The sequence below is a fragment of the Helianthus annuus genome, chromosome 8 (genome assembly GCF_002127325.2).
Source record: "Helianthus annuus cultivar XRQ/B chromosome 8, HanXRQr2.0-SUNRISE, whole genome shotgun sequence".
NCBI lineage: Eukaryota > Viridiplantae > Streptophyta > Magnoliopsida > Asterales > Asteraceae > Helianthus > Helianthus annuus.
This window is the reverse complement of record NC_035440.2, coordinates 13,748,226-13,820,314: the sequence shown is the minus strand read 5'-3', so window position 1 is coordinate 13,820,314 and position 72,089 is coordinate 13,748,226. Positions and strand designations below refer to the sequence as shown.

The 72,089-nt window shown below is 37.5% G+C and overlaps 5 protein-coding genes across 6 annotated transcripts in view; 4 read left to right on the top strand and 1 right to left on the bottom strand.

The window, feature by feature from the left end:
- Positions 1 to 47,275: 47,275 nt before the first annotated feature.
- LOC110872134 (tRNA(adenine(34)) deaminase, chloroplastic) lies at positions 47,276 to 51,689 on the top strand. Of its 2 annotated transcripts, none has more exons than XM_022120912.2 (4): positions 47,276 to 50,161; positions 50,236 to 50,323; positions 50,443 to 50,504; positions 50,966 to 51,051. In XM_022120912.2, exons 1-3 carry the CDS (start codon positions 47,634 to 47,636, stop codon positions 50,476 to 50,478), a joined length of 2,652 nt encoding a protein of 883 aa, XP_021976604.1. In that variant the 5' UTR covers positions 47,276 to 47,633; the 3' UTR covers positions 50,479 to 50,504; positions 50,966 to 51,051. The 2 variants fall into 2 exon arrangements, with proteins under 2 accessions (XP_021976604.1, XP_021976603.1); XM_022120911.2 differs by lacking the exon at positions 50,443 to 50,504 and adding an exon at positions 51,275 to 51,689 and having other exon boundaries at positions 47,301 to 50,161; positions 50,966 to 51,093.
- Positions 51,690 to 51,955: 266 nt separating this feature from the next.
- LOC110872135 (lysine-rich arabinogalactan protein 19) lies at positions 51,956 to 52,931 on the top strand. Its single transcript, XM_022120913.2, has 2 exons — positions 51,956 to 52,646; positions 52,750 to 52,931. Exons 1-2 carry the CDS (start codon positions 51,996 to 51,998, stop codon positions 52,825 to 52,827), a joined length of 729 nt encoding a protein of 242 aa, XP_021976605.1. The 5' UTR covers positions 51,956 to 51,995; the 3' UTR covers positions 52,828 to 52,931.
- A 1,918-nt stretch (positions 52,932 to 54,849) lies between these two features.
- Positions 54,850 to 60,263, top strand: LOC110872133 (ABC transporter F family member 4). Its single transcript, XM_022120909.2, has 3 exons — positions 54,850 to 55,017; positions 56,710 to 58,908; positions 59,955 to 60,263. The coding sequence occupies exon 2, from the start codon at positions 56,733 to 56,735 to the stop codon at positions 58,902 to 58,904; it is 2,172 nt and encodes a 723-aa protein (XP_021976601.1). The 5' UTR covers positions 54,850 to 55,017; positions 56,710 to 56,732; the 3' UTR covers positions 58,905 to 58,908; positions 59,955 to 60,263.
- A 1,338-nt stretch (positions 60,264 to 61,601) lies between these two features.
- Positions 61,602 to 62,438, top strand: LOC110869590. Its single transcript, XM_022118832.1, has one exon. The coding sequence runs from the start codon at positions 61,602 to 61,604 to the stop codon at positions 62,436 to 62,438; it is 837 nt and encodes a 278-aa protein (XP_021974524.1).
- Positions 62,439 to 72,079: 9,641 nt separating this feature from the next.
- Positions 72,080 to 72,089, bottom strand: part of LOC110872132 (phylloplanin) — an 808-nt gene continuing 798 nt past the window's right edge. The window contains exon 2 of the mRNA XM_022120908.2: positions 72,080 to 72,089. This exon is cut by the window's right edge and continues 378 nt beyond it. The gene's annotated coding sequence lies outside the window, so the exon portion shown is untranslated.

Sequence of the window (72,089 nt, the reverse complement as noted above, 5' to 3'; positions counted from 1 at the left end):
TGGATCTATGGATATTTATGTTTAAAATGGGCAAATGGGGCCTGCATTAATTATTTTTGTTCCAACGGTGGGGTGAATGATTTGTTTAGGATCTTTATTTATAGATTAAGAGGTATTTTGGTAATTTGATATCCACCAAACATAAAAAAATGGGAAGAGAAAATTATAAAAATATTGGTTGATCAAGTGGCTTTGCAATTTTGTCACCTTCTTGCGTCTTTGGAAGGTCCTCACAGCTTCGGAGGCTTGGCCGACACTTCCGAGGCTTTGCTCGACGCTTCCGAAGGGCTTGGCCGACGCTTCCGAACGGCTTGGTCGACGCTTCGATGTCCTGCATGACACTTAAATAATTAACGAAAAAAAGGAAACTCAACAGCCTTTTAACTTTTTAACCGTTGCACACGTCATTTCAACACCCCTAATTTACCCCACTATATAAACCCCTCACCGCGTTCACTTATCACCACGCCGTTTCAAAGCAAACATTTTCTCAGCCCGCCTTTTCACTATAAACCAAACCTTCTCCGACGCCGTCAACGACCCACCTGAAAATGGCCAATTCCTGGACAGATGTTGAAGATATTGCTTTGTGCGAAGCATGGGAGGAGGCCATGACCGATCCTTCACGACAAGGACATGGTGGGCTCTGGGTTCGTGTTCAACAGATTTTCGCCCAACTACGTGGTACGGACCACAACCGGACCGTTGACGCGTTATCTTCCAGGTTCCGTGTCCTGCGGTTGGAATGTGAGAGGTTTGATCGATATTTCAAGAAAGTGGAGACAGAAATGCTGGACCTTGGTGAGGACGATCATAAGGACGTGGCCCTCATCAACTACCGTCATGAAGAGGGACATGAATTCAAACATGTCTCGGAGTGGGAGGCTATTAGGATATGGTTTTAGAATATTATGTGTTGTTTAATATTTTGGTTTTTATTTTTATTATCTTATGTTTAATGTTTAATATTGTTTAATATAAAAAAGTTTTTGACTCCGTTAACATGTATGTTTATAACTTAAAAAATAACTTAAAAAGTAAAAAAAAAAAAATCTTACAAAATAAAGTCAACAAACGGTTTGGGTCCAAGTATTACAAAATAAAACGGGCCGTTCATTTGTACCATGTGGGCTATTTGGGCCCAAACATTAGAAATTTAATCTGTTTGGGACGTTCGGAAGTGTCAGCGGAGCCACGTACACAGGTTTCAGGGACGCGTTAGCAAAACTTAATAGGCGGACGCTTCCGAAGAATATGTTAATCGGACACGTGTCGGCTTGTAGGAAAACGAACGGTTCAACATGATAGGCGGACGCTTCCGAGGCTGTGAGAACTGAGGACCTTCTAAAGACGCAGGAAGGTGACAAAATTGCAAAGTCACTTGGTCAACCAACATTTTGGTAATTTTCCCTAAAAAAATTATTCCTCGTCCATGTTGAGACCATCCGTGTTACATAATGCAAACCATAGAAAGCACCAATATTATAAGTTGGGGACTAAACTTGCAATATGACCAAGCCAAAAGGACCATTCACTTAATTAACTCATCACAAGGTTTAGAAACAAAGGAAAAATAATTTATGAATTTAGCCTTTTCTATCGTTTAAGGAGATTTATGATGACATTACATGATATATAATGACAAGACATGAGAAAGCTTTATGGATAGGTTACGGATGGAATGAGAAAAGTGATGTGATGTGGAAAAGAAAGAGTGTTAACGATATTAGGGGCGGCTCTCAACAACCTTAGTATCCTTCTACCTATGTTGTCGTTACATGGCTACTGTTGTGAACGCTATTGAAATGGTTACATTTTGTTAAGGAATAAACAAAACGGAAACATATTATTCTAGCTCTTCCGAGTGTTTATAGATTAACTTTTGTTAGAACGATTAACTCACATTCTCTAGTCCTACTTCTAGCTCTACATCAATGTTCCCTATGGGATTTGGACCCTCAGTCTTATAGGGAGACACACCACTTTACATAGCTTAATACCAATAGACAACTAGACTAGAAGTACTTTGGTATTTAAGGAGTAACTAAAAAGTATATTTTAAAGCATAAAGCAACCAAACTTGTCTATATTCAAGATAACATTTTAATGAGTATGCCATGCAGAACCCAAGTATGACATTTTCAATTAGCACACTCTTAATATATGATAATAATCTTTTTTATATTTTTCAGCTAGACGCCCATCACCCATGCATCGTATACTTAAATTTATTTTATTGATGTTATGGGTACTTGTTTATGTAGTTTACATGCCGTTATTTATGGATAAATGGCTGCCCACTTTCATTTTTTTTATATTACTAGATCATGACATGATTAATGGGTATTATAGGAACTTGAAGTGGTTTGATAATGCCTCTAACACCACCCTCATAGGCTTTTTAGGGATTTGAAGATGGAGGGGAATTTCTAATATAATGCCCAATGAGAAAACAAAATTGAAAAGTAATGATCGGACGAGGGCATTAAGGGGCGTTAATCATCACATAATTTTTAAAGGGCATTATAATGTTGATGTGACGGAAAATACCCATTAGGGGACAATAACCATTACGGATGACCTTATATTTACTTCAAATTGTTGGGAGTTATATATGTAAAGAAAGGGAAAACGTTAAGGTAGATACATGTTCATGAATTGATAACTAATATATGTTAGTTAGCAGCCCGAGCATATGGCAACAAAGAAAGATTACAGCCAAAAGAAATATAATAAACCCTAAAGGTTGCTAAAAATAACATAAAGAGTTGAAAAGCCAAAAGAAATATAATAAACCCTAAAGGTTGCTAAAAATAACATATAAGATTTGAAAAAGATTGCGATATTTTCCTTTGCTTATAAATAAAGTATTTATTTGGTAGAAATCTGATCATATGATTTTACTTTAGTTTTTAATTTGCCAAATTATTCCATCCAAATGTCAATGTCAATGTAAATTATATAGTTAATTACTTAATTATAATAATGATTGATTTTATTTTTCATTAGCAAGTTCTCTTTCAAATAATAGTAAACCTAGATGCACACGTTTTCATACTCCTAGTCTCATGGCATGCGTTTTCGCATTCTTAGTCTCACGACATGAGATGAAGAGGCTCAAGCTTAAATGTTAATGAGTTGTTTGAAAATGTAAGAAATAAAATGGTCGAAATCATCTACTGCAGATTGTATAAACCAAGGGTATACAAATGGCCGCACACTTACAATACCAGGCTCTCTATGTGAAATTATGTTCACTCTTCATGGTAAAGTAATTTCATCCACTAGAGGGGTTCCCCTTCGATGTAAGCTCATAGTTGGATTCTAATTAGGTTAGGAAAGTGAATGATAATAAGGTAACGTTATATGATGTTGTCTAATGATTCCATAACACATAGCCCAGAAGAGCTATTATAACTTATGAATTTAGTCCGTGCAGACTAATGCATGTAAACAAACCAAACCAACGGAGAACGATGTCTTTGGGTAATTGGCATGTAATAATCTCACCTAGACATTATTGGCCATTAATAATCCCACCTTAGAATATTCCCCCCACCAGTCCCACCTTTCACCTATTTTTCCTACAATGGTCCCCCGTTAAAAAAACTTAACGGAGTTAAGATTTTTTCAAAATTACAAACAGATTTTTAGGGCTTTTGATTATAATGACGATACGAGTCAATTGATGTAAAACTTGCCTCAAAACGGTGCTCCAAACGATGAAAACGGCGCTTCAATTCGGGTGTTTAAATTTCCAATTAACCAAAATCAAGTCACTTGGAGCACCATTTCGAAGTAATTTTTACATCAATGGATTTGTATCATCGTTATGATCAAAAGCCCGAAAAATCAGTTTGTAATTTGGAAAAAAGCTTAACTCGGTTAAGTTTTTTTAACGGGGGACCTTTGTAAGAAAAATAGGTGAAAGGTGAGACTGGTGGGGGGAATATTCTGAGGTGGGATTATTAATGGCCAATAAGGTCTAGGTGGGATTATTACAGGCCAATTCACCTCTAACTTTTTTTTGTCTCTTGAGTCCCCATGGTTGCAAGTTCTTGCCATCTGAGTCCTTGCTTATAGATCCGTTTGCTGACCAGGGTATGCTACTCTTTTTAACTTGATTGTTGGAGGTATTATGGTCTTATCATCCTCATCATCATCCTCATCGTCGTCGTCGTCATCATCGTCATCGTCGTCATTGTCATCATCATCATCATCATCATCATCATCAAAAGCACTAACCCACACCACCTGCAACCACCACCACCAACCCACATCACCACCAACACCGAGCCACAACATAGTAAGAAAACTAGGACTTTTAGGGGATGTTTGGCAACTTCTGAATAGTTAAGTGTTGAACTAGTAAGAGGTCTGAACCATTAAGTGCTGAACCAGTAAGAGGTATAAACCATTAAGAGCCAGTATAATGCTTAACCCTTCAGAGACATATGTCTGACTAATTCAGATTAGAGGTCTTAACCATTCAGACTCTGTGTAATACTTAGGCGCTGTTTGTTTTTCAGAGGTAAAAGGTCTGCAGTCTGCGGACCACATCTGCAGGCATCTGCAGGAGAAGAGGTGGACCAAGTGTCTGCAGTCTGCAAGGAGAAGAGGGTTTGTTTTTTTTTTCTACAAAAACCACTTCCAACACACAACACACACAACAGTTCTCTCTTTGCCTTGAACTCTCTATCTCTCTACAAACTCTCTCTCTCTCTCTACAATCTGTCACCACCACCACCGCACCACCTCCGCCATCACACCACCGCCATCACACCACTGCCTCTCTCTATCTACGGTCTCTCTCTCTCTCTCACTAATCTCCCTCTCTCTCTACGATCTCTCTCTCTCACCGATCACTCTCTCTCTCACCGATTTCTCTCTGTACGGTCTCCCCCTCTCTCTCACCGATCTGTCTCTCTACGGTCTCTCTCTCACCGATCTGGGTTTTGTTTTAATTGATGGGCTTGGTGGTGGTGGGTTTTGACGATGGTGGTGGTGGAGGTGGTGGCTGAGATGTGGTGGTGGAGGTGGTGGCTAAAATGTGGTGGTGGAGGTGGTGGCTGAGATGTGGTGGCAGGTGGAGGTCGTGGCGGAGGTGGAGGTGGTGTTGGAGGTGGAGGTGGTGTCGGAGGTGGAGGTGGTGTCGGCAGGTGGAGGTGGAGGTGGTGGCGGAGGTGCAGGTGGTGTCGGAGGTGGAGGTGGAGCTAGGGTTTTGGAGCAGATGGATGTTTTGAAGAGGAAGAGAGGGAGAAGAGGTTGGCAGAGGTTTGAAGACATGGGGAAGGATCTGCCTGGGGAAGAGGTGGGGCAGAGGTAAAAGCTCTGCAGATGTTCAAGAAAACAAACAAGCTGCAGGACCCTTATGTTTGCGCGCGTCTGCGCGACGCAGACATAAGTGCTCAGAAGAGCTTTTGGCCAAAAAACAAACACCACCTTAACAATTCAGAGGCAAATGTCTGAACCATTCAGACATCTGCTCACGAAATAAACAGTCTGATCCATTAAGTGTTGAACCAATAAGAGGTCTGAACCACTAAAAGCCTCATTAAAAGGTAAACAAACAACCCCTTAAACATTGACGTAGTATTACCGGTCTTCATCTTTCAACCAATTATCCATCAGATCCTTCTAATGTCTCAAAATTTTGCCACTGTAAGTTTGTAACAATACCTTACTTAAACCCTAAATTTTCAAACTGATACGTTCATGAACTTGATATTTTATAAAATTAGGAATTTGATCGATAAATAAATTGTTGTTGGATGAAGTCGGAATAACCTTAGGTTATAATGTCGTTTAATTGGTAACCCTTTTCCCCCAACACAAACTGATCTCTAACTAAAACCCCAAAACCAAATTCACATAATCAAGTAAACAACACAACTTTCGTTAACCATCAACATGACACAAATTAACAAAGACTAAGGTTCATACTAGTGTCGATAAGATAATCAACAATAATTAGAGGGTCATGACCCTTGTTCGTAGAGGAGGTGCTTCAGATTGTTAATTTTTGTACGTCCATTGGGTTGAAGGTGTTTCGATGATTGATTGAAAGGACCAAATGCTTAATTGAAGGTGTATCAACATTATGGGCTCAAGGCATTGTCGTCGGAGACGATAACTGAGTCCATGTTGCGTTGGATTTTATCGGCGGCTTGGAGGTATGTGTCGATTTAGTGACGGTTGGATTGGAAGATGATACGAGTTTTGGTGTTTTCTTAGGACGATGAGTCCCATCGGTTAACGATATGGTGAGCTTTATGGAGAGGTGTACGATGATCGGCCGCCATGAATGGTGGTGAAATTGTAGAGAGAGAAAGAGAAGATTCAAAGGATTTCATGAATCTGTGTGGGTTTTTGGTGTTCGATGAAGATGATATAATTCAATTATATGAATTCAGTTTAGATAAAAGGTTGGAACTTTGAAGATTGAAGGATTGTTTCAGGTTGATTTTGAAGAAGGGGATAAAGGTAGTTTTGTCATTTCACCATAAATCTAACAGTGTTTGATGGTAGAGACTCAGATGTCAAGAATTTGCAACCACAGGGACTTAGGGTATGTTTGGCAAAAGTAGCTGATGGCTAGTGGATGAAAGCTGGTGGCTGGAAGCTGGTAACTGTAGCTGGTAGCTGGTGGCTGTAGCTTTTTAGATATATTTAGGTGTTTGACAGAGTAGCTAAAGCTTTTAATAAAATATATAAAATGACTAAAATGGACATAACTAAAAAGTTCATTATCTTTATAGGTTAAAATAGTCATTTTTTCCCCTAAAAGCTTGTAGCTCCTTCTAAACGTTACTAATAGGAGCGTTCAACCAAAAGTTTCAAGCTCCTAACCTAAAAGCTTTAAGCTTCTTCAACCAAACAAGGTTTTTTATTGAGTATGAGTTTTTTCTTAAAAGCTTAAAGCTTAAAGCTAAAAGCTTCATGCCAAACATACGTTAGAAACTCCTAAAAGCTTCTAAAAGTTGTATGCCAGGGGTTCAGGTGTAGTTTCATGTAAACCACAAAGTCACAAGTTACCACAAAGACACAAATTTTTTACTTTAAACTAATTTATAAAGAGTTGATAAACTTCACACGTAAAGTCGTAAAAATTTTGAGCACTTCTCCAAAAGATTTTAATTGACCACCACTCATTTCTTTATGCATAAATAATTTTTTGATTCTGTGCTATTGAATTGTTCTGCCGGATCAATAGTTTAACTTTGTTGCTAACCATTTATGTGTTAGCTCGTTTTCTTAAATGATTTATGTCTTTTTTTTTTAACTTTAACTATATTCTAGATATATAATTCTAACATCAATTCTTTCATTTATAATGGTTATTATTTTATAATAATCCAATTAAGTTTTATTTCACATACGATAACCATTTAAACTTTGGTCGTAGTTTGTTGCTTTTCAGTTGTCTTACAATTTTACGACATTATGAAAAAGGTCAACATTGTGTACGTACTATAACTAGATCTGCGTGTTAATTTACCGTTTCATTGTTTTGAGAGTAAATTATAATTTTGACCCTTGTAGTTATATCATTTTTATCTTTTTAGCCCAAAAATAATCTTTTAATATCTGAGCCTCTAACGTCTTTTTTTCTAACCATTTTGTCCTCTAACACTAACCCCATCTATTTACTTTTAGGGGCTAAAATGGTTAGAAAAAAAGACGTTGGGAACCAAAAGGGTTGGAAAAAAAAGACGTTGAGGGCTTAGATGTTAAAAGATTTCTTTTTGAGCTAAAAGGGTAAAAGTGATATAACCACAGTGGCCAAAATCATAATTTACTCTTGTTTTGATTCTCTTTCAGTGGAAAATTACCAAGAAATATAACATAACACGTCAATCTCAATAACATAAAATATATCAACTTCTTTTCTTTTTATGATTTTTAAGAAAGGTAATAACAAGAGTAGTAAGCTACACTAAAAGTGACAAAACTACCGATCTTTGCTGGTTCAGTTCTGTTTCTACATGAAGGAAAACTGTAAAACATACCTGTTATGGCAGACAGTGCGTTGGAGAATCCAGTAATGGAGTTCGACATGCTTGTCATCGTGATCTGGTTCCTCCTTAGGGTGCTGACTGATGATGGGGACTTAGAAAACCGAAAAGGGATATCGGCTAGGAGAGGAGGTCGTTCGTGATGATGTTATGGCTAATGGGGTGTGTGTAATTGTGTAACTGAGTAACCCCTTAACCTCCACATAATTCTCCTTTTATAAACACCCAGGAGGAAACCTAATTAATTAATAAGGGTAATATGGTCCATCAACAATTACCAACTAATTATTTAATAGGTTCTAATATATTTTGATCTCTATCATGTAAATGATTATGATGGCTATAGATTAAATATTAATACATAATATATTTAATCTTACATTCTCCCACTTAGCCGAATAATCATTTACTATGAGTATTAGATAAGCCTGATCAGGAGTTAACACTCATTTTAGCCTTAAACAAGTACTATAGCAGAAAAATACAGCCGTTGAATCATTATGCGACTCAGGACCCCAATTAATCATACTATAGCCTTAATTTAAAACCATCATGATCAAAATACACGTAAGCCATTTGTTTGATTTGTAACTTTATTTGTCTATATGCCATTATACCGGTTGAACATATTCTAACAGACATACAAAATCAAACTGAGGAAATTTCATTAATCATAAACATAAGCTAGTACAATATGCTCAAATAAGGTCTTTACTAAATCCCATATTCCGAACATGTTCTTCATAAACCTTAGGAGGGAGACCTTTAGTCATCGGATCCGCAAGCATGTCCTTAGTACTAATATACTCGATACAAAGATTATTTTCCTCAACTCTTTCACGTACAAATAGATATTTTGTATCGAGATATAAACCAGCTCCAGTCGAACTGTTACTGTTCGAGAAACTAACGGCAGCTGAATTATCACAGTAAAGCTTCAATGGTCTAGAAATGGAATTAACAATTTTGAGTCCAGTAACCAGGTTTCTAAGTAACATTCCATGACAGGTTGCGTTATAAACAGCAATGTACTCTGCCATCATTGTGGAAGTTGTGGTCAACTGTTGTTTATGACTCTTCCAAGAGATAGGGCCGCCTGCTAACATAAAGATATAGCCCGAAGTGGATTTCTTGTCATCTTTGCATTTGGCAAAGTCAGAATCAGAATAGCCCACCACTTCTAAATGATCACTTCTTCTATAAGTCAGTATATAGTCTTTCGTCCCTTGCAGATATCGAAGTACCTTCTTAGCTGCTTTCCAGTGATCTAGGCCAGGATTAGTCTGATAACGACCTAGCATTCCAGCAATATAAGCGATATCTGGACGAGTACAGACTTGAGCATACATCAAGCTCCCGACTACTGACGCGTAAGGTATCTGGCTCATTTGCTCCTTCTCAACCTCTGTTGTCGGACACTGGAATGAACCGAAAACATCTCCCTTAACTACTGGAGCGACGGAGGGTTTGCACTGTTGCATGTTGTAACGTGTAAGGACACGATCTATGTAAGCCCTCTGGGACAATCCTAAGATCCCTTTGTGTCTATCTCGGTGAATTTCGATGCCAATGACGTAAGAAGCATCTCCGAGATCCTTCATGTCGAAGTTATGCGAAAGTAACCGCTTCGACTCATGCAACATGTCTAAACTATTACTTGCCAATAGAATATCATCTACGTAAAGGACAAGTATAGTAAAGTTACTCCCACTCATCTTGAGGTAGGTGCATTGATCCACTTGATTCTTCATAAAACCTTGCCTCTTCATGACTTAATCAAACTTGAGGTACCACTGACGTGATGCTTGTTTCAACCCGTAAATGGATTTCTTCAGCTTACAGACTAGATGCTCCTGACCTTCAGGTTTAAAGCCTTCAGGTTGTTTCATGTAAACATCTTCGTCCAAATCTCCGTTAAGGAAAGCGGTTTTAACGTCCATCTGATGCAGCTCTAAATCGAAATGAGCTACTAGGGCCATGACGATCCTTAATGAATCTTTACGAGAGACAGGTGAAAATGTCTCTTGATAATCAATTCCCTCTTTCTGAGTGTAGCCCTTTGCAACCAATCTCGCTTTGTAGCGTTCAACGTTCCCATTCGGATCCAGTTTTGTTTTGAACACCCATTTGCATCCTACGGCTTTGACTCCGTTGGGTAATTCTACCAAATCCCAAACGTCATTTTTCTTCATGGATTCAAGCTCATCAATCATTGCTTTATTCCATTCAGAAGACTGATCACTGCTAATGGCTTCATTGTAAGAGATAGGATCATTGAGCTTTCCGGGATCCATTTCAGTCAGGTAGGTAACATAATCATCCCAATTAGTAGACCTTCTTTGCCTAGATGACCTCCTGAGTGGATTATCGGGTACAGCGTTGTCTTGGTTATGAGCGTTTGATGTGCCTTCGTCATGAGGTATAATGGGTTCTGATTGTAGAGGTGAATTTGGAGTTGGTGCAGTAGCTTCAGGTGCAGTAGTTGCATTGGGTACAAGAGGAGTAATCGGAGTAATGGTAAGCGACGAGTCTCCCCCCCCCCCCCGCGTCTTGTACTTCTTGCAATTCTTCGTAAGGGTTGGTACTGCTCCCACTGACCTTGAAATCCTCCAGGAACGCGGCACGCTTGGTTTCAACAATACGGGTGACATGGGAAGGACAATAGAAATGATAACCCTTAGAGTTCTCAGGATACCCGATAAAGAAACAGGTAACTGTTTTAGGGTCAAGTTTCCTTAGGAAAGGATTGTAAAGTTTTGCTTCAGCAATGCAGCCCCATACTTTCATATATTTAAGACTCGGTTTCCTTCCTATCCAAAGTTCATAAGGAGTTTTAGGGACAAACTTAGAAGGAACTCTATTGAGTATATGAACAGCTGCTTTTAACGCTTCAGTCCAGAGGAATAATGGTAAATTAGTGTTGGCTAACATACTGCGCACCATGTTCATAAGGGTACGGTTTCTTCTTTCAGCGACACCGTTCTGCTGAGGTGTACCAGGCATGGTGTATTGGTTCACAATCCCCTGGCCCTTACAAAACTCATAAAATGGACCAGGAGCTTGACCCATATCAGTATGTCTTCCATAATATTCACCGCCTCTATCTGATCTCACAACTTTAATCTGACGATCTAATTGCTTTTCAACTTCAGCCTTATAATCTTTAAAAGTTGTAAGAGATTCAGATTTCTCCTTAATAAGATACAAGTACATGTAACGAGAATAATCGTCAATAAAAGTGATAAATGAAGTATGTCCTGTTATGCCAGCGATTTGGTAGGGACCACTAATGTCAGTGTGAATGAGTTCTAATAAATTAGAACTCCTAGTGGCACCTTTCTTATTCGCTAATGTCATTTTACCTTTAAGACATTTGACACATGTTCCAAAATCAGAGAAATCGAGAGGAGGTAAGACTTCATCCTTTACGAGACGATTTAATCGTTCTCTTGAAATGTGGCCTAAACGCTGATGCCACAACATGGATGAAGTCTCTAAGTCTCGTCTCTCTTCCATCTTTGTGAGTGATTCATTAATGTTATATGACAACAAAGATTTGGAAAAGTTATCTTCTAGTTCTAATCTATAGAGACCACCATCCAGAATACCAGTACCATAAAGAACAGAATCATAGAGGATAGAGAGTTTGCGATGACCATGGGAAACAATAAAACCGTCCATGTCTAACTTTGGTCCTGATACAAGGTTCCGAGTTACCTCAGGAACATATAAGGTATCATAAAGTTTAATACATAAACCAGTTTTCATAACTAATTGTAATGTTCCAATGGCCTTCACTTCTAATTCTCGATCATCCCCAACCTTAAGCGTTCTTTGGTTTCTTTCCAGCTTCCGGATTGAAAGGAATCCCTGAGTAGAATTGGTAACATGAACCATAGAACCAGAATCAAACCACCAAGAATTAGCAGGAACACTTAAATTATAGGACTCAAGTATCATAAAATAATCGTTACCTTTCTTAGCCAGCCACTCCTTAAAGTCAGGGCATTCCTTTTGCATGTGTCCTGTCTTTTTACAGAACTTGCGACGGATACTGCCTAAGGAGTTCTTAGAGCTGGAAGGTGCACTTGTATTATGATTAGGATTAGGCCTTTGGACTTTTGAAGCATCCTTCCTCTGATAATTGTTCTTCCTTTTCTTAGAATTGGAGGTAGTGAAGTTTGCAACATCAGTATGGCGATCCATCCTCATACGCTCTTCCTCCTGCACGCACATAGCGACCAGTTCACTCATTGTCCATTTGTCCTTCTGAGTGTTGTAATTGATCTTGAATGCTTCAAAGGACGAAGGAAGCGAAGTAATGATGAAATGAACAAGGAAACCATCACTGATTTCCATTTCCAGCCCCTTCAGCTTATTGGCCATGTCATTCATCATCATGATGTGCTCGCGAATGCCGCTCCTCCCATCATACTTAGTAGTCACCAGCTTGAGAATAAGGGTACTAGCATGTGCCTTTAGACGTCCCCTTGAACTGCGCCTCCACAGAAGCCAAGTAGGTTTTAGCATCTTCAGAATCAGGAATAGCTCCCCTGATAGCATTGCTTATGGACTGCTTCATAAACATGAGACACATGCGGTTACACCTAGTCCACTTTTCATGAAGTATCTGCTCAGCAGCAGTACTCTGAGTGGTAAGGTCCGCTGGCTTATTCTCCCTAAAAGCGTAATCAAAATCCAGCAGCCCAAGCGTAAGCATGAGAGCATCCTTCCATGTAGCAAAGTTATCACCAGTCAAAGATGGAATTCCCTGATTGGGCGCTGATAGTGGAAATAAGATGAGCAAGTTATGATACTAAGGAAGAAGTCCTAATGTGATCTAAGGGCACGTTAAACTAAGGCAGGCATAAATAATGACCATTTTACATTATGAAGTTGTGATATTGTCTATTACTAACATCAAAATAATAGACTTAGTTAAAAATTCTACTTAAACGAAAACAAAACAGCTTTGGCCAGAAGTGTAATCATTTAAGCATATGTGCAAAGTGGTTGTAACAAATCAGCTTTGGCCAGAAATTGAAACAATCACTTTAGTTATGCACTTGTTAAGTATGCCATCTATGAAAGAATTAAATCAGCTTTGGCCAGATATTAAAACTTTCATGCTTATGATGCACACTTAAAATAGCTTTCGTAATACTTGAATGATAAGTAGATGTATCAAGTCAGCTTTGGCCAGAAATGATACATCGGAAGCTCATGCAAGTTAAGCTATTTTGGTTTTGCAAAAACTTTATCTGATTCTGATTAATTAACTAAATAATTACAAAACCAATTATTTAATAGCAAACCACCTGTTAGCGCAGATCGAACTCCGCGGTGAGTTCGCTGGGGGGTACGGGGAACAGCGTGCCCCCGCCCGGGGTTCGGGGCGGAGCCCCGAAAAAATTCTTAGTTCACATTTAAACAGCTTAAAATAATGAGGTTTCGAGTCAGGTCTCGACTGAGTTATGAGATCTCGAGTCATGATGAGGTCTCGAGTCGCAACCACGGTCTCGAGTTATGACGTTATGGTCTCGAGTCGCAACCTTTGTCTCGAGTTATGACGTTATGGTCTCGAGTCGAGACCTTTGTCTCGAGTTATGACGTTATGGTCTCGAGTCGAGACCTTTAAACCCTTATGATTTCGAGTCGAGACCTTATGGTCTCGAGTCGAGATCTGTTGGTCTCGAGTTGTGAAGGTTTTAATGACCTGATGATTTCGAGTCGAGACCTTATAGTCTCGAGTCGAGACTGATGGTCTCGAGTCGTAATCTGATGATCTCGAAGCTTCCTGTCAACAGCTGTTAATTGTGATAACATAACCAAAAATTCGAAATCTAAGGGATTATGAGATATTATTTCCTGTTTTAAGATGATCTAATTTTATCAACATATTTCGAAAAATTGTAACTGTTTATCTAATAACAGTTTTCTAAAATCTTTAGAGGACAAAATCAGATCAAAAACAGGAAAAACACTTAATAATCCGAATCATATTCCAAAACATAATAGAATTTTCGAATTTTCTAAGAACATGCGATGAACCCTAAACATAAAAAATAAAATTCTGGAACCCGAAACCTGAAACTTTTAAGACTTCTAAACAGATTTCGGTTGTAAAACATAAACCCATTTGATTTCGAGTGAATATATAATAAATTCTTTTCCGAAAACAGGGATTTCGTGTGATTATATCCGACTCGAAAACTGCTGTTAATTATTTGTGGCTTTTAAAATTCCATTTTCCAAGTTTCTATCCCGGAATTGATGGATACGAAAACAGAACAGACTAATCAACATATGCTCTGATACCACATGCTGGTTCAGTTCTGTTTGTACATGAAGGAAAACTGTAAAACATACCTGTTATGGCAGACAGTGCGTTGGAGAATCCAGTAATGGAGTTCGACATGCTTGTCATCGTGATCTGGTTCCTCCTTAGGGTGCTGACTGATGATGGGGACTTAGAAAACCGAAAAGGGATATCGGCTAGGAGAGGAGGTCGTTCGTGATGATGTTATGGCTAATGGGGTGTGTGTAATTGTGTAACTGAGTAACCCCTTAACCTCCACATAATTCTCTTTTTATAAGCACCCAGGAGGAAACCTAATTAGTTAATAAGGGTAATATGGTCCATCAACAATTACCAACTAATTATTTAATAGGTTCTAATATATTTTGATCTCTATCATGTAAATGATTATGATGGCTATAGATTAAATATTAATACATAATATATTTAATCTTACAATCTTTTCCATAGTTTTTCTATCGACGACGGTTCTTTCACATTGACATTATCTATGATATCATTTATGTCGAAATTAGCTTCTAAATAAAATAATTAATGAATTATTAGATGTAATGAATTCATGCTACCATCTTTTGTTGTCCTAACTTTGTCTACCTTTCAATCAGGGCCGACTCAACCATTTTGGTGGCCTAAGGCGAAGTAAAATCTTGCGGCCTTTTTCCCAAAAAATTGTATGTAATTGAAAGTTAAACTTGAAGGGCCCAAGTGTAATTATTTGAAAGATTGTGTTAAAATTTAAAAACAAGAAAAAAAATGGTGAACCAGGGATTCAAACCTGGGTCTCACCAACATCAATACATAAACAAAACCACTACACTACCAACCATCAATTTATTGATAACCCACACCCTAAATCTTTTATAAATGGACTGTGGTTTTATTAAATTGTGAGGCCCTATAGTTTTGGTGGCCCAAGGCCCAAGCCTCATTTGGCTTACCCTTGGGCCGGCCCTGCCTTCAATACTTCATTGTATAATAACTAGTAAGATTACATGCGCTACACGACGGGGTTTCAGTCGATATCTATTTTGATTTAGTATGGCAACCGAAAAAATATGCTCAAAACGTAAATCAATTTAAATTTATATCGACTCGTACATAAATATAAACACGTAAAGGATTGTGAGTATCAATACTAAAAGTTGAAATGTAAAAGTATAAAAAACAACAAGACAAAAAAAAAGACAAAAAAATCAAAATAAAAAACAAAAACATTGTTTACAATCTTACCTAATTGTATTATAGTTAATCGTTCATAATCAATGGGGTGGTGTTCCATTGGCAAAGGCAAAACCTTTAAACCCCTTGAGAGAGTGAGGTCTTAGGTTTAAGTCAAACAAACGACAGGAGTAAAAGAAATTTGCCGTTAAAAAAAGTTAATCATTCATAGTGGAGGGTTTAAATGAGAAGAAATTTTTTGTAAGAAGAAAAAAAAGAAGTTTCAACCAATAAGAATGCTTCATTTTACTTCATTTAATATTTGCATTCAATTTTAATATAAGGGTATATTGGTAAACTTACATAGATCATTAATTTGTATTATTCCCCTTTAATAACTAATTAAATTAAATTTGTAACTCCTTTTTAAAATATATACTTTTTTCAAATTAAAAAGGGCCTTGGATTTTAATAATCCTAAGTTTCACCAGTTGGCTGATAATAATCCCAACTTTAAAAATTCCCTCCAATAATCCCAACTTGTAAAAGTTTGACCGCCATTGATCCTTTTCTAACATAGGTGCACTTAAATCAATTAAGGAGTCTCTAGATGTAATTGAATCTATGGAGGAGACCAAATTCTTGTATGTTTGAAAAGGATCAATGGCGGCCAAACTTTAAAAGTTGGGATTATTGGAGGCAATTTTTAAAGTTGGGATTATTATCGGCCAACTGGTGAAAACTTAGGATTATTAAAATCCAATAACCTAATTAAAAAACAACTTAATTTAAATTGTAGAATAAATTAGTAGTTGTGTAGGATAAATTACGAGTTGTATATGATATATTTCGAGGTGTGTAGAATAAATTTTAACTGTGTAGGATAAAATTCTATAATGTGTAGGGTGTATATATGAAAATTTTGATATGTGTAGGTCTTGTTGATTATATGTAGGATAATTAATGATTAGTTGACTAATTAATTAAAGGGAGAAAAATTAATAAGATTAGTTATAAATGAAGTAGTACTTTACCAATATGTCATTTTTTCTTTTTCTTTTTTCAATAATTTTCTTCTCATTTGCTCCTCCCCATCATTCATAAGCCAATATATAAATGTCATACCATAGAGTAGCAGTATGGACCTTTGCGTAATGACACTATCGTAATTTAGAATGGGTTATTTTCAGAATGAATGAAATTTGTTTAGCTAATAAATGAAATTTGTTTAGCCTCTTGGGGCCCGTCGTCTTCGTCCTCCCAAAGCCGCTTGTGACGTCCCTCTCTTCCTTAGTGGCGTAGCTTTTAAGGGACCGGGGAGTCCCCCCCTCCCCTAATGTTTCAGTTAGAAGTGTAATATTTCTGTTTTTTCGTCCGAAAAATTTAAAATTATATAGGTCTGTCTCCGCCAATTATTTTGCCTAAAATTCCCCTGCCCCTACCAAGTTTATTGTCCAAAATATTTATATATATTTTCGTATTGAGTTAAAAAATATGAACGGGCTAAACTTTAAGTAAAGTTTGTTACAACTTTATATATAAATCAAAGTTGAGAGTTCTTTTTAACTTAAAGGTCTTAAAGATACTTAACATTTATCTTAAAGATTGTTGGCCTGAGTTGTAAATCTTCGTCCAGGTACTTAACATTTATCTCGCATCATTATAAATATTTGGTCTAGATTATGTAGTTTTATTTGGAGTTATTATTGTTTGACCCTACCCGAACATAGGAAAAAAAAAATTTTGGTCCCATGACTTTCCGCCCCTCTCGTAACTTTTGGTCAAGCTCCGCCACTGCTCTTCCTTATCCAACACACACACACATATAAATACATATGTATATATAAGGGGATTATCACCACACCCTTGGCCCTTCCCTTGTGGCTTATCCCCCACACCCGATGATGTGACCTTCTATGTGACGGATCATCCCAAAGGACTACCCTCTTCCACACCCACCAGTAGGGTTGTAAACGAACCGAACGTTCAACGAACAGTTCGTGAACCGTTCGGCGGGAAGTTCGTTTATGTCCGTTCGTTAACGAACGAACATGAACAAGAAATTTCGTTCGACTAGTTAAATGAACGAACATGAACAGAGGTCTTATTCGTTCGATTGTGTTCGTGAACGTTCGGTAAGGTGTTCGTGAATGTGTTCAGGAACATTCGTTCATTTGCGTTTGTTTATGTTTATGTTCATATGTTTGTGTTTTAATTGAATATTTTTGAACTTTCATATATTTTATCTATTATTTTTATATTATTAAACTTTTATTTATTTTATTACCCTAACAATTAAACGAGGAAACCCTCTTTCACCTTGTTTATGCATCATTTCCCTTTCATTTCTCATTATTTACATCGGCGAATACGGTCGACCTCTGTTCCACAATAAGGGATTCAAGTTCCAATGCTACTCTCTGAGCCATCTACCTTTATCCTTCATCGCGTTTGCCAAATTTATTTGTGTTCGTGAACCGTTCACGAACACTCTCATTTCCTAAATGAACGAACACAAATATAAAATCTCGTTCGATAAGTGTTCATGAACCGTTCGTAAACACATTTATTTCCTTAACGAACGAACACAAACAGGGCGTTGTTCGTATTCGTTCGATTCGTTTACAGCCCTACCCACCAGCCTTACTACTTACTAGTAGTAATAAACATGAAATGCACAAGTCAAAATACTTAAGATGAAGAAGTCATATCGTTTTATTTATGTTTATAGTCCGGTTTTAACAGTTATTATTCCATATATAAATTAGGAAGTTTTTTGTGCATCATGAGTTGTGCCTCATGTTTTGGGACTTTTTCAAAAAAAAAAAAAAAAAAAAAAAAAAAAAAAAAAAACTATTTCACTTTCAACCTTAAAGTTTTTTCTTTTACATTTTAACCCATTTGAAATTTTTACTTTAAACTCAAACTTTTTCATCTTTTGTAATTTAACACAACACTTTATTATTTACAACTTTGGTTCCCCATAGTTTTTATCTTTCGCAAGTTTTCCGTTTTACGTTTCGTTCTAAATTTTACGTGTTAATATGTTGTAGCGTGCATGTGAGGTTCAACGTTTTTGCTCTATTTTTTCATATTTGACAGACCCGTTGCAACGCGTCCATTTTTCCCTTTTGAAAACTTCCGCGCAATGGGCGGGTCCTAGATCGACTAAGTTATTATCTTGTACGCTTTACGTTTCTGGTTAATTTCTTCGCATTAAAACACTGTAACAGGTGTGCGTGGTTCAACGATTTTAGTCTCTTTTTCGTTCAGTGTAATTTTTACCATTTTATCTATTTTATTTTTACGATGTTGAGAGTCGATGTCGTTGTGGAATTGGTGCTACTTGCCATGGTTTTACGAACGTTTTTAACCTATTAAATTTTTTACTAATATTTTGTTTCGATTAGCCCTATACTTCCTTTACATAAAAACTATTTTTTACGTGCATATTTTATGTACGGGTATGTATAAATATGATTTATTCTACATTCCGACGTAAACTTTTTTATAGACGACTCAGGTCAAATATAATACGTTTTCGTTTAAAGAAACCATTTTTACGTGCATATTTTTATGTACGTTTTGGTATAAATTCAAGTTGTTCTACGTTTCGACGTAAACTTTTTTGGGAAATGATCTAGGTCAAATATAATATGTTTTCATGTTTATTTTATGTATGTTTCGTAAAGTTTTTTTTCGAACCGAGTGGAGTCAAATTATGGTTTCTTTTTCTCCCATTTTCCGAAAGCTCTAATTAATCCCTTTCGATTACAAGTGCATATTTTCCTTCATACCCGTTACATTTTCTATGTATGAGTTGGGTCACATATATACATTATGATTGTTCGATGTGAATTCCATTTACTTTACGTTTGATCCAATAACAATGCTTATACAGTTACACTGAGTTCAACTGGATACGTCGAAATGTGTGTTTTCATATGGTTAATGCATCATATAACGTTTGGACTAATTCATTCAATGTTTACGATGTACCCGCACCGCAACGCGTACGGGTCTTAACCCTAGTTAGTTCATACTAATCTAACTGTTTATAATAACGATTTTTAATAATATTCATAGTTGAAGAATTAGTAGTGCCACTCATATAATGATTTACTAATAATTGAGTATTACTACGACATGAATGACAACTATCGTTCATAATTTATTCTATTATTTTATTATAAAACGTTTATTAAAATATAAGAACGTGAATCCTTTGATCAATTTTGACCACACAACCAAACGTCATACCTGACGACCTTTTTGTTTCTGTTTTACAATATTTAAATTAATTAAATGATTATGCCATTCTTTTTCATGGTTCATTTTAATATTATTTTCTCAAAATAAAATTAATTATTAAATAATAAAAAATGCACGGTTATTGCTGGAAAAATCTGGTTATATTTTAAAAAAGGGGTAGCGGCGCAACTTGTTACCCATTTACCAACTATCTCGATGTACATTCGTAAAGTATAAATATATATATATATATAAAAAGTTAAAAAATTTATTAAAGTTGTCTAGTACTCGATCTCAAGGTGGTTATACAAAAAAAAATTATTAATAAAGGAATTATTATAAAAGAAACACATTTTGACTTAGAGTTTTAATTATTATCTGAGTTTCTTTTCAAGTTGATAGATATAACAATTCAATCACTAAATCCCCAGTTTTAAAGCTCATTAATCATGTCAGTTTTATCTTATAATGTCGTAAATAATTAAGAAATTAAAAGTAAGTGACTAGTCTAAAACAAAATATGTAACCAAGTCTGAATTTTTAATAACAAATTATGAAATGCTTGTAATTAAGAACATATTGGTAAATTTTTTATTTCTATAAAATAATAACTAATATTTTAATTTAGATCGAGATATATGGTAAACGGGCAACAAGCTGCATCGCTACCCCTTTCTAAATAGCAAAACCAAGTTTTTTAAAAACTGCGTCCATAGATCTCGGGGTCATAACATTATTATGCATGAACTCGACTAAGTAGGTCCACAACCTCTAGCGCCAGGAAACCAAAAGTATCAAAAGCAAATGGGATAAACACATGCTGGTTGTCTAGACACACTTTCTCGTGTTTGGTCACTTTGCCCGAAGCAGCCTTTAAAGCAGTTTGGCCCACCATGAAAGCACTACCCCCTATGCCCGTAACCGGTGAAACCCCTGTTAGATCCACATATGCATGTTTTCCTCCTACCCATCCAAAGGCAAAATGTTGGTTGGTCAATTGGTAGCTCTCCCTTCCAGTGGGTCAGTTAAGAAATTAGCGGGTGCCTCTTTCTTAGCAGAAATATTTGTGTGCCTGAATATGTCAAAATGAACATCTCTAACCAAATTATGTTAGTGTTTGAACCCCGATAGCTCTCTACAATGAACAAAATGCTCCCCAAAAGAATGCAAACACGCCTTGTGACAAATGGAATCGGCAAATAAGATTTAAAAGCAAATAAACAAAACATATTTTTTCTTTAAAAATCTAGTCCACGCGGCCTACCATCGGTTCGCTTTGCTGGTTCTCCGATCTGTTCAGTAACCATTAACCAACGTACCCAAACGAAGGTGTTTTAAGAGTTGACAACGGAACTACTTATATAAATAGTCTATGGTCTGGTCAGTCTAAGGCTGGGTGTGTGGTTTAAAGCCCCTAGGGGCTTTTTAGTGTCACATCAAATTTACATCAGCGACATGTCATATAAGGGGCTTTAAAGTCCCCCATTTAACTTGCATGCAATGGTTTAAATCCCCTATATTAAACAAAATAAAAAAAAAAGAAAAAGATTTGATTGGTTGAAAAGAATGGGCCCTAGCTGCACACCCCTTTTAGCGCTCGTTACTGGGTTGACGGAGTATCGATGAACCCCCCCCCCCCCTCTTGGCGTGCAGGGATAGGGTGGGGGTGCTATGGGGCGCTAACGACGCTGAGGTGGCCAGAGATGGTATACCACACCCCCTGGCCTAACCGAGGAGTTCGATTACGATATCAATGACCAAAACAAAGATGCTAGATCTTGTCCTTGTCCTTGTCATTTGGAATATGCCCGAATAAATTCCTAAAGAGTGTCAAAAGGATTTGGCTGTTTAATCTGGATTTAATAAATTAATGAATACAGAAAATTAAAGTAAATCTTAAGTTTAAGGATAACTTTATGTGTTTGTTTTAAATAATGGAAAAAGCTAAGCGTGGCCGATCAAGAGTGGCAAATGAAATAAAAAGAATTGTTGTTACTTTCGAGGCACGAATCTTTCTTTTAAGATTCAAGCCACTTCATGTTCTTCTAGAAGAGTCCAACTTCTATGCTGCTTTTATATATTTTTTAGTATGCATGTAACCATTTACTTTTATAATTTACAATAATAAATATGTACAGAAGAAATTTCGTGTATAATCAGGGGCGGATTTAGCATGGTTTCATGGGTTCACAGGAACCCATTCGATTCGAAGAAAATGAAAAAAATTAGCGTAAACCTTGTATTATTTGGGAAAAAACCAATGAAAATTAGTGAAAAACTACCAAAAGGAACCCAGTGAAATCCAACCCTGGATCCGCCACTGTGTATAATAGTATTCTTCTAAAACATATGATATTTGACTATTACTAAAACATATGATATTTGACTATTTTCAGTATACTTTTCCCTGCATTTGTTTTATTATTTTATTTTTACTTGAGTTATATTACAAAGAAATTTGTTTTACGTATTACAAAATATTTTTTGATAGTACAGGGAATGTCTGAAATATTACTGGAGGAATAAATATGTCTTATGTATTGCAAACATTCAGATTTATTTCATAAGTTTAATTAATGACTAATAGTGCTAAGAGTAAATTTAGAGGTGGGTTTATTCTTAAATATAAATTTAGTCTTAGTCAAACCTGAAATTTAATAATTTTTTTATTAGAAATAGTGACTTAATAATAACAATAACGCTGTCTGCTCTGTTGATCTAGTCCATATATTTGTACTTGTAGAACAAGTTTCATCCGTACATCTTATTGAAAATCATTTTTCTTAACATTTTTTTTAACATTTAATTTTTTACTATTTTAATCCAAGACTTTTGTTTCTCAAAATATTCTGACTAGTTAATCAATCAACATCTTTGTTGCCCAAATAAATTAATCTTGATATCAGTCTATCTATGTAAGACCCTAACATGTTTTTAACCATATAATCGCAACAGAAATACTACGAGGTTTACAATTTCTTTCTTATTAGACATTTTGACATACTTGAAGATCCATTTTAAAATATCTCTTTTACATTAAATACATTCTTGGTTTTCATTTAGGAAAATAAAAACAAAACTTATGTTAACAATTTATATAATCAGACATTCTCGTACAATCTATGATGTGACTCGATCTTCAACCGCTTGCACCTCGTGATGATGATCCGTAATTCTGTACAACCTGTAGTCACCACATACGTTCACATTATTAGTACTTGGTGACATTATATATATATAATCTTAAGTGTATAACTAATAGATCATGTCGCAATCTATCCTCGTGTAGATTCCATTCACTTATCCTTCTGAATGCGAACATTTCATCTCAGAGTCTAAACTTCAATAAGTCAACAATAACATACCTGCACTTTATTTCATTCTCAAAGTAACTCGGTTAACATCGTCAATTCTCATATATATTAGAGTAAACTTTCGCTTTGTTCCTTGTGGTTTGGTCATTTTAACGGTTTTGCTCCAATAATTTAAAAATAGCCATTTTCCTCCCTGATCTTTCAAGTTTGTCACCAGTTTGCTCCCTGACTCCAACTCAGTTAAAATGTTCAATTAAAAGTAGGGGTATTTTGGTAGTTTACTCCCTAGCTCTAACTCAATTAAAACGTTTAGTTAAAAGTCGCGGTAGTCGTGGTCGGCAGGTGGTAGTTGCAGGTGGTGGCGGATGGTTGTGGATGGTGGTGGCCGGTAGAAAGAGTGGTTGAAAAGATGAGAGATCAGAAAAGAATTACTTATATACATGTAAATAAACAAGTTATAGGTTTATTTAGGTGAAAAGACTTACATGCTCTTGCTTTTATCTATAAAATTACCAAAGTACCCTTCTAGTTAATGGATTTTTTGGATGGAGTTAGAGGCGGGGAGCAAAATGACGATAAGTTAGAAAAATCAGGGAGGAAAATGGTTATTTTTAAACTATTAGGGCAAAACCGTTAAAATGACCAAATCACAGGGTGCAAAATGGAAGTTAACTCTATATATTAATACCATGCATATCTTCATACAAGTCTCATTCATTTTGGAAACGTATAGTATAATGACACGTGTACAAAACATCAATTCCAACTCTTCGTGTATAAAAGCCCTACTACGAACATGCATACCTTCCTACCCAAACTCTTACATACGTCTTACATACTCACATATCCATTAAACAAATCCTAAGCACAACATCTATGCGTAAAATTCTCATACATACTAGTCTACACGTATATTCATATCTAATCATGTTTAGCTACGGTTTCCACATTACACTATATCAAGTGCATACAATAAAATCTTAGTTATAAGACTTAGCCGTATCATATCAAAACTACATTTACATACGTTAGTGTACATGCCACGTCTTCGTACACGTTTCCATAGGTTTCCGTTCTTACCCGTACCTCAAAAAACTTTATAGTAGGTTTGGGGTACCTTTGAAAAGCTTATCGGGCCTTTGTAATATGGGGTCTGGTTACAATACACTTTTTCACAACAAAAACATACATACTTATTCTTGTTTCTTCTTGCAATATCTGATTAAAAATTTTAGGAGTATCATTCGAATATTTTAATTTAAGAGTGATTTGTACACAATGCATATAGATATCTAGTCTTTTTTAAACAACAAAACTTATACAGACGAAATAATTTCACAGATTTTATAATCATCTGAGTTAAAATTGATAACACAAATATATCCAAAAAGTAATATTCACATATAGAAAGGTATAACTTGTACCGCACTTGAAGCGATCAAAATTCAAACAAACCGTGGCTTACAACCTTTTCATTTCGTTGACTTGGCCCACTCACACTAATTGAAAACTAGTAGTTTTTAGATTCCAACCAATCTATGGCTTCACATTCGGCATGTGAATTGTCCAAACGGACCCACAACATTTTAAATAATATCAAATTCCTTTTTGAGTTTTTTCACAAACTATTATTAAAAAAAGGAGTTAATTACTGTTTTCGTCCATGTGGTTTGTCAAAAATCACTATTTCAGTTAATTAGTTTAAAAATTGCGATTTCAGTTCCTGCGGTTTCACTTTCGTAACCATTTCAGTCCATATGGTTTCACCTTCGTAACCATTTCAATCCATTTATTTTGTTAGTACAGGATTGAAATGGTTACGATGTGGACTTAAATGGTTACGAAAGTGAAACCACAGGTACTGAAATCGAAATTGAAATTTTTAAACCAACGGAGTGAAATAATGATTTTTGACAAATTACAGGGGCGAAAACAGTAATTAACTCTTAAAAAAAGTTATAGTAGGCTTGATCAGCAAGGTATATAGGTTGGGCCTTATTTCTGTGCCAAACCCAACACTAGTTTCATACCGCCTAGGCTGCACGTAATTTTGTTAGAGCTTATGAGATCGTTGATACTTGTGCTGGATTAGTTTAAATAGTAGTTTGTAGGTATTTTGAATGTTTAGGGGCTTATTTTGTAATTGTCTAGAAGTTGTAATCCTGACTTGGTGTAGTTAAGATTCCAGCAAATTTATAAATTTGCTGGCAAGTCAGGAATTCACTATAAATACCCCAAGCATTGTAACCTAGCCAAGCTTTTGGCTCCTTGATGAATATTAGTGTTGTTACTTTCTCTTGATTGATCTTGTGCTCAAATCTGATATCCAAGGTTGTTTATTGTTATATCTTATTGTTTGGATTCAATACAACACTTGTTGTATTCATTAATCCATTAGCTTCACCTTCATCTTTGATTCTTCTTAACTTTTCATATCTCAAACACCTAATCAATAGGTGTTATGGGTTAAAACAACCAACCACTGTGATCCGGATTCGTTTTGGGATCTACAATTTGGTATCAGAGCCTTAGTGCTCTTGGTTGTTGTGTTCTTGTTGAGATTTTTCATTGTTTTGAAGGTTTTTCAAAGTTTCAAGGTTTTTCAAATTTTTGGGCTTAAAATGGATTGATTTGGTGTGTTTAATCGATGGGTTGTTGTTAATACTTAATTAGGGAGTCATTTTGGACATTTTGGTGCATCAAAACATGGTTTTTGAGCTGTTTTTGAGTGATTAGAGGGTTTTAGTTCGTGTTAAACCCTCTGTCCAGGGAATTTAACTTGAAGCCAGCGAACAATATTTGAATGTGGCGAAATTATCTGTTGAATGCAGCGAACTCAGCGTTGAATATAGCGATATAAACCAAATCGTTGAGAGTCTCATCGCATAATCAATTAATTTCGCTGACCATTGTTCGAGTGAAATTGTTGATCATTAGCGAAATAGTGTCAATCGTCCCTTGTGCGAAATTATCGAAGGCGACTTCGAGAGCCGTGATAGCGAACCACAGCGTTCTTATCACGGTTATCGGTGAAATTAACCTAACATCTGTTTGTGTTTGTTTTGTCAGCGAAGTTAAGTGATCGCTCGTGCAGGATCGCATAACTCTCCAGCGAAGATAGCGGATAAGTTAGCGAAGGTCCTCAACCATCATCGTTCGTCGGCGAAATTAAATCTCCTGTCAGCGAATTTAAGATCTGTTCAGCTCACGTTTGTCTAAAACAAGGAAAGATGTCGCTAAATCAACTAAGTCCAATTGCTCAAGCGGAACTTGAAACTGGAACTACCACTCGCCCGCCAAAGTTGAAAGGGGCGGAAGACTTTAGCACTTGGAAAACTCGCATTCAATCGTTCTTCGAGTACACAGACTACAATCTGTGGCTCTCTGTTACCGCTGGACCTCACATTCCAACGGTAGTTCGAGGAGATGCAGTAGTTGCTAACAATGATGCTACTACCTTCACTGATGAAGACAAGGCTCTCATTCAACGTGATCGTCGCGCACACGCTGCTCTAACCATGGCTCTATCAACCAACGATTGCAACATGTTTGAAGAACACCGAACTGCAAATGCACTCTGGAATGCATTAATCGAGTACTATGAAGGAAATGAAGAACTGATCGAAAGCAAGAGAGATATGGTGCAGAAACAATACGACATGTTTTGCGGAGTTCGTGGAGAAAGTCTTTCTGATCACATTAGTCGCTTTTTGAACATGATGACCAAAATGAAGAAGGCAGGAAATCCTGTTACAAATCGTGCTGCAATAAAGAAGCTGCTTGATTCACTCCCCAAGGAATGGAGTCTACAATGCATGATGATCAAGAAGGATTTCCTCAACAATCCTAATCCTGTCACTCTGTCAGATCTGATCAACACCCTAAGAGCCTTTGAAATGGATGTTAACAAAAGAGAAATGAACACTGCTGGATATCAACCTAAGTCAACTCAACCTTCAGCTGGATTGAAGAATGTGGCATTTCTCGCTTCAGGGGGCACTCCACAAGCTTCTGACTTAATTTACGCGAACGCTTCCGCAAGCGCATCAAAAGCCCCACAACTTGTTGAGAAGACCATCACTGTTGACACTCAAGCGTTGAAAGTATCCACTGAAAATGTGGCACTCTTCAACACATTTCTGAGCAGCTACGAAGCCCTAATGTCTGGGGAACTGAAAAAGGAGATGTTCACTGCTGAAGACATGTATCAGGTTGATCCAGATGATATGGAAGAAATGGATCTGAAATGGCAAATGGCCATGATCACCTTGAGGTTAAAGAAATTTCAAGACAAGACATGCAAGCGTTTGGGTCTTGGAAAAGCTGGCTTTGACAAATCTAAGCTGAGGTGCTACAACTGCAAGAATCTAGGACACTTCAAGCGCGATTGTCCTCTGTTGAAAGAAGGAAACAGTGAAACTACTCCTGCTGTTAAGCAAATCACAGTTGAAGAGAACAAAAACAATGCGTCTCCCAGCACGCCAAAAGCTTTAGTCGTTGAAGACTATGATTGGAGTGAAGAAATCACTGAAGCAAAAGAGGAAGTTAACAAAGCCCTGATGGCCAAGATCTCAGGTGGATCATCTGCCAGGCAGTTGGAGAAGCAGACAGCTGGAATTCCGACTGGAGACAATGCTGCTAACAAGGGATTGAAAAGCATTCTTACTTCTGTGGAGACTTGTGATCAAGCAGAAAAGCATGTTGCTAAAGAAACATCTGAGAAAGGCAAGGATAAGGTCCAAGCAGCAGCCATGAAAGCAGACTCATCAAAAGAAAAGGCTGACAAGGACTTGGTAAATAGTATTCCACTTAGTTTTAAAGAAAAATTATGCTCACCAGCATGCGTTGATGTCGTGGCACATTACAAATTCTTAAACCTGGAATTTGAAAGGCAAAAAGACAAAGCTTTAAAATTTAACAACGAGCTTAAACAGAACGAGGCTGCATATCAGAGAAAGTTGAACTCAACTTTGGCTGAAATGCAAACTCTTAAAGAATTTGTGTTTAGAAAAGATTTTATCATTAATGATCTTACAGAAAGGTTAGAAAAAGCGTTGAACGAAAAGAACAAACTTCAAATTATAATAGATAAATGGAATGTCAGTCAAAAGGCCTTTACTGACATTAAAAATTGCCAACGACCAACGTTTGTGAAAGACGGGATTGGATATAAGGATAGGCACGGAAATGAAAGAAAACTCTTCTTTCCACCTCATAGTAAAAACTACGTGCCTATGCCGACTCCTCATCCCGAAAATGATCTCATAAATGAAAAGGCCTCAATTGAACAAAATGAATTTTATGAAAATGAGACAACCGCTAACTGTTCTAAAAGCAATGCAGATCCCATTGAGTGTAAAGAAGATGTGTGCGATGAGGATGGAGACTGCGGCGGGTCAAAAATAGGAATTGGATATTCAGGCGACAGTTATTCCACCGTTAACTGGTTCGTCTGGAATTGTTCTAAGAAAAACAATGTTAAGGATGAATGTAATAATTTAAGTAGGATGGATGACTGTAATGGCCAAGTGCCTAAATTTAAATCCTTGGATGACTGTAAGGTCCATGTGCCTACATTTGAGACCTGTGATCGTGAATCTTATGTGTCTGATTGTCATGATTTGAATTATGCGTGTTGTGATGATAAAGTTGCTTGTGAATCTCCTGTATTTGTGCCAGAATTAAAAAGGAATAGCTTTGGAAAATTCCTTACAAAGGAAATTCCCGAATTTATTCCTTCTAGAACAGGTATGACAGAATCAGAAAGGAGCGTCACTGAAAACCAAGATAAAGAAGATTCAAGCGTCACTACCACAGAAGACGAACAAACATCAGAAAGTTCAACTGAAGATCAAACAACTGGTGATGAAAGCTTCGAGTGTTCAAGTTATGGAGCAAGTGAAGAACAAAGTTCGAGCGAGGACAACACGTCTGAAAGCTCACTCGATTCAGACAGTGATGAAGAACATCAAGAAGATGAAAGCAGAGTGGACAAGAAAATGAAGAAAGCAGAAAGCTCAAGACTCTCATCACATACATCATCTTCTCACACCAAAAGACCCAGACATAAAAGATGCTTTCGCTGTGGTCATTTAGGACATACAGCGAAACATTGTAAAACCCAAAAGTTTCCTAAACCAGAGCATGATTTTATTACAAACTTCTCACATCAACTAAATTATCTTAAGAAATCTGTTAAAAATCTGGTTGAGTCATCTGCGTATTTTTGGAAACAAAAAGAAGTCAAAGTTGGTCAAAACCACGATAGATTTGAAATGAAGCAGATCTGGGTTCCCAAATCAAACTAATTTGTATATTTGTATATTTGTGAATATCAGAATAAACTCCAGAAGTGGCTTCGGATGCTCATGGAATACACCTGGCACGTAGACAGCGGATGTTCAAGACACATGACTGGATTGAAGGAACTGCTGAAAAACTTCCGCTTTATTGATGGTGATTTCGTGTCTTTTGCTGGCGACGAAAAGGGAGGAAAGATTGTTGGAGTAGGAGATGTGGTGTCCGAAGCCCTCACGCTGGAAAATGTCAACTATGTTCCTGAGCTGTGCTATAATTTCATGAGCGTTTCTCAAGTGTGTGATAAAGGAATCCCGGTGCTGTTCAATGACATGGAATGCTTGTTCCTGAAGCCCGGTTATGTTGTTCCTGCAGAAATGATCATGCTCACTGCTCCAAGACAGAACAACACATACGTGCTCAACATGAAAAATGCCAAGACAAATGACAACTTGACATGCTTAATTTCTAAAGCTTCAGAATCGGAGTCACTGCTTTGGCATAGACGACTGGGCCATGTTAATTTCAAAAATATGAATAAACTCTCTAAGTTGAACTTAGTTAGAGGTCTTCCAATTAAAGAATTTCCATTTTCTGAAAAATGTATTGCTTGCGCCCAGGGAAAGCAGCATAAGAAACCTCACAAGTCCAAAGCAGTGAACACGATTTCTGCACCACTTCAATTGTTGCACATGGATCTTTTCGGTCCTATCAGTGTTAAAAGTCTTGCTAAAAGCTCTTATTGTTTGGTTGTAACAGATGATTACTCTCGGTTTTCGTGGGTATATTTTCTTGAAGCAAAGAGCGAGACAGCTGAAGTGTTAAAATCATTCATTCCCTTGATTGAAAACGTGACCAAGCTGAAAGTGAAGTCTATAAGAAGCGACAACGGGTCTGAGTTCAAAAATCAGACCTTCATATCATTCTGTGTAGAAAAAGGAATTCATCTTCAATATAGTGCAGCCAGAACTCCCCAACAAAATGGAGTTGCTGAGCGCAAAAATAGAACGCTGATCGAAGCTGCAAGAACCATGCTGGTGGACTCCAAGCTTCCAATTATCTTCTGGGCGGAAGCAGTTAATACGGCATGCTACGTTCTAAACAGGGTGCTCATCGTGAAACCTCATGGAAAGACAGCATATGAGCTTCTCTTCAAAAGAAAACCACTTATAGATTTCTTCAGACCATTCGGCTGTTCATGCACTCTTCTAAACACTCAAGAAAATCTCGTCAAATTTGAAGCAGTGGGTGATATCTGCTACTTTATGGGGTATTCATCCACACAGAAGGCCTACCGTGTTTATAACAAACGAACAAGGATGGTGATTGAATCTTACTACGTGGACTTTCAAGAAGGAAATTACAGCAACACTGGTAGTACTCCTGATTGGTTCTATGATGTGGGTGTGATCTTCAACAACTTTGAAATTCCGGAGATTGTACCAGACCCTGAGCCAGTCGAAGACACTCAAGTTGAACCATTGTTTGACTCGTCTGACATTGGTTTGACTCCTTTCACCACCCGCTTATCTCCATCATCAGCTGATCCGATTCTGGCTGTAAATGAAACAACTGGTGACACTTCGCCTGAGAACACCCAAGACAATGGTGCTTCTTCTTCACAGGCAAATGTGAATGAGCCAACTCAAGAAGATGATCCACCAGTAATTTACGTGGACGAACACTTCACCAACCTTCCGCAGCAAATCGAATCTCTGACAAATGCTGGATACAAGACAAATAGAAATCATCCTCTTGAAAATGTCATCGGCGCTGTAGAAGAAGGAGTACGTACTCGCGGGCAGTCAACAAGCATCAACAAAGGTCTCTTTGCAGCTTTTCTATCACAATCAGTTCCACGTGACATCGAAGACGCTATTCAAGACTCCAGCTGGGTTCAGGCAATGCAAGAAGAATTATCTCAATTCAGGAAGCTCAAAGTGTGGGAACTTGTAGATCTACCTGAAGGAAAGTTTCCAATCGGCACTAAATGGGTCTTTCGAAACAAGATGGATGATCGTGGGGTGGTTATCAAGAACAAGGCTCGATTGGTAGTACAGGGTTTTCGGCAAGAAGAAGGGATTGACTACGAAGAAGTCTTTGCTCCTGTCGCACGATTGGAGGCAATCAGAATATTCCTGGCATACGCATCTTATAGAAACTTCAAAGTCTTTCAAATGGATGTTAAAAGTGCGTTTCTGTACGGGAAAGTCAAGGAAGAAGTTTACGTATGTCAGCCTCCAGGGTTCGAAGATCCTCACTTCCCAGGTCGCTATTTCAAACTGGATAAAGCACTCTATGGTCTTCATCAAGCTCCACGCGCATGGTACGAGACTTTGTCCACATACTTGCTGGAATGTGGATATACCAGAGGAACGATCGACATGACTCTCTTCACCAAGAAGATAGGGGAAGATGTTATGCTGGTTCAAATCTACGTGGATGATATTATCTTCGGGTCAACCAATGAGGCTTTGTGCAGAGAATTCGAAACGATCATGAAAGCAAAGTTCGAGATGAGCATGATGGGAGAGCTGAATTTCTTCTTGGGATTAGAAGTGAAGCAAAAGGAGGACGGAATTCTTATTCATCAGGCTAAATACATTCGGGACATTCTCTCGAAGTACAACATGAATGACTGCAAAGTTGCAAGCACGCCATTCGCCTCGCAAACAGAACTCACTTTAGATCCTCAGGGAAAGCCAGTGAACAAATCCTTTTATCGCTCAATGATCGGTTCTTTGATGTACTTGACAGCCAGCAGACCTGACATCATGTGGGCAGTCTGTCTTTGTGCTCGTTTCCAAACAAATCCCAAGGAATCCCATGAAATTGCTGTAAAGCGCATCTTCCGCTATCTCAAAGGAACTCCAAAACTAGGGCTTTGGTATCCTAAAGATAGTAATTTTGATTTAATTGCATATTCTGACAGTGATCATGCAGGTTGCAAAGTAGATCGCAGGTCCGTATCAGGAGGATGTCAATTTCTGGGAAACCGGTTGATTTCATGGCACAGCAAGAAGCAAACAACAGTATCCACATCAACCGCTCAAGCAGAATACACCGCGACATACAGTTGCTGTTCACAAGTTCTTTGGATACAAAATCAGTTGCTGGATTACGGAATCAACATCATGAAGACTCCTATATTCATCGACAATGAAGCGTGTCTAGGAATTGTGAAGAATCCCGTACACCACTCAAGAACAAAGCACATCGAAATTCGTATTCACACAATTCGAGATGCTTATGAAAAGGGTTACATTCAAGTGATGCCAGTGGATACAACACAGCAACGGGCCGACATCTTCACGAAAGCCTTCGACAAAACTCGTTTCAACCAGTTGGTAACCTGGTTGGAAATGGTTAATTTTCTTGACTGGAAATGAATCTTGTGTTGATTAAAAAAAAACAAAGCTTGTTGAAAATAAAATAAGTATCGAAAGACGTCGCCCACCAAAAAGATTTTCTGGTTAAAATTTTATTTTCGGGCAAATGGACTCACGAAAATAAAAATTTTAGGGGGGATATTCAGAAAATCCTTGAAACAGATGCTTATGTCAGACTCCTATTAGAGGAAGTGATAGAAAATTGCTAACACTTTGCCATTTCTTTGAACAGAATACAATATGAAATCAGGGTACCAAGCAACGACGTGTCGGTAGATTCAGCAACACCGACGAGTAAACTGCTGTTAGGGAGCAAAACATAATGTCTACACAAGAATTCTGGCTTTTCTCAGGCATTACGCATCTCAGTGGGTAACACGTTGCGGCATATGGCTTAATGGTCTTGAATCTTGCGTTGACAGATTGCCAAAGTCTGAGATTTCGGGTCTTTATATTGGTATTTCATTCGGAGGATATCATAGTTGTTCTTCTGCTGCATCCAGATACATGCTGACCTAGACGCTATGATATTCTTTTAATAATAAGTGCCTTTAAAAAAAAGGCCTAACCCTTTCTAATAAGCGCCATTTTTGGCCAAAATCCATAATAAGTGCCATCTTTGGCCAAATACTTTGATAGATCAGTTTGGTAACTCTGCTGTACGGTGGTACTGACCTGTTCACCGAACTATCTATCTTAACCCTCGATAGCTCTTGGGATCTCTGTTGTACGAAAGTACAGACCTGATCTCCGTTCTATCGTTGAAGAGAATGAAGCCAATATACTCACCTGTTATGAAGAATCTTTGTGCATACCTTGATCGCGGGGGTATGTCCTGATGTGGGACTCACGAGGGCGTAATGATTCTATTCTCAATAGCTTGTGTGGGGGCCATCGAAGACTTGTCAATATTACCGAAAACATTGTAACACCCTTAATAATTTAACATAATTTAACTAAATATTTCATGAAACTTTATAAAAATCAGAGTTTACAAAAGCATTTCGTGTTTTAAACCATACATACTAGTAAAATTTTTCCAAGCATGTTCAAGATAATGCATAATTCATTTAAAGGCAACCCCTACTAGTTAACTAACAACTAGTTTAAAGGATTCAAAACACCATTAACAAAATCTTTATGACATGTTTAAAGTTTAGACAAGATTATATTCAGTGCGGAAGCTTCAAATTGCATGTTCGGTTCTTGACAAAGTGCTTGATCATCATCCGGGAGAGATTCATTCATACCTAGAGTCAAACACTAAAAACCGTTAGTTTTGACTTTAATATATAATGTATAAACAGGTTTTAACAACACAAGTGACTATAAAATATAAATTTTTACTGGGTTCCACCGTAAATTACGGTATCACCGTAAATTACGGTGGACCTGGAAATGTTATGGTTCTGCCGTAAAACAGTAGCAAAACACCGTAACACATTGTTGTCCACCGTAAATTACGGTGGAACTATAATTTACGGTGGGTTCTGCACATTTGCACTTTGGCTATTTTTCAACTTTAGAAGCTCATAACTCTTTACTCATTGATCCGATTCAACCAATTCTTCTTGCTATGAGTCCGTAATAAAACTTCGGACTTAACCATGTAAATTTTACATTGCGGAAACCGAGATACCACAAATTGGTTCACGAATTTCCTTATTTCCATTATTCGACCCATTAGTGTGAGTGCATAGCACCTCTTTTCATTCTTAAACCCTTTTAACATATTTACCCAATTACCCGGGCTCACATACTTGGTGTTTTCACGCCAATTCCATGGCTTTGGAATTCCTCTATGGCTATTACTTGATTATTCGGAATTCAAGCATTCCGTTTCAAACAATCCTTTTTCCTTTAACATTATTGTTCGACCCATATCCCGGGTTCTTATACTTAGATTCGCCATTACCAAATCATTAGTATGGTACAATTTATCATTTAACAAGGTATGAGACTTTCAAGTCGCAACTCTCGTGACTCTTTTGAAAACATTATTTTGACCCGTTTTGCCAATTAGTGAAAACCATCACTTCATTGACTGACCCAACTAAATACCGAGTTCTTATTTTGACCCGTTTGATAGTCGAGTGCACTTCGTCACTTATCGACACATCAAACGCATCCTTTACACTACAACATCAATTACATATCAAACCAAAGCAATTAAACTTAATTCGACGAGACTAAAGTCACGTACCTTCAAAGCACACCTTTTCCGCGGGTATCACCTCCGGCGTGTCCACTTGACGTTCCGGATTCCTTGCCTAAAGAGTCCAATTCATAAAAGATTAGAACTCTTTTTCATAAGCTTTAACGCATTCATTCATTACATATGTAAATCTGCGTTTTTAGCAATCTTTAACATTTTAATCCTCATTTAGGCGTTTTATCAAACACCTTGCGGGTCAGATTTTTACATGATCTAAACCAAGTTCATAACTTGAATTTATCACTCAAATCAACTTCAATTAGACAATATACACATATTTTAACATCAACAATTTCAGAGATTATCTCACAATTTCAGTTTTCACTAGAACAAGAGTCTTAGTCCTAGTGTTTATCAAGTTCTACTAACTTACTAATCACCCACTATAGTGATTTTGATTCCTACAACTAACATGCAAGATTTTAACAAGAAATCATCTAGGGTTTGTCCCTAAACCTTACTTTACTTCCAATTTCATGTTTACTACACATAATCAAGCTCTACATCCGATTTTGATCACATACATGAACTTTGAATCGAACGAAAATGACCTAATTCAACATACCTTAGGATCCCTTTGACAAGGTGATCACGATTCAGTGCTTGAATTTCGATTTCTAACTGATTTGAGGCTCCAATTTGTGATTTTCTTGCAAATTAGGGTTTGGGTGAAGAAATCCCCTGTAGCCCCTGCTTGTTGATCGACCAGACACCTCTTGAATGGGGTGTTTGGTTGATTTTTTACTATTTTAGTAATTAAAGTTTCTATTTTAACAACTTTAGTCCCTCCACTCTTATTTAGTTTATATTCTTGGCCTTTTAACTCATTCAAGTGTTACTACAAGTCTCTTAACTAACTAGGTTATTTATCCTAGTTAGTTTATTCTTGTTTATTATACATTTTATAATTCTAGTATAAAGTTTTGAAATTTCGGGATGTTACAAACATGATAAAAGCGCTCTCCGAAGGCATGTTGAAAGAAGGATGCATGGATTTAAGTGGACAAACATACTGGCAGTTTTTCTTGTGCCCTGGTTAGTAAAATAATAATAATATATTAAGAATTTGGCAAGTGTTGGCAATATGATCTTCTGCAGGTAAGTTCGGTGAGCGTCGGATATTTCAAGGAAATTTGCATTAAGTGGAACCTCCCAAAGCAAGAAATTTGAAGTTCGGAGTCAAAATGGCCCAAAATTGTAAATATTCCGAAATAAACAGTCTTTTAATCAAAAAAAATGGGCACGTTTTTCGAGAAAGTTTGAAATCAACAAGCGAAAATGAAATTGTTTGAAAAACATCACTTGGCGGCGAAGATAAGATACTAGCGAACTTATAAGTTCGCTGGTTAGTCCAATCCGTACATATATATCCTTTTTAACCGACTGTAAATTTTTTTTTTAAAAACTTTTCATCCAAACACTTTCGGTCTTCCATCTTCTCTGATTCAACATCAAACATTATCTCAAATCAACATAAGATTCACTTTCTTTCAAGAACATCAGGTAATCTTCTTCACGAAATCGCAATTCAAAATTCTTAGTTGGATACATGTTCTGATCTTTTGTTCATGTTAAACTATCATATTGTGGGTTTATTTTGCATCTTGAAATTATGTGGGTTTTAAAGAATTCATATAGGTTGTTAGATAATGTTAACATTCACATCAGTGTTCATTCCGACATCTTTCGAATGTGTAAAGTTTAGATTTGGGCAAAAAGGTCACAAGGGGATCGGTTGGATATGAACCGGTTAAAGGGTTTTAAAAAGGGTTTTATAAGAAGTGTTTGAATACAGCGATTTTGTTGAATATGGCGAAGTCAGCGAATTTAGGTAAGGGAAGATCAAAAGCCTCGAACGCGAGTTCGAGCAACCAGCGAATGATCTATTTCGCTCGTGTAGTGATCTAGATCAGTACCTTCGCTGGTATCGTGTCTTTGAAGAAAAGACCGTGTCATCGGATAAGTTCGCCAGCGAAATTATACCCTAATCAGAAGTTGTCCAACCAGATAACTGGCGAACTTAGCGAAGATACGAGCTCGGTTCTCGAGCGATGATAGCGAAAATCAACAGTCTCGAACGCGAGTTCGAGCACCCAGCCACATAATCTAAATCGCCCGAATAGCGATGTAGGTTATGATCTTCGCTGGAAAGTCGCTTCCGAGACAAAACATTGTCATCGCTATGTTCGCTAGCGAACTTAGTCGTTAATCAGGTGTTTTGTCTTGAAGACTTAGGTCAGCAAAGACATCCTTTGGTTTAGAAGCGAAATTATCCTTTTTCTTGATTTTTTTATTTTATTTAATTCTTTTATTTGAATATTTGATATAATTGTGCATATTTCTTGTAAATTCCACTCTCTGCATAGTTTATCGTGTAATTATCCTTTCTAACTCGCCTCGTTTTCTGTGTAATGTGCAGTATGGTGAAGAATCTGGAATGGGATAAAACGCTAAAGCACAATCAAAGCATAAATCTAGATGAAGTGCCTACTGATTTTGAAGACGTAACCAGGTGGGTACGTAAAAGCAGGATCGGATACGCTGTGGAGACATCCGTTACAGTCTACCCCATACACATTCAAGACTTCTGGCAAAACGTGAAGCTAGAATCCATCAACAACAAGCCAGGGATAGTATCAACCGTTCGCAACAAGAGAGTGGAAGTGACTGAAGACAGTTAGACAGGATTCGCCAAGTTTTAAAGTTCCAAGACAGTGATCAGGATCCGTTAAGTCTAAGTCAAGATGATATCCTCGATGGCTTTAGAGGAATGGGGTATGTTGGAGACTTCCGTAATAAGAAAGAAATCAAGAGAGGTGGACTCACCCGAGATTGGAGATTTATCGTTCATGTGATCTCTATGAGTCTAGCTCATCGAAAGGGTGGATATGATGGATTGAACCTGGAATGGTCGGCGGCCATGTTGAATTTATGCCTAAATCAGAAGTTCAACTTCTCGGGATTAATATTCAACTACATGCGTGAAAATGCAAACGGAGCTACTTGGGCGATGTACCCTAGATTCATTCAAATGCTTATCAACGATCAACACAAGGATCTTCCGAATGATGGAAATGCTTACAAGTTTCATGTCCCGACCAGCCGACAGTATACTGAAATAAAGACCAATGAATGGGTGTTGCTGCATGATTGGATGTACCAAGCAGAAAGAATACAGATTGTCAAGGCAGCTTATCAGAAGTACAAAGAGGGAGTAAGAGAAAAACAGCAGAAAGCTGCTCAGGATCAAACCAAAGCAGCTGCAAGAGAAGAACGAAGTAAAGGGAAAAGAAAAGAAAAACAACCTGCTGAAGGGGAACCACCCAAGAAGAAAAAGACAACAGAAAGCTCTGAACGTCTCATGGGTGCAGCCATAAGGGCAGCTGAATCTGAAGAAGAGCACCGTCAACACATCAAAGATTTAAAAGCAATTCATGCTATGCAAGAGAAGGAGAAAAGAGAGAAAAGTTTAAAGCGTAAAGAAATATCTCCCACTGAAAGGCCAGAAACGATACCTGAAGAGATTCAAACAATGAATGATTTTGTTGACACCATACTTGTTGATCCCGATGAAGCTCAAGCAAGTCAAGGCCGATCAAATGTATCTCCAGTCAAGCCTACAAGGATTTCAAGGCCTTCGGTTGCTCCGCAAAGGCTCCGCCCCTTCCAAGAGCTATACGACAAGTTGATAAAAGACACCGGGCCTTCAGTGGCAAAAGAAATCTGCTTATTGAAGAATCAAGTGAATGACACCAACATCCTCAGGGAAAAGCTTAAAGACCAGAGGAAGAAGAACAAGGATATGACTGCGTACATGGCCAAGCAGTCCAAATTTATCAGATTCCAGCAAGCAGGGCTGGAGAAAATGTACAGGATGATGCGAGGGATGTGTGAGAAAATGAAAATCGAGCCGATGTTCACGTTCGACGAAATCTTTGACTTCGATGCTTTTATTGAAGAAGAAACAGCTCGAAAAGAAAAAGAGGCTGAGGCAAAGAAAAGACGGTTAGAATCAGTTGACAAAGTATCGGAAGGTAATGAAAGTGAAGAAGAAGCAATAGATCGGGACGATATGCCATCAAAGTTCCTTGAATGGGGGCTCGAGGATGAAGTTCTATACGAGCAAGTAGATGGAAAAACATTCGCTCCCTAGCACCCCGAATGGTTCAAAAAGGAAAGAGAACGACTTCCTGATTTTCATCAAGTTATAAAAGTTGAAAAATCTGAGGCTACTGATAAGATTATCAGTTGGATGTATGATAATCTTAGAGGAATGTTTGTGGTAAAAAGGCGCGGTGGCGTAATTCAGTATTTTGAAACTGGATTTGATCTCTTCTCTCTCCCAAGGTGGGATCTACGAGAACTTGGGCGTCTAGATCTGCTAAACCATGAAGACAGAGGAATTGGGAGGGATTTTGAACGGATAATAGCCAAAGAATGTAACAAAGGTTTTCCGAATCACACTTCGCAGCGCCCTAGACGCAGGGTATCAAAAACAACCATCGATCCTGTTATTGGCAAAGGAAAAGTGACGTGGGTAATCAACCCAGCTAAAGTTGTCACTAGAATTAAGCTTCCAGAAGAAATCTCTGTCGCTCTAAAGGATTTCAAGAAATGGTTTTACGACAGTAAAACCGGTGAAGCTGTAATTAGGTCGAATGACAATGTGGATATTCGCATTTTGGATCCGATGGATGTGTTTAAGTTCGGGCTCTCAGATCAAACCATGTTGAACGCCAGCCGTATTAATGTCGGAGCAGGCAATGCTAACCTGGAAGAGGCAGCGTTATTTCAACGAGCGGTAGAACGCGCCTGGAGATTGAAGAGAGAAATGCTTGATATGGTAGATAAAATGGAGAAAAGAAAGGAAAAGGAGCAGAAGAAGAAAGAAGCAAGAAAGAAAAAGAAGCACGAGCAAACAAAGGAAGGAAGTTCTGCTTCAACAGCTGATCCAACCACCACAACCTCACAAACAACACCAACACCTCCGGCCTCATCCACATATGAGGCCACTAAGGAGGACCAACCAACGTGTGAAGCTAATGTTACTCAAGAAACTCCGGAAGCACCGACAGAGACCGTGGCACCACCAGAAACAATAGTTATTGAAGAAAATCCAACCGAGCCCGAAAAGCAAGCTACTGAGAATCCAGCGTTTACTACCGAAGAATGAGAAGACAAGTACACAACGATCTAGGGGGGATATTGTTAGAGCTTATGAGATCGTTGATACTTGTGCTGGATTAGTTTAAATAGTAGTTTGTAGGTATTTTGAATGTTTAGGGGCTTATTTTGTAATTGTCTAGAAGTTGTAATCCTGACTTGGTGTAGTTAAGATTCCAGCAAATTTATAAATTTGCTGGCAAGTCAGGAGTTCACTATAAATACCCCAAGCATTGTAACCTAGCCAAGCTTTTGGCTCCTTGATGAATATTAGTGTTGTTACTTTCTCTTGATTGATCTTGTGCTCAAATCTGATATCCAATGTTGTTTATTGTTATATCTTATTGTTTGGATTCAATACAACACTTGTTGTATTCATTAATCCATTAGCTTCACCTTCATCTTTGATTCTTCTTAACTTTTCATATCTCAAACACCTAATCAATAGGTGTTATGGGTTAAAACAACCAACCACTGTGATCCGGATTCGTTTTGGGATCTACAAATTTAACTAGATGTGCAAGACAAAAGCCGGTTCCGAAATCAAAACCGGTAAAAAAAACTTAGAACTAGACATGTAAACGAACTGGACGTTCATGGATTAATCGTGAACTTGTTTGACGCGAAGTTCGTTTATTTAATAAGTGAATGAACATAAGTTTTTTTTGTTTAATGTTTAATTAAATGGACGGACATGAACACACATTTTGTTCGTTTATTTATGTTTGTGGACGTCCATTTATGTCTGCTTTCGTTTAAGTTTTAATAAATACATAAATAGTTATATTTATATAGATATAAACATAAAGGGGGCTTTTTAACTACTTGTATAAGTATTACTAACTAGTAAATGGGCTTTCCATTGCGATTTATCATAATTAATCAATAATTTATATGAAAAGGCTACTTTATGTTCGTTTATGTTTGGTCACTTATTTTCATATATGTTTCTCCAATTATATTCATTTTTGTTGTTTTATGTTTGTTAACTTATGTCCATTTATGTTTGTTTGTTAAAATCGTTTACGTTCATGAAATGCACTTTTACATTCGGAAGACCAACATGTAAGTGAAACCGGTTTTGACTTTTGTTTACTGAAACTTGAACCGTTTCGGAAACATACCCCGTTTGTACACCTTTACATTTAGCAACCCCTCTATCCTTCACATAACTAATCTTTAGATCTCCAGGCATATGATTGTGGAAACATATGTAACCTCCACAATTTTGAAACTACTTTTTATATATCCTCAATGATTTTGGAGCAAATTGTTGGAGAAATAGAGATCACAACGGATGATCTAAGAGGCGTGTAGTCACTTTCAAATCGAATTATTTCGGTACATCCAAAAATCCAATTAGATACAACTCAGATTTGGAAACAAGAACTTGTATGTGATTTTAGTGTGAATTCATGGACTAGGATGAGTGACAAAAGATTCATTTTGCATATAACGATGACAATGCTAGTAACCGCCTCCAGGCAGTTTATTATTTTGAATACAAAAATGCCTCCAATATGACCTAATTTTCCATCCCGAAATTAAGCCCAAATTTCTGGAAAATTAAATTTCTAACGTAATTTTAATGAAGCACTTTAATCAAGCTCGACCCCAACCAGGGGATTAGAACCCCATTGATTAGGAGCTCCATCCAAACACTTAGAACTATAATAAACTAAAACAAACATATACTCACATACCTCCTAACTTGCTTGATGTGTATTATAATCACTTTGGTCACTAAGTCAAATTCAAATTACACTAAAATATCTAACACAAACAACATTTTATAAACATTGATTTCATTTATCAAAGCATTGGCCAATATATCGTTTTTAGGAAAGTGAAAACATGCCGACTTCCTTCCCATAACAGTTATCTATATATTTAACATAAACAAAGCCCTAAACGTATGGAGTTCATCATTGAAAGATAACATTAAGTTATATATAGTGTTGTGCTTTTAGATCACTTGTGAGTTTTTCATTCAAATGCTAGCACGTAAGCCGTTTGGTATGCTCTGAAACTTATGGGCGTTAATACTACTCGGCATCCGTTAACGCTTAGCACACCGCTCCCGAGGGCGTCAAAGGGGCATTAAAAGCTTCACATGTTAAAGAGTTAACAAGGAGGGAGAGAGAGAAAGCGAGAGAGAGAGAGAGAGAATCAAACATTGGAAATTTTGCACACATACACAATACACTATATATATATATTAATCTAGGGGGCATTAATAGAGGTTAAACAATTTCCTTGGTGTAAGGTGAAATGAAAGAGGGTAAAGCGGGTGACGTGACGCCTACGTATAGTTAAAGGGCGTGAAAGTATACCCCATGAGCCGGGATTGATCACATATTAAACCGTTTGTGGGTTTTCATTCAAATATATACCGCTTTATTGATCATCTTATTTACATAATAAGCATGCTTAGCAACTTCTAAACATAGTAAATCGCATTTCTAAGCTAGTATAAGTGCTAAATTAGGCAAACATTAAAGTATCATTGTTGGTAAAATACCTGCTTCTAGCAAGATTAATATCTAGAAGATTTTACCATATCTTGTGAATACTTTCAATCAAGTTTGGCCACTTTAACACAGTTTTCTACTTTTCACATTAATTGCATGTTCTTCATTATATTCCACGGTCGACATTTCATTTACTTCAATATTTTTTCAGAACATTCATAATGGTTAATGTCTTCTAACGGACATTTTTCGTCATATCAGTATCATAATGTCTCTTTAAAAAATGTGTAATTGTCAATGTTCCTTAATACCCTTTCAATCATTACTTTCCATTTTCTTCTCTCCATTTGGATTTATACTAGAAACACCCCTCCATCTTCATGCCCCTATAATGTCCATTACGCATGTTATATAAAATTACCACCAACATAATAATATAGAAGTAGTATTCCTTTACTTTTAATAATAAAATTTATATTTATATTTTACTTTTATAATATAATATCACACTTTGAAGGTATTTAAGCTGAGTATTTTATTTTTATAGGAATAGGATGATAAAAGAAACTGCAACTCAACAAAAATACACACATAAACATTCAACTCTGGAGAATAGAACATAGAAGTGCATTTGCCATGTGGCCCATGTAGACAGAATCACACAAATACAGGCCCAATATACAGTCGCATTGTTAGATCATCTTCCTATTATAGTTATTGGGTCGTTGGGTGGTTTTAGAGCCCGTTATTATTTTTTTATAGAATGACGAGCCCATTGTTAACTCTTTATTGCTTTATACTTTTTTATATCAAGGTAAAAACATTTAATATCAATATGCTAAACTTTCAAATTACATTTTTATATTAAAGTAAAAACATGTAATATCAATATGTTAACCTTTCAATTTTTTTTTTTTATAATTTTAAACTAAGAATTATCGTAATTCACTTATTGAGGTTTTTATGGGAACATTAAGGTCATTGTAATTAGGTTAAAATTTCCCTAATACCATATGCTAAATGTCATTACTTTAATTTAATTTATACGTGTCCATGTGGACTGTGGAGAATAAACTAGTTCTTCGGTTTGTGTTTAGGGATGGCAGTAGAACCTGTATCTGATGGGTAAACTCGAAACCCGACACATTTGGAACGGGTTTGGGGTTAGATAATCAGGTTTGGGACTAGTTTTTATTTTTTTCACGGGTTTGGGATTTGGTGATATACCCGTTTATTCGATTCAATTACCCGATAAAGTGTACCCGTTTACCCGATTGTATACTTGATATAATTTCTTTTATATTTTTAAATATGTATATATATGACACATCCATTTTTTATACATATAGGTATTTTATTTCATATACAATGTAGTTTTTTTTTTGGAAGGCCTATACAATGTAGTTATTTGATGTAATTTTATAGTGATTATGCTAAATGTAATTGTTTAGTAGTTACCTGATAGATACCAGATCAGTTTTTGGTCAAGTGTACCCAATGGGTAATTTTTTAAATTAATGGGTTACTTGATGGGTATTTACCCGCTAGAAACCCGATGGGTTTTGGGACGAGTTTGGGACAGGCTTATCTAATCGGGTTTGGGTTTGGGATTACCTAAACTCGTTCCAAACACAACCCATTGTGATCACTATTTGTGTTGGGTACTTGGGTTCTTCAACTCGCCGCCACCATAGTTCTGGTATCTCTAGTTCCGGCACCGTACTATCTCCACCATGAGGTTGTTGTAGTGACTAGTGATTTGATTGATTTGTTTACAAAAGAAATTCGCAGATCCGTTTTTGGTTTGTGTGAAATTGGTAAATGATATCTGGTTGGTGTATGTTGTAGTGACTAGTGATTTGATTTGTAGTAATAAAGCTAAAGTTACTTGAACGGTGTGGTAGTGGTGTATGGTGATGGTAACCGGAGGTGGTGTGGTGTTGCAGTGGTTTCACGTGCACGGAGGTAGAGGGTGGTGGTGTATGATGATGGTAACCGAAAGTGTTTCAAGTACGATGGTGGTGGTGATGGCTGGAGTGGGTAGTGGTGGTGGTGGTGGTGGTGGGTGGTTGGAGGTGGTGGCCAGAGTAGGTAGTGATGGTGGTGGGAGGTGGAGGGTGAAAGTGCCAAAATGACCTTTGACCGTTAGGTCAAACTAATTGAGACTTGACAAAAGAACTCAAAGCGTAGCGAATTTAAAACCATAGAGACTTACCTATCCAAAAAAGCAAAATGGGGACTCAAGTTGATTACGCTGGAAAACCGCGGAGACACAAATTGCATTTTACTCTAAATGAATAAATGAATGAAGTATATCGTTTTTAAATAAATGGAAGCATTTATATCAATATAAATCATTATAGATTTTAAGTTAGTTAAAAAGATTTAATATACATATAATTAGCGTATAGGGTATAAAGAAGTTAAGTCGAGCTAATCAAATATTAAGCTTGATTTAATTAAGTTAATACAACTTAAATTCGCGTTGTTTTAAGCTCCATGTTCAAAGCTTGTGTTCAGCTCATAATAAAGTTTTCAAACTCGAACTCGGTTCATAATAATGTTTTCAAACTCGAACTCAACTCAAACTTAACTATGTTATAATTATATAAGTATTTTAATTGTATACACATATAATCATTCATACTCATATATATATATATATATATATATATATATATAATTTTATCATAAGTATTTAAATTAAAATAGTCATCACATAATATTTATTTATTATATTATATAAAAATTATTATAGTTATATAAATGATTAAATGTTAGCCTAGCAAACTTCGGTATGTGAAGATCGAGTTTTGGACTTGTTTATTTACAAGCTTTAGCTTAGATACAAGTGTGGACTCGAGATTGTGTAAGTTTTAACGAGTCAGTCTCAAGTAGCTCATAGCAGCTCAACTCGTTTACGCTCGTATTCTAACATCCAACTTCTCATACCAATAATATTGTTTGTCCCCCCCCCAGGGGCTCATAAAGTTTTTAGTTGCCCTGATGGAGACTTCCTAAGAGATAACCCATTGTAGTACTACTCACGCTTGAGCGCATTTAATTGTGGAGTTCTGATGGGATCAACAGCCAATGCACCCACAATGTGTTAGTGATTATTGAAGCGGGGCATTTCATATAGCCTACTATTTCTTTAGTATACGGAACAAAACATTACGATGTGGGATTTAAACAATGTTTTACATTTTTGGCTAACCCTTCCCCTGCATTCTCCTAAATGACCTCTAATAGCCAAAAATCCACCTCCTTCTCACCTTTAGTTTATTCTCCGCCGAAACCAGTGGTGGCGGTTCTTGGTGGCTTAGGGGTGCCCCGACCTCTGCTGAACTTTGGCCCGCAGTGTGAATTATACCAAAAATTTTCGAAATCTTTTTGGTACTATAAAATATTAGATTTTTAAGAGTTCGGCTCCTATTGATTCTCATATTTCATTTAAGCTCTGCCACTGGCTGAAACATTCTTTGTTGTGAGTAGCCTCTTCTACTTCTCATTCTCTACTATCCTAAATGACTTACTGTAGCCACAAAATCACTTCTTTAGTTACTATCGTATCAAAACCATCCCCAAAGCGGGTGCCATCAACCGTGCCGTTGATACTAATACCAGCCCCCTGCAGGCGCACCAACTTCAACACTATCGGTGGGTGTACTTGGGCCTACACCCTTTAACCAGAGCTTGCACTTGAACAACAAAGATCCGACAAAAGTAACAACCAAGAAACATGAGTGGCGCCCAATGAGCTTTACCAAGACTCGCCTGAATGCCAACGAAAGACCGAGTGGCGTTCACCATGGAACTACTCCAAGTCTCGTCTTGATTTCTCATTACGGACAAGGATCCTTCACGCAACATGGACATGTGCCATGACTGTGCACGTATCTATGCTCACATACAAGTAGAGCCGGGGCTGACGAGAAAGGGTCATGGTACATCACAAAACTACAAGAGGTAGCTTTGCATGTTTTGCATAGAAGGAAATAGTGGCTAAATTAGGAGGGGGGGGGGGGTACTGTTATTTAGTTTAGTTTTTATAGTTGGTTACTCTTCCCCCTCCCCCTCCCCCAAATTACTCTCTTATTTCTCCAGAATTCTTTCGATTTAGATTCGGTACACAACAATTGCTTTCATACACTTAGGTGGTGTTTGGGAGTGCTTATAAAACTCCTTATTGACTTTTTGGAAAAGTCGGTATGAAGTGATTTTTTGGAAAGTCACTTTTCCCCTCACATACATCCTCATTGTCAAACATTGTTTTGGAGCTCGTGACTTTTTAAAAAGCCAATAAATTAATAAGTTGTTTCAAAAAGCTTAGCCAAACATGCCTTTATGAGCACCATAATCGATGTCCTCCTGGTTGGCGTATAAAATGAGCTTCATGCCACCTTTAAGGGTGTTAGGAGTGGTTAAACACTTGAGAGTGACAAACTAAAAAATCAACCAATGAGAGTGTGTCACGTCAATCAGTGAAAAGTGTTTAAACTTTGGTGAAAAGTGTTGGCAATGGTTTAGACATTTGGTAAAGTGGTAAACTTTTTTTTTAAAAAAAGAAAAAATGTATGATTGGTTGAGAGATGGAATGGACCCCACCCACACACCCCTCTCTCTCTCCTTCCTCCCTCACCGCGTCAGCATGCCCTCCCCGCTTCACATGCTTCGCCGCATCGGCAAAACCTGGGTGGCGGTGTTTGCCGCTCGGCTAAAAGGTTTGCCGAACTTTGCCGCATCCCGCTCCGAACACCCTAACTCCTCCCTAACGCTTGTTTAACTCTAAAAAATGTAGAAGACACAATGCAAATTGGTGACATCGAAATCAGTGAACCACATGTAGCAGTCGGTATTTCCAGCTACTGAACTGCAAAAGTACAATCATTTTGTAAACAGTCTTCATGAATCACAAGCTACACTTTCACCATTCCCAATCCAATAAGATTCTTCAAGAATTCCATATTTCCATAAAGGTAACAACCCCTTTTCATCTCCTCCTTTTTCTTAAACAAAATCACTGCACAACACAAAGATAATGCACATTATCACGTCCACACCTCCATTATCTTCATCATTCAACCACTCACCATGCTTATTTCATGACACATTATTGCCCAAATGTAGCTGTTCTTGTTCTTATTCTTGTTCTTGCTGCTGTTATGCTGCTAATATCTCAGTGCATGATAGATTGGCCACTGTAAACCCTAGGTTTTTACATAAGGGGTTAAGCCAATCAGCCTTGATTCAGTCATCACTTTGTAAAAGATTCATTTTTCAAGGTGGGTTTAGAAAATATTATAAAAATATTTATGGGTTTTCATCTTTTGATGATCTTGATGAAAGTTATTATGAAAAGGTGTGTGCTTTTAAAGAAAGGCAGAGGGGTTTTGTGCAGAAGAAGAAAGAACATATTTTGAGTAATGTGGTTGATGATTGTGAGGTTATGCTTAGTTTGATAACTGATGAAGTGGGTTTGGAGTGTACTGATGTTAAGAACAGAAAAAAGATTACTAAAGAAAAGAAAAGTGTAGGTTTAGGGGTTGTGAAAATGAAGTCTTTAAAGGAAAGTGAGAATCTTGATTTGAGAAAAGAAGGTTCTTTTGGTGAGTCAGAGGGTAATAAAGATTTTGAGGTCAAATCTGATTGTTATTACGTTGGTCAAACGTCATCGAGCGCGTATAAGAATGATTCGAGAAAAGATTGTACTGATGGAGTTGTGAAAATGAAGTATTTGAAGGAAAGTGAGAATCTTGATTTGGGAAAAGAAGGTTCTTTTGGTGAGTCAGAGGGTAACAAGGATTTTGAGGTCAAATCTGATTGTTATTATGTTGGTCAAACGTCATCGAGCGCGTATAAGAATGATTCGAGAAAAGATTGTATTGATGGAGTTGTGAAAATGAAGTATTTGAAGGAAAGTGAGAATCTTGATTTGAGAAAAGAAGGTTCTTTTGGTGAGTCAAAGAGTAATAAAGATTTTGAGGTCAAATCTGATTGTTATTATGTTGGTCAAACGTCATCGAGCGCGTATAAGAATGGTTCGAGAAAAGATTGTGTTGATGGAGTTGTGAAAATGAAGTATTTGAAGGAAAGTGAGAATCTTGATTTGGGAAAAGAAGGTTCTTTTGGTGAGTCAGAGGGTAACAAGGATTTTGAGGTCAAATCTGATTGTTATTGTGTTGGTCAAATGTCGTCGAGCGAGTATAAGAATGATTTGAGAAAATATTGTAAAGGTCGTATTGATAAAGTTGTGAAAATGAAGTCTTTACAGGAAAGTGAGAATCTTGATTTGAGAAAAGAAGGTTCTTTTGGTGAATCAGAGGTTAATAAAGATTTTGAGGTCAAATCTGATTGTTATTATGTTGGTCAAACGTCATTGGGCGAGTATAAGAAAGATTTGAGAAAAGACGGTAAAGGTCGTAACGATGGAGTTGTGGGGAAGATCGAAAGACGACAAGAATCTGTTCGAGAACCAGAGGGATTATTGGAGAAGGATAATGTAAATGGATGTTATGGAGTCTCTGTTGGTGCAAGTCAACGCGAGTCAAACGTGTCATCAGATTGGAGAAAGAAATCAGAAAAGAAGCCGAACAAAGAGTCAAGTCAACACGTGTCAAACGCTTCTGCGAATATTGAGCCGTGTTGTAGGAAACATAGCGATGAGATCTTTAATATAACGGATGAAACGGGGTCAAGAATGAAGTATAAACGGTTTACAGATACGTCGAACAACGATAACAGTGTTGTCGAATCAACTTTCACCACAGAAAATAAGTTAACAGTGATTCCAGAAGCCATGGTTTCCAAACCAACAAGTACTGAAGATAACAAGGATGATGGTTCAGGAACTTGTGGTCAAAAGGATGGTGGTTCAAGACACTCGTCTCAAGGGTCTGGACCGAAGGGACCATCGGATGAGATGTGGCATGTGACCGATGCATCTACCCAAGAACCCTCTGAACCAGATAACACAGTTCAAACTTCTGGTTCAAGTGAAAACGGCGAACCCGTCAAGACCGGTAACAGGTCGTTGTGGACTGTTATCGGAGACATGGTTCGACTGCAATGGAAACCTTCACGGTCTGGATCCCATACTCCAACCTCAGGTGGTGCAAAGGGTTCATCGTGTTTCTCGACTAGTAGCGAAACATGGTTTTCTAGCCGCGAACCAGATGATTCCAATGATGAAGATGTTAAAAAAAGTATCATAAAAGGTTTAGATTCATCATTACCCGAGGGACCGTCAAGGAAAACTTGTTTACCGATGATCAAGGAGTCGTCGTTTTCTTTAAAAAGATCTCCCAAAATCAAGAATACGGTAAAAACCGATCCAGATCAGTTGACTGAATTAAAAAGACGGAAACTTGTACACAAAGATCAAGTCTTTAAAGACGATTTCGATAAATGGGAAGAAACATATAATCTTGAAAATGAGCGACAAAAAGAAGATGAAATGTTCATGAAGGAAGCTTTATTGGAAGCTAAACGGGCTGCTGATGTATGGGAGGTGCCTGTAGGGGCTGTTCTTGTGAAGGACGGTAAAATTATCGCTCGCGGATATAATATGTATGTTTGTTTTGTTTCTTTTTCGTATTTTTGTCGACGGAAATATAAATTTAGTACATGTTGTGTGTTTGTAGGGTAGAACAATTGCAGGACTCCACTGCCCATGCTGAGATGATTTGTATACGTAAAGCCTCAACCGTTTCAAGCTCATGGAGACTTTCGGTTTGTATTGATAAGACTCGTTCTATTGATTAGTTTTGATGACTTGTGTGTATAGCCGTTTTGAAAATCATCCTTCATTCAGAATTTTGCAAACAGTCCACTTAACATTTTCATTATAGGGCGTGAATTTATGGCACGACACGCTAGGAACCTAACACGGTCTGGGCTTAAGTCTAAACAGGTTTGGTCAGTTTCAGGTTAAATCCACAAACACGTTTAGTCATTTAGATAAATGGTTGTGTTAGTCAATCTGGTGCGTTCGTAGGTTGACCTGTTGAACCTATTTATTTCTTTAAACATGTGTTTTATGTCATGGTTAGGTATTTATTATATGCGAAAATTTTAAAATTCTAAAGAGAACTTGACATCAAGTTTTATAATTTAATCATGATCGTTTAATACACCTTTGTATTTTTGGATAGTATCAAAATGAAAAAAAGGTAAAACAAAAAATAATAATAATAATACAAATTGGTTTAAACAGGTCGTGTTTGTGTCACCCCCAAGAACATTTGTGTCGTGTCAAAATTTTCAGGTTCGTGCCTGGTTGGACCCGCCAACCTGCAAACACGGCCCGTTTAGCACCCTTAAATATTTGTACTTATGTAGTTATGTAATTAATGGTAATACATTTTCTTGAAGGATACTACTCTTTATGTAACACTTGAACCATGTCCCATGTGTGCTGGAGCAATCCTTCAAGCAAGGATTCACACGGTTGTTTGGGGAGCCCCGAATAAGCTACTAGGCGCGGATGGCAGTTGGGTTAGGTATGCAAATATCTCAAAAAAAAAAAAAAAAAAAGAAGCAAACTTCATTATGTGGTTTTGCATTTTGACTTCTGATGTCAAACTTGCATTCATCAAATCTCTAATTTAAATATTATTTGTTTACTTAATGGCCTAATTACTTGTGTTTTAAGTCAATGATATTATACCATTAATTTTGTAGACTATTTTGCGATGGCGACGGAGGAAGTAGCTCCATGCCACCCAACATGCCGTGTGCACCCCCACATCCGTTCCACCCAAACATGACGGTAAGAAGAGGGGTGCTCGCGGCAGAGTGTGCCGAAGTTATGCAGCAGTTCTTTCGACTAAGGAGAAAGAAGAAAACAGAACCGGAACCGGAACCACCAAACCTGCCTTCGTCTATTAGTGTGTCACATCATCATCAACAACATCATTCAAACTTCTTATCTAAGTTACATCATGCCTTCAAAGTCATCTTTTGTTTATAGATCATAATATCATATCTTTGTTCTTTTTTTATGAACTTTAATTATTACCATATCTCTTTTGTCCAAAGTTTTAGTTTGTCATAACAATTATATGTAAAAGTGGTATGGAGCATTGTGAGACCAACATTAATCGGCGTTTTGTATCGTCGCGTGGAGTTGATAGAGTCGATAGCGATATATGACCAATGGTGAGATGAAATGTGTAGTATAACTACCAAAAGTGTCTTTGAAGTTACATCTAAGGGATCAAAAAAAGCAAATGGAAAAGATGTACCACCCCACATGAAGGTCATGTAGCACCAACCCTCTTGATTTCAGCAGATTTAACATGCTACATTGTCTTATATAGTTATATATATATATATATATATATATATATATATATATACACACACACACACCAACTCTTGCATCAAAACACATCAACCAAGAATGTTGTGGACTACTAGTGTTCTAGCTTGGATCTGCCTTCTTGTAGCCGTTGCGAATGGCCAATCCCCTGCGGCTTCGCCATCAAGTACGCCTGTCGTCGTGCCCCCACCTTCGACCACCCCGGTTCCTCCAACTCAACCGCCACCTTCCACCCCTCCGGCTTCTACCCCATCTGTCCCACCACCTCAAATTCCACCACCACAACCTCCAGTGAGTCCGCCCGTCTCGGCCCCATCTACCCCACCACCACCACTACCCGCCCCAACGCCGCCACTGCCCGCCCCAACGCCACCACCGGTTGCTTCACCGCCTGCACTATCGCCTGCTGTGCCTCCACCAGCGGTCGCTCCAGCACCAGCCACCCCACCGCCAGCTCCAGTGGCTGCGCCAATTCCTCCACCGCCAACGCCTGCACCGGCTCCACCGCCACCATCGCCAGCTCCAGCACCGGTTTCGATTTCACCAGCCCCAACACCGGACATGAGTCCTTCCCCTGCACCAGCTCCAAAAAGACACCACAAAAGAAGGCATAGGCACAAGCATCATCATGCACCCGCACCCGCACCGGTGGTGGCTAAGAGCCCACCAGCACCACCAACCCCTACAGATTCTGATGACAGTGTACCAGCACCATCACCAACACTTAATCTGGTTAGTTCCCATAATCATCCTTATTAAAAAAATGTCACTTTTACATATAAAAAATACATGAATTACAATAAATTACTGACCCTTTTGTTTTCTTTCATCATAGAGTAATGCAAGAACTTTGTTTCTAAAGGGAGAAAGATTTGGATATGTTGTTGCTGGTCTACTGATTTTCATGATATAAAGCAGCCTTGAGAAGATGTTTACATTTTCCACTTGTAACATTACTCCAAATTCTTTTTAAATGTATGAATAAAGATGAAATTTCAAGCATGAATTTGGGTGAAATAGTCTCAGTTAGCATAATTATGATCTTCTTCATGGTCAAAAAGCACATATTATATAATAATTTACATCGAGATAGTCGGTAAACGGGCAACAAGCACATTATTTGGATCCTAAAACTAGCTAAGAATTATAAATAAAATGCCACCAAGTTTAATAGCAGTTTGGAAAATTCAACAGCTTTAATATGAATTTAGATAATTAATTTCCTATTTATTGGAATTCAAGATGTTCACAACAACTTCAAACATATCAGATCTATGTCTAAAATTAATTATCAACTTTGACAACATTCTTGAATGTCAAGCATTCATGATATTTGTCTATTGTCTGTTACTTATTATATCTATTATCATTAATTGTTATTATTATTATTTTTTGACAAGCATTAACTGTTATTTAAGATTTAAAAAGTTCTGTTTATTAGAATCTTGATCTTTAAAGAAACAATATTTCATCAAGTATCAACACAAAATAATATAATTTTACTTTATAGATATCTTGATTTATGGTAGTATTTAGATATGATATCAACATATTTTCTATAGTTTAAAGTTAACATAAAAATATACTTTTCAATTGTAGTAACATTTTATTAGTTATTACAACCATGTTATGGGAAACTAGAAGGGAAATTGAAATGACAAATATTCAACTAATTTGAGAAAGAAAAAAAAACACTATGATATAGTTTATAACAAGGAACACACCAAACTGGTATACATTTTTATATATTCTCTTGTGTATTCAACAATTGTTGATGAAAAGAAATCTTGTATTTATATACTGAAACAAATCGTCTAAGACATCGACAGTCGAATGAATAAGAAAGACCTTAATAGAAATCGGGTAAATGTCTTGTTTATCGTCTACCTCTTGCGTGAAACGTTTCTATCTTGATTTGAAACTCAGTTGATATTCAGATTTTAAGGATCTTTATAATATTTCATCTGTTTATCTTCATAATACAAAATAATTGTGATACACACAGTCACATAGTGTTAAGCACAAAGTTTAGGCATATCAATCAATTGTCATATATGTCACATACTCACAAGTATGCTTGGATATTAATGTTGGATTAATCAATACGATTAGATGACGAAAACCATAGCTTCATCTTTAAGTTATTGACTTATGTATAATCAATTTAATATCATACTAATCAATTTAAGATCATACTATTTCCATGATATTTGAAATAGTTGTAAATTATAAATAATAACCAGTTGAATTTCCCGCGCTTTACGACGAGAAATTAGTGGGTGTCGGTTTGATTTTATATTGTATCCTCACGGTACCGGCACTCAATATTATCAACGAAAAACAAATAGCATAACTATTTAGGAACAAATACTTAATCTTTAAAAAACAGTATATAGTTAAATAATAAAAAGATAAAAAAACTACTTTGTTAACTTTCCCTTGTTTATTTCCTAAATAATTAAATAACCTTCTTTTTTTAGTTATTAAACGAAACTAAATTGAGAAACAATTATTTATTTAACATTTTTTTTAATAAATCTTGCATAATGGAATTAATTAAAATAAATAAATTGTTTAAGTAGTCAATATATCCACAAAGTACAAGTTGCGTATGAGTAGAGATGAGCTTGATATCGACCGGTACTGAATTGGTATCGGAATCGAAAGTACTGGTATCGATAATTCCTAAAAGTAGGTACCGGTATCGAATATATTTTGTATGGTATGGTTTGGTACCGGTACCGTACCGAACCGGTACTGAAAATGTCAAAAGTTGGTACCGAATCAGTACAGAAAATGTACTCGGTTCGGTAAATTCGGTACCGGATACCATTTGCTCATCGCTACGTATGAGTAACTCAATTTACAACCTAGAAAGCCAAATGTACAACCTCTAATGCATACCTTTATATAGAGTGATCGGTTACAACTTACAAGCATATCACCCCACAAACCAGATATAAACATAGCAAACCCTAATTCCTAATCTATCCCAAAAAACTCTATCTCCACCACCGGCGACTCACCACCGCCGTGAACCACCGCCGTACGACTGCTCGGAGCCGCTGCAACTTCAATCAGATCGCTCGTTATTAACCACCAGGTAGCAAATCGAACCACACTTATACTCTTATACATGTTCGATCATTCTTCTGTAAATTTGAACTTGTGTAATCAACAAATCTATCCGGCGAATTTGCTGTAATTGAAGATTAGATTGTATAGTGTATAAAACATCACAGAGATCTAAGCCAGATCAACTGCTTAAGACACACACAAACACACACGATTCTGTATATGAATTTTAGAAGTGTAAAGTTAATGGTTACTGTTAGGTTTGTGTGTATTTGATGTTGAATATGATACATTCTTTGGTTTGTTTGTATTATATTGGTGAAATAAGAAGTAATCAAATTCTAGTGATGAAATCTTACCATTCACTTTGTGTTTTAAGAAACATGCATAGTGCATACCAACACAAAGTTTATAACTTGCATAGAAAGCAGCATATTCAGTGTAATTTGCAGTTCATACATAAAGATCTAAAGAAGTGCAGATACCAATAACATTGAAAATTCTGAATTATGATGATCAACTGATTTAGCACAAGGGTGTGCTTGCTATTTAGTTATATGATAATTTGTCAAACTAAAAACATACCTTCATATATAACATCGTAATCTAGTAAATATGGTTTTTATGTGGAGATATGAAGTCTGGGGGAGCTCTGAATAAAAAAAAAGCTCAGAATTTTTCTGTGGCCTGTGCTAAATGCTTCAATGATATTAAGGAGTCGTGTTAAGGGCTGATGTGTAACGGGGTCAGGATTAATACATCAGCGGTAAAGTGGTAAACACAATCGGAAATCAGGATTGTTGATGAGATAAAAACTATCGTTTCTATGGATAAAAAAAGGGCGAGGCTCAATAGGATGGAATGGTCTATATGGTGTAATTTCAATGTAACTGACAAAAGTGTAGATTGGTGTTTGTAATTTGTGCTAGTAACACTAATATGCCAAACAAATCTCTTAGTATAGTATACATACTTAACTTGTTTAGGATTTTGTTAGACACTTGGTTTTAAAAAGCAAAAAACGCACCACTTTTCATATCCAAGGCACAACTAACTATATAAACTTTTTTTATATATTTCCTATAGGCTTCTAGCATCCTTTACCTAATATTTAGACACAAATAAGCTTTTATATGTTTTAATATTGAAATTACATACACGTACAACCTAAAAAGCATGTTATACTTATACAACAATCTGCTCCGCAAACATGTTGAAAATACACAAGTCCAGTTAGTTTTTTTTTTTTTTTTTTTTTTTTTTGGCCAAAAAGGCGTGCCTCAGGTGTGCTTTCTGTAAAACATGCTCTTTGTGTAGTGCAAAGCGCCGATGCCTGCGCCATAGGGTGCCACACGTCTTAGGTGCGCTTTATTAAACCAAGGCTAGACATCTCGTAAGCATTCTAAGTGAACTTTATTAAAGTTTTACTTTGTCAATTCATTTATATAACTCATGAAATTGGAGTCAAATGAGAGATAATTTCAAATTTTCAGGAAGCCACTGGTCTTCTAATTTAATGATGAATGATGAATGTCAAGTAAAACTTGCTTAAATAAATTAATTATAGAGAAAACTTAATTTGATGTGGTTGTGTTTTTAGTCATGAATTTATGTCAGCTTCCTGTTATTTTCCAGTTTGAGTTACTACTCTGAGTAAATTTGATGTAGGGTGCATTTTTTTCTCAAGACAAGTTAAATCAACATTACTTTTGTTATACAGGTTTGTGACATTTGATTAATCCAATGGGCAAGAAAAAAACAGACGAGGGTGGTGAAAAGAGTAAACAAAACACTAAAGAAGGAAAGAAAGAGAAGCAATCGGTCTCAGCAATGCTTGCAAGCATGGACCAAAAACCGGATAAAGCAAAAAAAGCAACCTCTTCAAGCTCTACAACACGCAAACCGAAACCGCCTCCAAAAGCACAATCATCTTATGCAGACATCGATCTTCCACCTTCAGATGATGAAGATGATGACGTGGAATCTCTTTCTGGAGACGAGATTGAAAAAGGCGGAATCAAAAAGCCGAGTAGAAAAGAGAGGGCTAGTGATAAAAATCTTGAAATAGCCGTAACCGATAAGGAGTTGAAAAAACGAGAGAAAAAAGAGATGATTATCGCTCAAGCAGTGGAGCAGGCCAAACAAGAGGCTTTGAAAGACGATCATGATGCGTTTACGGTTGTGATCGGCAGTCGTGCTTCGGTTCTCGATGGTCAGGACGACGCTGATGCAAATGTCAAGGATATAACAGTGGATAATTTCTCGGTTTCCGCACGTGGTAAAGAGTTGTTAAAGAATGCATCTGTTAAGATCTCTCATGGAAAGAGGTACGGTTTGGTGGGACCCAACGGGAAGGGAAAGTCAACACTGTTAAAGCTTCTTGCTTGGAGGAAGATTCCGGTACCTAAAAACATAGATGTACTTTTGGTCGAACAAGAGATAGTTGGTGATGACAGAACTGCCCTTGAAGCTGTAGTTTCGGCAAACGAAGAGCTTGTTAAACTAAGACAAGAAGTCACTACGTTATTAGAAACCCCCGAGGGTGAAAACGGAAACGAAACTGAAGATGGTGGTGACACCGGAGAAAAACTTGCTGAATTGTATGAAAAGTTGCAGATAATGGGCTCAGATGCAGCTGAAGCCCAAGCTTCAAAGATTCTTGCCGGTTTGGGCTTTACGAAAGTCATGCAAACCCGTGCTACCCGATCGTTTAGCGGTGGGTGGAGGATGCGAATTTCATTGGCCCGAGCCCTTTTTGTTCAACCGACACTGTTGTTATTAGACGAACCCACAAATCATCTTGACCTCCGAGCTGTTCTTTGGTTAGAGGAATACTTATGCAGATGGAAGAAAACTCTCGTAGTTGTCTCACACGATCGAGATTTTTTGAATACCGTTTGCAACGAAATCATTCATCTTCATGATTTGAAACTTCATATGTATCGTGGAAACTTTGATGATTTTGAAAGTGGCTACGAGCAACGTCGCAAAGAAATGAATAAAAAGTTTGAAACTTACGACAAACAAGTGAAAGCTGCAAAACGGGCCAATAACCAGAAGCAACAAGAGAAGGTCAAAGAAAAAGCGAAGTTTGCGGTCAAAGAAGCGAAGAAAAAGTCAAAGGGGAAAGTCGATGAAGACGAAGAGATTCCCGAGGCCCCACAGAAATGGAGGGATTATACGGTGGAATTTCATTTTCCCGAGCCTACCGAGTTAACGCCACCGTTGTTACAACTTATCGAAGTGAGTTTCAGTTACCCAGGAAGAGAGGATTTCAGGTTGTCTGATGTTGATGTCGGGATTGATATGGGTACACGTGTTGCTATTGTGGGACCCAATGGAGCTGGAAAGTCAACGTTATTAAACCTTCTTGCTGGTGACTTGAACCCGACAGAGGGTGAAGTAAGAAGGAGCCAAAAGTTGCGAATTGGGAGATATTCACAACATTTTGTTGACCTTTTGACCATGGGTGAAACACCGGTTCAGTATCTTCTTCGTTTACATCCAGAACAAGAGGGTTTCAGTAAACAAGAAGCGGTGCGGGCTAAACTTGGTAAATTCGGGCTCCCGAGCCATAATCATCTAACTCCGATTGCTAAACTATCCGGTGGACAAAAAGCCCGTGTTGTTTTCACTTCGATTTCCATGTCGAAACCGCATATATTGCTGCTGGATGAACCCACAAATCATTTGGATATGCAGAGTATTGACGCGCTTGCTGATGCACTTGATGAATTCACTGGAGGCGTTGTTCTTGTAAGTCATGATTCGCGATTAATATCGCGAGTTTGTGACGATGAAGAGAAAAGTCAAATTTGGGTTGTGGAGAATGGAACAGTGGAGGAGTTTGATGGTACTTTCGACGACTATAAGGAGGAGCTATTGAAAGAAATCAGAGCTGAGGTGGACGAGTGAGACGGTATGTATCTAATCATTCATTTTACACCGTTAAGATTCAACTGTTTTGACCTGTTCTTTTTTCCTTTGCAATTTTTATAGTTTGTTAATGGGAATATATCACAGAATAGTAACCAAGTTTCAAAAGTGTTCTAATTAGGTCACTCGTATCGTTTTTGTCCTAATTAGATAACTTAACATTCAAATCGAGTCATGTCCTTTTTTCTATGTGTCAAGAAAAAAATGAAGAATAAGATGTTGGGGTCGGATTATTTTAATATATCAAATTATATTTATTAAAAATAAAAACACTTTAATTGCATTAAAAATTAAAAAAAACAAGTTACAATTCACGTCATCACTCAAAGTTAGCATCAAATAAAAGGGAAAAAAGAAACAAAAATCCACATCACCATGGTTACTTATGAAATGGATGAAAAAACCCTTAATTTTAATGAAAAATGAATATTGAGTGATCTGATTGGAACACTTTTGAAACTTGAGTGACTTAATTAGAACACTTTTAAAACTTTGTTACTATTCTACGTCCAGAACCCGCCAGCAATTTTTTTTTTCTTGACTTCTATAGTCTTAACGTACTAAGCTTGACAAAATGGGCGGGTTGGGTCAGGCTGGGTAACGGGCTAAAACGGGTTTGGGGAGTTTGGGTAAGAGTTGTGAGGTGAAAAAAGGAGTAAATGTTATAAAATATTAATAAAAACTAATATTACATTAAGGCTCGAGCTCGGGCTCGATAAATAAACGAGCTTTATTTTAGGCTCATGCTCGGCTCGGGCTCGGGCTCGATAAGGCTCGGCTCGTTTTGAGCTTTTTCTCGAGCCGATCTCGAGGAGCTCACGAGCCGCTCATTTGTTTGCACCCTAAAAAATGTAACGAAACATTGAATATTTGAATGGGTTCAAATAGCTCCTTTCATATGATATAAAAAGTAACAAAATTGACCTGTTCTATATAAACGAGTGCTTTGGATTACTTTTATACCAAATTGATCCGTTGTATATAAACGCGTTTATATTCTTGATGATTGATTATGATCTTGATGGACAGGAAACGCTGGATGCTGCATTTAGATACGAAAGACGGAACCTTTGTTTTTCAACAACATGCACTTATGTGGAGATTGTTGTTGCCATGAATTTTGAGGGTTGGAGTAAACACAGACATGTTTTCAAAGTTGTGTATTTGAGTGTCAAAATCTATTTTAATATTTTTAAATTTATAAAATAAACCTATCGCGTTGGGATGTTTCGTTCTTACTGATGTTGAACATGTGGGATACAATACAGTTGTACTTGTTCTATGCATCATTTGTGCTGTGTATGTTCTATATGATATCCACAACTTTAATTGCTTTCATGGTTGTTTCTTTTTGATATTTTCACGCATAAGTTGAAGCTTTTTATATTATTAAAACGTTTGTATATGTTTTCTTATCTATGCTATTTCTAATCTATATGGTTGATACCTTAACATATACGAGGGACCTTCTGCTCATTTTTCTAAGGCTAGGCGTTGTGGAGTAGTGCCCTCCTCTACATCAGGCTTTAACGACCTAGTAACACGAAAACAGGGGTGTAAAAGGGGCCCTGCCAATGGGGTCGCTAAGACGCTAACCACTTAGCCGGCGTTAGGGACAGAAGAGTGGTTAGTTAAACCTATAAACCAATCACCAATTTTTCTTTATTATTAGTTAAACCATAGTGTAATAGTTAAATAGGAGGTTAGTTAAGCCCATTCTCTATGTGACAAAGACATAGACATGACAGGGCATTATTACACTTCTTAGTTGTCCGGCATGGCTATTTATGACAATATCCTCTTTTCATTTTAACTATTATTTAAAAATTATTATTCATTTTATTAACGGTATAAATAAAAGGCATTCGGTGCACGAATCAAGGCCCCTACTTATCACATTTGATCTATGCTGACGACGTTGTGTTTATTGGTGACTGTTCGATCTCGAATATTTTGAATCTTCGAAGAATTCTTCGATGTTTCTATTTAGTATCGGGGCTGAAAGTGAACCTTTCAAAGTGCAGTATTTATGGGGTTGGAGTTAGCGATCAAACGGTTCAAACCTTGGCGATGACTCTTAACTGTAAAAAGGGAGTGTTTCCGTTTGTGCATTTAGGATTACCTGTTGGAGCAAATATGAATCTTGTTCGGAATTGGAAGCCAGTAATTGACACCTTCAGGAACCATCTATCAATATGGAAATCTAAGCAATTATCATACGGTGGAAGAATAACGCTCCTCAAATCGGTATTAAATTCTCTCCCTACTTATTACTTCTCCCTTTTTAAAGCTCCGATACAAGTACTGGACATACTTGAAAGGATAAGAAGGGTATTTTTTTTTTGGGGAGGGGGGGGGGATCGGAAGAAAAGGCAAGAATGAATTGGGTGGCATGGGATCACACTATTGCTCCAGTTGAATATGGTGGAATCGGTTTTGGTGCACTTAAGGATTCGAATCAAGCAATGCTAGCAAAATGGTGGTGGCGATTTAGAACGGAAAAAAACGGCTTATGGCGGAATCTTATTTGGGCAATACACCATAACTCAAGAGCATGGATGATCATTCCAAGGAAAATTTCTATAGCTGGGTCGTGGAAACAAATTATTAGCATCCAAGAGTCATTGTTAAGAGTTGGGGTGGACCTGAACTTAGCGGTTTCGACTGTAATTGCGGATGGCTCCACAACTTCCTTCTGGCTATTGGGTTGGACCAGGCCCTCTGTTTATGGAATTACCAAATTTGTTTAAAATTGAAAGCAAGAAATTATGTATGGTAAATGAGAGAATCACGAATGGGAGTCATGGGCCGGTTTACATGTGGGACTGGGCCAGGCCCATTAGCGGTGGAGTTGAACAGGAGGAGCTGCAAAGACTGATTAATATTGTAAGCATAGTGACGATCGGAATGGGGAAAGATAAATTCAAATGGAATTATGATGATTCGGGCGACTTCCGCGTGGCAGATATTAAAAGGTACTTCAGCATTTTTAATCGCTCTACACCGATATCCTCTTTTGTATGGAATAATTGGGTTCCAAAGAAAGTGGGGATTGTATCATGGAGCGCGGAGAAGGATCGGTTACCGACAAGATGTGCATTGGCTAGGAGAAGTGTAAATGTTCCAGATCTACTATGCTTATTCTGTAGCGAACATGATGAAACAGGTGAGCACTTGTTTGTATCATGTCAGTTCGCGCAGATTATTTGGCAAAACATAGCGACATGGTGCAAGATTCCTTCCTTTATCGCTTTTGATTTCAAAGATATTCTGAATATGCATGGATACAACTCGGGATCATGGAAGAAGAAAAAGGTGTTAAATGCCATCTTCCTTGTTACTGTGTGGTGCATCTGGAAAGCGCGAAACGAAGCAATGTTTAATAGCGTTCAACCATCGGTTACCAAAATACTGGATGAAGTAAAAAGTATGGCTTTCTTGTGGATTAAAAATCGATCGAGAGACGAAACGATTACGTGGGAGAATTGGAGAAGTTTTAATATATTTAGCTAAATGTCTTAATGGTGTAATGAGTTGGTTGTAATTGGATTTTGTACTCTGTAAGTTTGGTGGCTAGCGACTTGCTAGCGTTTAATAATAAAATTTTATGTTGGCCGTTCAAAAAAAAAAAGTTTGAAATTATTTGTTATACTTTAATAAAAGGAGAGAATACAGGTTCTTAAACTTTTTTTGAAAATAAACTTCATTCAAAAAACGAGAGGAACCTCAAAAAAAGGACCCCTCACAAACACCAATTACAGCATATACATAGGGTATTTGCCCCAATCGTTCCAATCAATCCTATTACAATTTGATCTATATTTGAGCGAAGTAAAAGCCATAGACTTAACCAACGCCACCACTTCCACAACCTTCGGATCCTTATTTTGAAAAACCATGTTGTTTCGTTCTTTCCAAATCGCCCACATCGTTATCATGAAAATGCCGCGCACTATCTTGTTACCCTTCATAGAACCAACCATCTGATTCGGCCATTGCAGCACATCTTCGAAGGAAACAAAACCAGCGAAATCCAATTTACACCAGTTCCAAATTCTGACCCAAACTTCATAAGCAAAGGCACATGAAAAAAATAAATGACTAACATCCTCTACCTTGGAGTTACATAACGAACACAAGGAACTCGGCAAACCAACATTCCTTCTGATCAGCTCCACTCGAGTAGGGACTCTACCCTTTTGAATTCTCCAGCCCAAAATATTGATCTTAATCGGCACCCATTTAACCCACTTAAACTTTTGAGAAGGCAAGCTGTAAATATTCTTTCTTATAGACTCTTTGACTTCAGCAACAGAGAAAATCTTACCTGTATTATTGTCCCATATCCATCTATCGCTGCAATGTTTAAGTTGAATCGCTGACAGCATGTACATCAAGTCTTGCACCTCAGAAATACCTTCGACCGAATACCCACCCACTTTCCATCTATCTACAATCCGATTCTGGATCCCATCAAACCAGATCCTGCTGCTAATAACACAATCTTTATCTTTTTCTTGAGAGAACAGGAGCGGCCATCTGATGTGCAGAGGAGTCTCACCATACCAAGCATCTTTCCAGAAGCTAATACTATCCCCATTCCTGAGTACACAAGAAATAAGGCTGTTAATGTTCTGACCGTTAATAATCGTCTTCTCCAAAAGATTAACAATTGCCTTCCAAACCCCCGGCAACGCTTTTTTAACTGGAAGAAACGACTACTTACCACGCCCTCCATGAATACTAGAAATCACCTTTCTCCACAACCCATGTTGGTTAGTCTTAAACCTCCACGCCCATTTAACAAGTAACGCCAAATTAACCTCGGGCAATTTTGAAATCCCCAAACCACCAAACTCTTAGGACGGGTAACTACCTCCCACGAAACCCAATGAATGCCTTTAGAATCTCTACCACCTAACCACAAGAAGTTTTTCATTTTTCTTTCAATCGCTTCAGTCACCTCCTTTGGAGCTTTAAACAAAGAGAGATAATACACCGGAAGACTAGCTAAGACCGATTTAATCAACGTTAACCGACCACCTATGGAAAGTAACTTAGCCTTCCACGATTGTAATCTGTTTTGCACCGTATCTATGACTGAATCCCAATGAGACAATCGGTTCATGTTCGCCCCAATCTTAATACCAAGATACTGAAAAGGAAGCTCTCCAACCTTGCATCCCATCACCTCTGCCAACTCATTAACCTCCACAGAAGAGACCCCCAAACCAAAAATGTGGGATTTTTGCAAGTTAATTCTCAGACCCGATACCCAATGAAAAATGCGCAAAAGCCGATTAGTCATAATAACGTTTCTAGAAGACCACGTACCCAACAACAAGGCGTCATCAGCATATAACATGTGTGAAATGCTCGGACCCTCCCCAGGCACTTTAATCCCCTCAATATCCCCCAAAAGGCAAGCTCGCGAAATCATCTTAGCCAAGGCCTCCATAACAATCAAGAAAAGAAACGGGGATAACGGGTCACCTTGTCTGAGCCCTTTTTGACAGTTGAACTCATACGTAGGCGACCCATTAACCAACACCGCCGACCTAGCACATTGGACAATACCTCTAATCCACATACACCATTTATCCGGGAAACCCATCTGGTCCATAATAGATAAAAGAAAAACCCAATTTACATTGTCGTACGCCTTTTCGAAGTCGATCTTCAACAAAAACGCATTTTTATCACACTTCTTTAACCACCCGATTAATTCATTAAGAACTAGAGGCCCGTCCAGAATATACCTTTCCTTAAGAAAAGCATACTGAGATTCAGAAATAACATCCCCCACCACCAACTTGATTCTCGAGGCAATCACCTTAGAAATCACTTTATTAATAACACCCACAAGATTGATTGGCCGATAATCCATCAAGCCCAAAGGAGTTTTATTTTTAGCGATAAGGGTTGTGACAACCCGAACTTTCAAGGACAGTGCCTTTTAGTCACATGATTCTGTTTTATTATTATTCCTCTGTCACGTCTCCTTTCGATGATAAAAATTATTTTACACTCGTGACTTTAGTAAACGTGCTGATTGTTAAACGTGATTGTGTATGTTGTGTGTTAGTGGGCCACTGGGTTGAGTAGATGTCGTTGGGCCGCCACCATTTATAAACAACTTGGCCCAACCTCCTTAAGTTAATTCTTGAACTTAATGCTTCTCGGCCCAACTCCTCAATATTATTGAACTCGGCCCAAACTAACTAAGCTAAGCCTAAACCTCCAAAGCCCAAAACAAATCTGATCGATATACATGCACCCACCTTTAATTAAACTGCATGTGGTGTTTCTTGTTACGCTCAAACACATAGACGCAACCCTAGCATTAACCCTCTCCTCTCTCTGGAAGTCGACGGCAAGGCAGCCTCCCTCTCCTTCGAAGTATTCGCTGGATCGGCGCAACCCCTCTCTCATTACAGTCACTTTGCACGCTTGTCCCTATTCGGTCAATCACGATCCTCGTAATCTAGATTCCCTGTGGTGTTGTGTTTATCACGTTATTACTTGTACGAATGATATCCGATGACTAATGATTAGATGTTAGGTCGTTGGCACGAACTCGAAACCATGCATGATGTTATACCGAAAGATTAGGGGTTGAAGGATGTGATGTTTTGATTATTCGTACAGATTTATGTTCTTGATCTAATCGGGATTATTATGACATGTTGTGGCTGTATGAAAGATAAAGACCCATAGTCTGATGTGTCTTGGAATTACGTTGATAGAAAGATTATTATACATGTGTTGGTAGGGTAAGGGAATTGAATAATATGATCAGATAATGATACTGTGTATAATGATTTGGCATATGAAAATTGTTATAAGGAATATGATATACATGATGATCAGTGATGCATAAATCCGATGACTAAATGTTATGTGGCGATGGAATTGGTTTGAATGTTGATAGCCATGATGAGTGTTATTGTTATATAATTGGAGTCCATATGCTATGTTAGGAAAATGCTTTGAATCTTTGTGAGGAATTGACATGCATAACTGCTTAATTTTGTAACTCATGGGAACGGAATTAGTGGGGGTTAATCACGGGGATTATGATGGAATGAAATTATTGGATCAATTGCACTTTTTCGGCCACACACCACGACTTCACAGTAAAATATATATATATTTAAATTTCATGTTGTAGTGGGTAGAGGAATGCATGATGTGAAAGTGGTGCATTGAATAGATTTGTCTCTTTCGGTTTGATATAAATGAAAAGGTTGTCATGATTGCACAAATAACCAAATCTAAGTGGGTACAGTGGGCCGAGATTATTGTTGCAATGTGGGCCGATCACATTTATATGGTTGGTAGGTGTCTATTATTGTTTTATGTATTAAGGATATACATATGTTGGGTGTATAGTACTGTTATGTGAATTTGAAATATATGACACATGCTTGTGAGAGGGAAACCGATTAGTGATGCAAATGATTTGCTATATGTTATGACATTTATTACACACAACCTACTATAATGCATGATATCATTTTTACGCAAAACTGATTGTTACAAGGAATGTTATGGTCTGTGTGTAGCACGATTCTTTGTTACGATTTGTATAACGTTATGTGAACTACTTGTACGCCACCTGTGTAAGGTGATTGTAGAACGCGTGATTTATGTGCATAGAACTGATTGTTACCGACAACCATGTTAGGACGCGTATGATTAACTGGTAAACAAGTAAATTAATCTTACCGAGCAAAACTAAGGTGAGTTCAATGCACTCTTCTAAGCATGCGTCCCGGTGGTTTGGGACATCTGGTAAACGTTTCTGAAGGGAATACTGGGTAAACTGTTTATTTGGGATGTTGGTTATTGAACACAGTATAAATCATGTAAGACCCCATACATCTACCGTGTTGCTGAAGAAGCGACGAGGTATTTAGTTGATAGCGCTATTAGGTTTGGCACCCTCACACCGGGCCGAAAGGACGGGCGTGAACTAAGTACCTGGACTTCATGACCAATGCCTAGTTAGAGGCATTGGGGTTGGGCATTCTCATCGTGTACATATAAGACCCCTTACATCTATTCAAGGTTGTTTGATACCTTGACCTCATGACCAATGCCTAAATGGAGGCATTGGGGTTGGGCATTCACATCTAGTCGCCACATACGGTAATCGAGTTAATAACAACATCAAATCAAATTGTTAAACCGTTTTATACATGTATCTGGTAACTAAACTCGGTAACAAAACTTTGAACTCACCAGCGTCGTCTGACACACTTGTCTGCATCCTTGCAGGTTTTTAGATGTCTTGGATTTGGAACTTGCTGTCTGGAGTAGCTGGAGTGGTCATGGGTCGACTGGAGAGATTCATGTGATTGAACTATTGATATCATACATTGGTTTTTGAAACAGTTTAACATTGGCTTACTATTTGCTTCCGCTGAACATGTTGTTTTTCAATTAAACTCGTTGATGGTATTTTACATTAATAATTAAGGATTTTATTATGAAACTTGTACGCGTTCAATGTAATTAGTGGCTCGTTATTGGTATATCACACGCCTAACAGGGACATTCCCTAGGTGGTATTTTGGGGGTGTGACAAGGGTAATATGAGAAAGGCTACAATCTTTACCAATGGTACCCGTATCATAAAAGTCTTCAAACAGACGAATAAAATCCTCTTCCAACAAAGACCAGAAATGTTTAATAAAATGGAAATTAAACCCATCTGGACCAGGCGCCTTGTCAGACCCACACTCAAACACGGCTATCTTGATATCTTCCTTGGAAAACGGGGCAATCAAACCTTCTATCTTATCAGAAAGAACATTGTTAAAATCGCCGCACAAAAAAACCGGTCTTCTAGATGTAGTCTCACTAAAAAGCTCTCTGTAAAAACGAAGAACTTCTCTTTTGACAAGAGACGGTTTACAAATCCACTCCCCATTAACCATAACCCCCGGAATATCATTGGCCGCTTTCCTACCATTCATACAACGATGAAAATAAGCCGAGTTTTCATCCCCCAACGAGGCCCAGTTAACCCGCGATTTTTGTTTAAGATCCTTATTTTTCAAGAACAAAATTCTATCAACCTCTTTTTTGCTTTCCTCCCAAACCCACACCTCTTCTTCTTCGAGATCCCGAGTTTCCATAACCAATTCTAACCGTGCTATATCATTTTTAAGACTGATTAACTCTGACTCTTCCTTGTTAGAAATCGACTTCCACCAACCCTTAAGAGCTGCCTTAACAACCGAGAATTTCTTCATAATCACTGATTCAGCAGAGCCTGCAAAAGGAACACTAGATAATGCTTCCCGAACCACCACTTCACAGCCTTCCCTATCTAACCACGAGTTGAACCATCTGAAAGGTCTAGCACCAAAATTCGAATCTTTAATCGTTAACAGTAAAGGAGAGTGATTTGACAATTCCCTCGGTAAAGCCCGGAGACAAGCACCATGCCACCTAAAAAAATCTTGACAAACAAGCATACGATCAATCTTGCTCATCTTTGCTGACTTGCCACAACCTGTCAGATATGTGAATCTACTACCCTGCATCTTAAATTCTTGTAAACATGCTTCTTCAATAAAGTGATTAAAATCCCGGGCAGCCCTGCTGTTAAACTTAGAATTTTTTCTCTCGCAATCCCATCTAACAGAATTAAAGTCTCCTATAAAAATCCATATCCCCGACAAACCCTGCATTAAACCCAAAAGACGCTCCCACAGAACTCTTTTCTCCCCCACTTTCTGAGGAGCGTACACATTCACCACATGAACCACCGACCCATCTTCAACCAAATTCCCAGTCGTAATAATAAAACAATTCTCCGAAGTAGTATTTAACTTTTTAAATTTTCTCGGGTTCCAAATACTAATCATACCACCAGATCTCCCCCTAGACCCCATTAAATCAGCATCAAAACCCCCATTACCCCAAACCGAAGACATATCAAATATCTCAGGATCGGAAAGTAACGTTTCTTGAAGACCCAAAAAATCAACTTTAAACTTTTCTACCAAACCTTTAACCCAGGGGACTTTCCCTACCGCCCCTAGCCCTCTAACATTTAACGACATAAAATTCATCGCTTACCTGCTTGTAACCCTTCACCTTCAATTATACCCGAGACCATACGATCGAAGCCATGTAAATCCACTCCTAATCGGCTGCCGAAATCCATAGTTTCAACCTTCTCGTTGTCCAAGTCCGTGCCATCTGTTTGCACAGTACCCCCTTATCTCCACCGTCGACCATAGAATCTTGAGCTTTCTCTCTAATTGGAGTCTCATGTTCATCGATTAGAGCCTGAAACGAGTTTGAAACTTGAACAAAATCCACCCCTCTAGTCTTTAGGACATTACGGTCTAAGACCAATAAAGGATTTAAATTAAACGGATCCTCCTGAGATGGCCCAACCTTTTTGGGCTCCTTAGTGGGCCGATCATTACCAATAAAGGATTTAAATTAAACGGATCCCCCTGAAACCTGGCCCAACTCACACTCCTTCTTTTTATTGTTTTTTTTTTCTCTTGGGAATTTTGCCTGGCCCCCTAGACCTTCCAGATTGCTTTGAATAACACCACCTTTATTACTTTCCATAATATTCCCCTTCAAATCAGCCTCCACAATCCTAGGAGAATTAATGCAATCATTAACCGTTTCCTTATTAACCTCTGTTTCCATATTTACGAAATTCACCGGGGTCACCTCCGGCTCCTCCATCGGAACGCCGTCTTGGACATCATCAACTTCATCAACGTAATCTGATATCCAATCCTTGTCGTCTTCCTCAACTCAAATCTTAAGAGTTTTACCACGCCATTTCAAAAAGAGTTCCTCCTTGATCCTAGCTCCATGTCCCACCATAACACCGATGTAATGGAATGAAGAGTCAATCTCCACTCTATCCACCGTTGGTTTTTTGACCACCGAACCAAAAAAACACCAATACTATCAAAAACTTTAACGGCTAGAAGGCTCGGGGGATCCCATAAACCTTTAGCCATGCAACTCTTTCAAAAGGTAGGTCTTGTCCTTCCCAAACCAGCACTGAACAAAACAGCTCCGGTCGACCTACCAATTCCCCCAAAGCCATCTTTGCATGCTCCTTGGATCTAAACGTGATCAAGATCAGAAAACCTCCCAAGCATCGGACCTCACCTTCTCCCAGCTTCATCTCCTCCAACAATCTCTTAACTCTTTGCAGGACCTCCAAAGAACAAACTTTCAATACCAAAGACCTTCCATGCAGGCTCTCGAATGCACAAACCGAGTCTTCTTTCACTTCTCCTTCCTCCAAAACGAACCTCGCCACATTCACCTTAAGCTTATATTCTCCCAAACGAATGGAAGATAACACTTTTTCCATCTCCCGACGATCTTTAACATCTAGCAAAGAAACAAACGCAAACCTTCTACCAACCTTATCCCTTTTTCTCGCCACGTAAATATCGAAGATCTCCCCAAAATTCCTTACTTCTCTAGCCAAATTCGCCCCACTACAATTATCAGGAAGATTTGTAACGTAAAATTTTGTGATTCTTGCCAAAGTCTCCACTGGAATCGGCTTCCGGCGAGAGCCCATGTAACTAACTCATTTTTCCAGACTTTTTGTAATTAATATTAAATTTATAAATTTATAACTTAAAGCAATCTTAAAACAAAAGATTTTCACAAAGTAAAATAGACTATTACAACAACTTGCAAGAGCATGTAAAAAAAGAAAAAAACGGTACCGCTGATCTAAAAAGTTAAAAAGTAGACGTTTTTATATATATGAGGAAGATTCTATGCAGAACATTATATATTGCGTGAACATGCAAAACACAATGAATCATCTATTTTTCCAACCCAAAACTCTAAAAAGTAAATAAAAATGTTGCAAATGTAAGATTTATTATTTTTTACACTATAATTCAAAACAAAATATGGAAAATTTTCACTTTTTGTATAACCTACACATATGTAGGCTGTGTAGGTTAAATTACCTACATGTATGTAATCTACATGTAGTTACAAATATAAGGTTTTTTTATGTATATATAATATACATATGAATGTAAGAAACATAACATTTAAAAAATATGAACCTTAAATCCCAAATTTTAGTGTCATTGGAGTTGTTCTTTTTGTTCTCGCAATAGTTAATCATCATCTTTATATTCTAAATAGCCATCTATTAAAACTTACCATGTGTCATATACTCAACTTTGACTTAGATGACTCACAACTCTCATACTTGTGAGTCAAGACGTGCATACCATTGCATCAAGCCAACTAACTGAAAGGTGCCACATCAATTTTCGTGTATATATATTTTTGGCATTGTTACAGTTTAATACCTAACATCTTGTTTTTTAGGATATCCAAATAAGGGGTAAACAACGGGTGTTCAAAGTTCAATAATCAGTATCATCCCAATCAAACCATACCGAAACCATTTAAAACCGAACATAATTAAATATTCCGTTTTAATCTGGTTTTGAACTGCAACTAGATTAGACAATTGGTTTTCTTCGTTTCTAATCATTCTATTCATTTACTATATACATACTTTCACTGTTAAAAAAAGCATGCATTGGCTATGGATCTTCCTTTTTGAACCACAAATTAAACATTTTATGTTTTTGAACAACGCTTATATAATAACAGAACCCGTGGGAACAGTGGCGAAGCTTGAAAATTTCCACCGGGGGGTCGGAAGTCACCGAAACTAAAAATTCTATATAAGTAATTTTTTTTATAAAACCGGGGGGGGGGGGTCAAAACGTATATACCTAAAAAATTCTATACAAAACGTACATACATAACACTACTGAATTCCCCCCCCCCCTGCGTGGGAAACCGGAAAAATAGGTACCACAACAATGTATATTCGCCAGAATTACAAATCACATATAACTTTTTTCATACAACAAGAGACTTGGAGAGTTGGGTCATGATAATTTTAGTTCGTTATGTTATATCTATAATTGTAACATATATATTAGTACTTTTATGTGTTTGCATAATAGGAGAAGGGTAGCTTTTGCATAAAAAATCATTCATGACTCGTAAATTCAATGGCATGGTCGAATAAAATCAGGGTTTTAATCAAGTTGAGACAAAAAAAAAAAAAACATGTAAACTAACAAAAATCTTGAGCGCACACAAACTTAATATAAG

What these genes read in the sequence shown, in the direction of transcription:
- LOC110872134 (XM_022120911.2), top strand. Translation starts at nt 47,634, where the DNA reads ATGCACATTATCACGTCCACACCTCCATTATCTTCATCATTCAACCAC. An exon ending in ATCGCTCGCGGATATAATAT is followed by an intron (nt 50,162 to 50,235) that starts GTATGTTTGTTT and finishes GTGTGTTTGTAG; the next exon opens with GGTAGAACAATTGCAGGACT. An exon ending in GCGGATGGCAGTTGGGTTAG is followed by an intron (nt 51,094 to 51,274) that starts GTATGCAAATAT and finishes TTAATTTTGTAG; the next exon opens with ACTATTTTGCGATGGCGACG.
- LOC110872135 (XM_022120913.2), top strand. Translation starts at nt 51,996, where the DNA reads ATGTTGTGGACTACTAGTGTTCTAGCTTGGATCTGCCTTCTTGTAGCC. An exon ending in CATCACCAACACTTAATCTG is followed by an intron (nt 52,647 to 52,749) that starts GTTAGTTCCCAT and finishes CTTTCATCATAG; the next exon opens with AGTAATGCAAGAACTTTGTT.
- LOC110872133 (XM_022120909.2), top strand. Translation starts at nt 56,733, where the DNA reads ATGGGCAAGAAAAAAACAGACGAGGGTGGTGAAAAGAGTAAACAAAAC.
- LOC110869590 (XM_022118832.1), top strand. Translation starts at nt 61,602, where the DNA reads ATGGCTCCACAACTTCCTTCTGGCTATTGGGTTGGACCAGGCCCTCTG.